Here is a 72,089-nt window from a genome sequence, read left to right as displayed (position 1 = left end):
AAATTGTCTTTTATATTTTTTTTAAAATTCAAGATTGAAGGATTATTGTTTTGAAAAAAGCGAAAATTCAGTGGTCTATTCTAACACTTATCGGCAGATTTTTACTTGCCATTATCAACATCACGTGTTGGAATAGAAACGGTTTACTCTTCGGAGCACTGGTTTCCTCTCACGATTTACGTTGGGGTTCTCGTAGCTCAATTTAGAGATAGCAGGTAGCGTTTTGATAACAGTTGCCGTGTTTGATTGTTCGCTTTGTCTTTCTGTAGGCCATTGTGTTGTTTGTCTATCTCCCATTTGTGGTTTTTAATTCCCCCCTTTGGTATTTCCTAAAGATTTATATTCCATTGTCATATAATATTTCCAATAAGAATATTACAAGTATTTCGAGTTAAACTCATTATTCGCGGTTTTCTTTATCTTTTCTTAAATGTAATCTGAATATAAACATGAAAACATGTGGTATGATTGCTAATGAGACAACTATCCACCAGAAACAAACGACGAAGATGTAAACAACGAGAGACTATAATGCACTTTACTTTAGTTGTTTTATGGTTATTCTTGTCGTTTTATTTCTGTCTCGTTGACGTTTACCCACAATTCTATGTATACATAAATGCTTACTTGTTTGTTTCATATATTAGTGTTTATACATTCATATAACGTTATATGGTCAGATTTGCGAGTTATGTAATAACATTAACGGTACCAATTTTAATTGATGTACCAGCAACGAGTAGCAGTGAATTGAGAGAATTCAGACATTTTGTTTTATAATGACCGACCAGTTGAGGCTCGAAAGCACACGTCTTCGTATGCAACACCAATTAAAACACAAATCAAGCGATGATCATATCCCGATAAAATTTTAATTCATTTATATTCACACATTATCATTTTTGTTCTTTTAATGCACAACAAACATTTGTTAGCTGTAAATAACCAACTGAACATGAGTAAAGTTCCATGTAATATAATTATATTTATTTTAGGTTGTTACCAGAGTCGGTTAGGTGGTTGTTATCCAAACACAAAGAAGAGGAAGTTAAAAATATAGTCAGAAAAGTAGCCGACACTAACAAGGTTGATATCAACGAGGAAATGCTTGAAGACCTAACAAAGTCAGACGACAAATCTGAAACAGAAACTACAGGGAGAAGATATACACTTATTGACTTGTGTCGACCAGGGATGATATTTTTATCTCTAAATGTTTGGTTTAATTGGTGAGTAGCTATATTGCAGCATACGTAGCATAATTTTTACCATACTTTAGAAAATATATTCCATCATTTAGGATAATTAGAAGAAAACAATCCAATAAGCAGGTTCTACGAAATGGGTATACCGGGAGGACGTATTATATGTTTATACTAGAAAGAACGGGCACGTTTGATTGCACATACGGACATCACATAGAGATGTTGCTTGTTTTTTTTTATTGTGTAAAAGGCATGGTGCTCTCAACTATTTACGGTGTGTTATTTATTATGTATATGTATTATTGTTGCTGTTGTAAACTAACGTGGCTGTGTATTATACATTCTGCATATATTAAACATTTGTATTGTTTTGTTGAAGTAGCGTTGGTAATCATAATATTATACACCTATCAAACATGTGGGTCTGTTATATAGTTATCAAAGGTACCAGGATTATAAATTAGTACACCAGACGTTATATTCTTCGAATCAGGCAATACTATATAGTAGCATACATAACGAACGGTTAAGACATGTTTTGTATAAAACAATTTAGTTAGGTGTATGGGAAAGATACTAAAAAGTACTGAAATCCGCAGAAAATTCAAAACGGAAAGTCTCTAATCAAATAGCAAGATCAAAAGCTCAAACACATCAACCGAATGGATACAATCTGTTCGATTCCTGACTTGGTACAGGCATTTTCTTATGTAGAAAATGGGGGATTAAACATGGTTTTATAGCTAGCTAAACTTTTCACTTGTATGACAGTCTCATCAAATTTCATTATACTGACAACGATGTGTGAACAAAACAAACAGTCGTAATGATAATGATCAAACGATCTTGATTCTTAAATCCACCATTTTCTACATTTGAAAATGCCTGTACCAAGTCAGGAATATGACAGTTTTTGTCCATTCGTTTTTGATGCGTTTTGTTATTTGATTTTGCCATGTGATTATGGACTTTCCAAATTGATCTTCCTCTAAGTTCAGTATTTTTGTGATTTTACTTTTTTCGTAATAGGTACAAATGTCAAAAATAGGGGTACAACAGTCAATATTGTGTTCAATTATAATCTTAATCACTATAAAAACAAAGAAAAATAACATATGAATTATAAAGGGAGTCTTGCATTTGATTTCAGGCTTGTGAATGCCATGTTGTACTATGGACTGTCACTAGGGACAGATAACTTAGGAGGTGATCCCTACATTAACTTTTGTATTGCTGGTGCTGTAGAGATACCTGCCTATATTATGTGTATATTAATGTTAAATCCTTTAGGAAGGAGGAGACCATTATTTGCCACCATGGTCGTAGGAGGTGGTGCATGTATAGCATCGGGGTTCATAGGTAAATCCTAGTTAATAAAGAGTTACACTAGTTAGGAATTTGCGCCAAGCAAGACAAATGCCATCAGATCAAACTGCATGATTCTTAGATCCAAAATCAGATATGTGTACTGCATGCTAAGTTTGATGAACCAAAAAAAAAATTGCATTTGTAGTCTATATCGCTGTAATTTTACATGGGATTGTGAATACATGCAGAGATCTTTCTGCAAGTTTTCTTTTCGTTCGTTTGATCATTATCATTCGGCAATATACACACTAGAAAGACATAAGATCAAGAATAGAATTATTACAGAAAGCTTGGTACATATAAGGAACAATCAAAACTTTTAAGTATTTCGATGTGATTGGACTATCATAGAGTTGTCTTGCTTTATTAAAATACCTACTCGATATATTATAAATTGCATTGCTTACCGAAATTAGATCCCCAATAATATCAATTACCTGACTTTCCTTTATTTTTTGACATCTAACTGTTTACGTTCGTTGTAATACTATATATGTGTTTGTGCGTGTCGGTTAGCTTGAGTATTACTAGTAAGTAGCTCATTTGACATGTTTGATGTGTATAATTTTTTGTGTAACTGGACACCGTATCAGATACACTGCAGACCGACCGTGCGAGGGCTATATAGTTAAAAACACAAACAAGTAATGTAAACCAATCAATTGGATAAACATATGTCAAGTATATAACCCAAAAAATCGTCAAATGAATGGATCGATTTATAAACCATCATTAAAGTATTGATAGCCTTGTAAAAATAATCTACATATGATTGATTGACGGATCAGGTATCATGTATCGGAAGAATATATTACTGAATGAAATCTAGACAATCTAATTTTGTTTTTGTATTGAATAAATCTCTTATAACCATCTCACACATATCTTGATTCATCATACACAAATCATTAGATAATTTTATCCGTGTACATATCGTATAAACAATGAATTTAATAGTGGTTGCTTCTCTTTAATCAAATTGTCAATACTCGCACATAGGCGACTGGTTGCAAATGCTTGAACAACTGTCAATGCTTTTTATCTTCAGAAATGATTCCACTGAAAATAACCCTAGCAATGATAGGAAAGTTTTGTATAACAGCATCATATGCCATAATATATCTGATGGCAGCTGAAGTATTCCCTACAGTTGTCAGGTAAATAATCATGCATGTATAAATATGATTGCTCATCCGTTTGTTAATACTGAAAACATATTTCTACACTATATTGTGACTTTAAACGAAAATGGCATAACTCGGTTGAACTGGGAGATTCTCTTTTTTGTATTAGCTGGTAAATGTGAATACCACACGACTTAGCTATACAGGCAAGTAATTAGATTGATACAGGCATGCTATATGTTCTCAAACATACATATTTTATCAGTATGTGTGAAAATTTCCCGACCATATGTTTTAAGATAAACCTACGTAATATATTCAATTTAATCTATATGATTCTATTACAAATCTTTGTCGGAAGCATTGACGTCATGACGCAGGCAAATTCACGCCCGTCGATTTCACTATATTTTGTTGTTGCTGAAAGGCTGTCACTGGGCATGTATATGATGTTAATAACAACCTGTATACTCAAAATTTTACTGCTATTAAGTTTTTAAAAAGTTCACCAAACCCTTTTCTGGTGATAAAACATAATACTCTATCACACAATAAACTCAACACTTGAATTTGCAAATTATTAACTTCTAACTGTTGTACATGTTAACAATCCACAATTTTATTTACAGATACTGACATGATTTATAACGTAAAGTAAAATAACAAAAATACCAAACTTCGAAGAAAAGTTAAAACGGAAAGTCCATAAACGGAAAGTCCATAATCAAATGACAAAATCAAAAGCTTTTTTTTTTATAAATTCTTTAGAAAATAAGGTTCAACTCCATCATACGAAATTGACTTTAGTTGGAGTAAGCTATCATTTTTAGATAATTTGGAACGTCAAGCTCTTCAACTGTCTAGATTCTTATACATTCATGGCCTCTCTTCAATTGTCTATGTTCTTATACATTCATGGCCTCGAATGCATTCAATATATAAAGTGTTGTTTTCATTCTTAATACACAATTTGAATAAAGCATAGAGGAAATTTATATGGTATGACAAAAGGTTGGGTAAAATATGAAATCATTTGTTTCAATTTAACCTTGATCGGGGTCAGAGCAATATTCTCTTTATCAAGTAATTAAGAGATTGTTTTCTGTAGAGAAATAAAACTGTTTATGATATAAATACACATAGGCCATGCTTATGTTTATCTTAATACCAACTTTAGTCATACGTTTTTTTTGTTGTGTAAAATAAGCCATATGCATACAATATGTGTCATTAAATGTTTCACAAATAATCTATATTTTTAACAACACTCTAAAAAGGCTATTAGAGATATAGATACACATTTAAATACATCAAATACACAAATATCAAATGTGAGAAATCTTATTATAATATACATACTTTACTCACATTAAAATATTATAATTTATATTACAAATTTAGAAATATTGGTATGGGAGTGTCTTCAATGTGTGCCAGGATAGGTGGAATGTTAGCTCCACAAATACTAGAACTTAATAGATTTTGGGGACCACTACCTTTAATTCTATTTGGTGGATTAGCTATATTCTCTGGTGCTTTAGCCTTGTTGTTGCCAGAAACTTCAGGGAAGCCTCTACCTCAGACAATGGAAGATGTAACAGATCCTGAAAAGAGGTAATATATATCATTAATATAATATTGGTGCAGCAAATTAGTGAAAATGTATGACGAATCAATTTAAAAATTATTCTCACATTATAACTCTTAAATATTGCAACTGTGCAAAATTACATGTAGTTAATGTAGAATTTAAATTTATAATGATGAATCATTCAAATGTCTATGATTTTCAACAGGTTTTAAAACATTGTGAGTGTGTTGTCTTGTTGGGATAAGTGTTATGAAATGATTATTATGGGAAAGGTGAAGCTGATTGTTGACATGAATATCAATTATATGGTCATTTTTATAAATTTTCTGTTTACAAAACTTTGAATTTTTCGAAAAACTAAGGATTTTCTTACCCCAGGAGTAGATTACCTTAGCCGTATTTGGCACAACTTTTTGGAATTTTGGGTCCTCAGTGCTCTTCAACTTTGTATTTGTTTGGCTTTTTAACTATTTTGATCTGAGCGTCACTGATGAGTCTTATGTAGACGAAACGCGCGTCTGGCGTATAAAATTATAATCCTGGTACTTTTGATAACTATTTAATGTCCGTTTCAAAATCATAGGGTCATCTATATTATGCACGAATATTTACTTTTAAGATGAAATAGCAAATGTTTGTTTTTTACAAGTTTATAATGTAGAATTCTGTTTAACATATTTTTCAATGTTTATACAAAATAATTTTATAATAAATAATAAATGAAATACTAAATATATATTAGTAAACGAGTTTTAGTTTTAGTTTTAAAATAAGCAGCAATTTACTGTCCTGGGGACCAAATGAGTTGAAAATAGTTAATGGTTTAAAAAGCAATTTGGGTGAGCACTATCCAGGTTTTGTATGTAATAAAATATGAATCAAACTGTAGAACAACACCTATTAAATGTCCTGTGTCCAAAGCGTTTTTCATAATTTACTTTCGTCAGATATGCTCAATGTGTTAACTCTCTATTGCAATGAACACAAAGTTTTTACCATGTAGCTCTAATACGCGGTTTTGACTTGCCATACCTTAAAGCAACCTTGATCTTGGAAATATATACCCAAAAAATGTCTTTACTTGCGATCAGACTGGGCACTAATTGTATTCAGATTATTTTCAATGTTTTTATGTTACATCGATTATCAGGTTATTCTAATGAATTGTCATCCATGACTATGTCTTGATCTTGATATATATTTTGATTTATTTTTGTAGAAAAGTTGCTGAGAAAGGAATAGACATGACAGTTTGTTCTCCGGGTACAGATAAGGATGAGGATATATTGAATGGGAAGTAACTATGTGAACAGGTAAAATCAATTAAAAAGATTTTCTTATGAATTTGTCAGTTAAAGAGGGACGAAAGATACCAGAGGGACAGTCAAACTCATAGATCCAAAATAAACTGACAACGCAATGGCTAAAAATAAAAAGACAAACAGACAAATAATAGTACAGAAGACACAACATAGAAAACAAAGACTAAGCAATTCGAACCTTAGTAAAATTGGACCTTAGACATATTTTTGTTATCAAGAATATCAATTTTATGTTGTTTGGAAAGCTGTGTTTGGAAAAATGTGATTTATATTTTTTCATACATTTATTATTCAGTTATTTGAGTAATTTTCTCCACCATGAATACAATGCAATGTGAATCAACATATGGACACATAACAACAAAATACCAGAGGTTAAATACTGTTTAGATTTTTTCATGAAAAGTTATGAATAAGTATAAAAGCCACTGTTTACGCTAAATTCCTAAATGAAAAATAAAATGTGTCCCCTGTTTTGTACTGTTTTATGTTTTGAAAGAAACATACATTTTTTATTCTAACTTCAGGATACATTTGGAACTCGAATCATCCGTCTTATGGAATATTAAGCGTCTTGTCAACGTTTAGATTTGTCGCACAAAACATTGACAAGCTTTATAAAATTAGAAGAAACATTGATGAATTACATGAAATACGCTTTTCTATTGTTTACTCAATAAATATAAAGTTTTGTACCCGAAATATTTTAATGGCGTTCTCAGTGTATTTAAAATCAATAGTTTGACAAATATTGAAGGCAAGACATCAAGTTGCTTTGAAACACAACTCATTTAATATACCAGTCTCACTGTTATTTTTTGTATGGCATCAGACGCGCTTTTCGACTACTCAAGGCTTATCGGTGGTGCTCGAATTATAACAAAGAAATCCCCTTTCTTTAATTTTTCTGTTTTGGATGAGCGTTTTTCTATACGAAGATTGATCCCTGACATGCAGACTTGTCTGTTATTTTTATTTCTATCTCATTGAAGGTGTTCTAACTAAGTTGATGTGATATAAAACAATAAATTGTGTTATTCAAGTATACATTCATAGTGGTAAAATTTACCCCAATTGCCATGAACTCCTTGTAGCAAGCAAATGTTTTCAAATTTTTACAATATCTAGGATTCAATTCATATTGATTTCAACTTTTATATTAAATATTATTAGCTCATGAAGAATTAATTTATTGCTGTATTCCAATTTTTTATAATCGACACGGCGCTCTTAATGTTAAGGTTACTAGTATGTCATCTTCTTCCTTTCGTTTTTCTCTTTTGTCCATAGCTAATGTTTTATTTTATATTACTTACTATTTCATATTGTTATCCACATCATATAGCTCATGCATTTTAATTTTACAGGAAAACTGTAAAGGTGCATAAATGAACTACAGAGCGGAAAGTGAAAGAACTGAATGTTTTTACTGAGCAGCAATAGTTTCATTTTAAAGCGGATAGTAGAGAAACACCCAACACAACAATAAGATCCATAGTACATCATTAGTAAAACCACCAAAAATGTATTTCAGAAAGAATTATTGAAAAATTGCTATGCATTTCCAATAATGAAAGATAAAATAAATAAGACTTAAAAAAAATTATTTGAAGAATAAACTGTCATTTTATAAATGACATTTAAAATATGATTATAAAGTACATAGACCATTAATTATCAGTATTACACTTTACAACTTGTATAAGAACGTGTGACTACAAAGAATGAATTTGTATTATAGAAATATAATTATATTTGATTAAAAAATGATATATATTATAAAATGTAGCAGGTTTTGGTATATTTTAAACTCCTGACTTATCTCTGACATTTAGTTTTGGTTTATTTTAAACTCCTGACTTATCTCTGACATTTAGTTTTGGTTTATTTTAAACTCCTGACTTATCTCTGACATTTAGTTTTGGTTTATTTTAAACTCCTGACTTATCTCTGACATTTAGTTTTGGTTTATTTTAAACTCCTGACTTATCTCTGATATTTAGTTTTGGTTTATTTTAAACTCCTGACTTATCTCTGACATTTAGTTTTGGTTTATTTTAAACTCCTGACTTATCTCTGACATTTAGTTTTGGTTTATTTTAAACTCCTGACTTATCTCTGACATTTAGTTTTGGTTTATTTTAAACTCCTGACTTATCTCTGACATTTAGTTTTGGTTTATTTTAAACTCCTGACTTATCTGTGACATTTAGTTTTGGTAAACTTGAATGTTGATTGGTTATTTATGCCATATCATAAAGAAAATTGCAGTTTACGTCGTTTCTGTGCTTTAACGTATAATTTGTTCAACCGATGCTTTTTAAATTTCAATATGTATTTATTAAATACAAAATGGCGTCGAAGATCAATATAAACATGTTTCACTATTGTCGTTCAGGAGTTATGGTACTTGATGTAGTCTGAAATTGCACCTTCAGTCGTTACAAGAAATAATTTATGAAAGGTCAAACCAATTTTAAAAACTGATTAGTATGATGTTACTGATGACAACATAGAGATCAATTACAATGTGACGATCACCAGGTTTGTCGTTCAGTTGTTATGGTCTTTGACAGTTTAGAGAATAGGTACATAATTTGGCAGGTAGGTCAAACAATGATTTTTTTTCTATTTAACAACTCATTTCTTGCTGTTTTAACTTGATTTTTATCACCTTTGTGGATTTCTGACATTTGATAATCAGTAAACCACTGATGCCTTTTATTTATATACTGATAATGAAATTTAGGGGTGAAATTATCACTGCAACGTATTCAAAGAATCATTAAAAGTGAAGTTTATTAAAAAATTTCAAATTTTCTAACTGTCAAATGTCTTCTCAATTGGATCCGTTGTCTAAAATAAAACAACCTTTAATAAAAAAAAAAACCTCATCATAGATACCAGAGTTAAAATTTGTATATGCGCTAGACGCTCGTTTCTACTACAAAAGACTCATCAGTGACGCCAAATAAAGTACGAAGTTGAAAAGCATTGAGGACTTCCTAAAAATGTTTCCAAATTCTGCTACGGTATTCTATTCCTGAGGTAGAAAAGCCTAAGTATTTAAAAAATTCAACGTTTGTAAACAGTTAGTTAACTATAACTATGACCATTTCATGTCAACACGGGTGCCACTTGTGGAGCAGGATCTGATTACCCTTCCGGAGCACTTGAGATCACCCCTAGTTTTTGGTTATTCTTTAGTTTTCCATGTTGTGTCATATGTTCTATTGTTTGTCTGTTTGTCTTCTTTCATTTTTAGCCAGACGTTGTCAGTTTGTTTTCGATTTATGAGTTTGACTGTCCCTCTGGTATCTTTCGTCCCTCTTTCATGTCAACACTGAAGTGCTGACTACTGTGCTGGTGAAACCCTCGGGGAATAAAAACTCCACCAGCAGTGGCATCGACCCAGTGTTTGTAAATAAACTCATCAAAGATACCAGGATTGAAATTTTGTATGTGTGCCGGACCGCTTTCCTTGAGTTTACTCCTTGGTTTTGATTGTTATTGTCTTTAAGGATGAAATAAACTGTAAAGAGTATTATGCTCTTACTGTTCAGACAGATATATATTGATAATAGCCAAAATGAAAGGGTCAATTACAAAAAAAACAACTTCATCATTGATATCAGAGTCATACTTTAAGTACGCCTCACGCTCTTTCCGTCTAAACCTGTCATTATTTTCAATAAGGATTTTGTTTATTATAACTAATGTTTGAATTATGAATCTATTCGATGTAAGATATAAGATGTTTGTTTTGGGGTAGGTGTGTATTTGCCCTTTGACGTTTTTAACTAAACATAACTAAACGTTAACATGGTTTGCACCTGTCCTTATCCAGGAACCTGATGTTCAGTGATTGTCGTTTGTTGATGTGGGTCATACATGTTTCTCGTTATTCGTTTTTTTCCCGACGTAGTCGATTTAGTTTCGGTTTGTGCCATTTGAACTTAGGGACGCTTAACTATAGCAACAGAATACGCATGATCGAAAATCCTTTCTGTGATTGAACAAAATGCTGTCATGGTGGGTGATTTGGTTGTGTTTGAAAAAACGTCTCGTTAATTATATCGTGATGAAAAGCAAGTGAAAAACTATAAATATTGGAACTAGATCTTACAAAGATTTATATTTTTATTAATATAATTGTTTCTCAAATAGCTCTTTGCATCCGTGACAGCTGTTTATTCGGGCAATTATATAATTTTTAATGTAAACTGTTTTTGTACGAACGTACATGTCTTTTAGAACGCACCTACGCATGTGATATTTCCGCGGGGTTTTGGTGAATGTAAACAGAAAGATACGAGGACCGAGAATACTGAACACAAAAAGAGAAAACTTTATTTAAATGGTATCTTTGTGCTTCTGAAGGTTATCGAAATGATAGTTTTTAACATATACTCAAATTTAAATACGTCGGATATCTTTTTTAAAGAAAGTTCTTGTTTTATATAGATAAGACCGTTGGATTTCCCTTTTGAAGTGTTTTACACTAGCCATTTGAAAGGACCCCTTATAGCTTGTTGTTTGGTGTAAAAATAGGTTGAAGACCGTATTTTGATATGTAATGGTTTACTGTTGATTCCTTCGTTTCGCCAAAGTCTTATATATGATTAATAGTTGGTTGAACTACATTAGAATAAGTAGTTTCCGCGGGTAATAACGAAATCGAAAAACGAATATTGATGAATCCATAGTACTTTTACATATTGGCTTTGATTGAGAGTTGTTTCATTGGCACTCATACCACATCATCTTAAATCTCTATAAAATTGAGAATGGAAATGGGGAATGTGTCAAGAGACAACAACCCGACCATAGAGCAGACAATAGCCGACGGTCACCAATGACTCTTCAATGCAGCTAGAAACTCCCGCACCCGGAGCAGTCCTTCAGCTGGCCACTAGACAAATATGTTACTAATTCAGTGATAATGGACGTCATACTAAACTCCGAATTATACACAAGAAACTAAAATAAAAAACATACAAGACTAACAAAGGCCAGAGGCTCCTAACTTGGGACCGCCTTCAGGCTCAAAAATGCGGCGGGGTTAAATATGCTTTTGAGATATCAAACCCTCCCCCTATACCCCTAGCCAATGTAGAAAAAACGCACAAATATACGCATAGTAAAACTCAGTGCAAGAGAAGCCCGAGTCCGATGTCAGAATAGGTAATAAAAGAAACTACACAAAATGACAATAATACATAAATTAACAAAGAACTACTAGCAGTTACTGACATGCCAGCTCCTGACGACCTCAATTGAACTGATTGAAGATTATGTCGTCATCATATGAATATCAAGCACAATCCCTCCCGTTAGATGTTTAGTATTATACCATCATAAAATATATGAAAAGAACATAACCCGTGTCATGCCAACAACTGCTTTTAGAATAAATATGTTTAATTCCGATGCAAATACCCTATAAGTGAATCAATATTAAAGCCAAAATATGCAATCTTTAAGACCTGACAACAGTATCGTTACTATATCCCCTCTTAATAAGTCTGTTTAAAGGTTTTGTTAACTTTTGAGGTGAATACTGACATTTTTGTGCTTTGTAAAGAATATCCCCATAAAAAATTGGATGTGAAATACCTGAACGTATAAGATGTCTACATATTGAGTTATATTTACGAATGATGTCCTTGTACCGATGATAAAATTTAGTAAATGTTTTGACTAGTTTTACGAAAAACCTGGTGTAATAATTTTTCAGTAATTCATAAATTTCTCTCGCTAAAATCTAAAACGGTGTTACAAACACGAGCGAATTGTACAAGTTGAGATATATAAAAACCATAAGATGGAACGTCACCATCTAAAAATGAATAATTAACGATAGGAATTGAAAAAAAAATCATTCCTTTTTATCATAAACTTGTGTATGCTTCCCGTTAAAGGTAAGCTTCCCGTTAAAGGACGACATCAAAAGTTCAATATAGGATAAAAAAAACTTAATTCATATAATTTTTTCACTGACCCCCTACACCCCTCTTTACTTAATTTGGGAAAAATTGATGGACTATAAGGATATATATAAAATCGATGTCAATTAAACAAAACTTGCAGAAATGTTGACCCCCACCCACCCAAAAACTATTTGAATTAAGTTTGTTTTATCCTTCATTGAATTTTTGATGTCATCCCTAATGATATAGATATTAAGATCAAGGAAAGGGCAGTGTTCATTGTTAGTATTAGCTTTATATAAAGTTAGTTCAACTGGATAAATTTCTTTAGCATATATACTGAAGTCGTAATTTTTGAGAGCCAATATATCATCCAAATATCTAAAATTATTGTTAAATTGTTGTATCAAATGTTGTTTTGATGGGTCTTTGCTGGGTTTAGTCATCATCCCCATTCAAATTCCGATAACTTGCCGATAAACGGAATCTCCAAAGTGAACACAACTGTTATCTAGTAAAAATTCAAGGGCTGATATGGTATCAAAGCATGTCCAATTGACATAGTTCTTTGGTTTTTGCTACTATACAATGACCTAAAAGAGTTTGAACATATGTATTCGCATTCTGACTTTTTAAATGCCCATTTAATTAAATGTGTGAATTTTTTCTTAATAAGAATATGAGGCAAAGTGATATATAGGGTAGAAAAATCAAAACTTTGAACAGATTCAAAATCACCAATATATGCATGCAATTTATCAAGTACTTCCAACGAATTTTTTACAAGCCAAAAGTGTTTTTTTTTCAAAGGCTTAATTTGAACAATTTATTCTAAGGTTTTTGATTGTACCAAGTGTACTAGTAAGTAGAATAGATAATTTAGGAATGGAACAATGGCTTGGATACTAAATAAATCTATATTTTTAAGGTTTTTTGTGTAGCTTCGGAAGCCAGTACATGGTTGAGACTTTAATTGTATTTGGATCTGCTTGTAAAAAAGAAGCTAATAAGTATAAAAAAAACTGTCCACAAGAGACCAAAATGACACAGACATTAACAACTATAGGTCACCATACGGCCTTTAATAATGAGCAAAGCCCATACCGAATAGTCAGCTATAAAAGGCCCCGATATTACAATGTAAAACAATTCAAACGAGAAAACTAGCGGCCTTATTTAAATTTAAAAAAATGAATGAAAAACAAATTTGTAACACTTAAACAAATGACAACCACTGAATTACAGGCTCCTGACTTGGGACAGGCACATATATAAATAATGTGGCGGGGTTAAACATGTTAGCCGGATCTCAATCCTCCCCATAACCTGGGACAGTGGTATAACAGTACAACATAAGAACGAACTATAAAAATCAGTTGAAAAAGGCTTAACTCACCAGAAGGACAAAAGTACAATTAAGTAGTATATTTTACTGATATTGTGAACGGGATTATTTCATTTTGATTCATGTAATAAACACTCTTTAAATAATTGTTGGTTGTATGCAAAACTTCTACTTTAAAGAAACGATATAATATTAAAAGCTGGTAATAATGTTCACTAAAACCAGAGTTTTTGACGGAAATGCACCGAACTTTATATTATCCTAAAATGAGGTTGTACTTTTTATTTTACCTATTGAAGATGACAAGTAAGGGTTAACTAAACGGTCTTTTGATTTTATAAAAAGAAAGTACAAAAAATACAAGGTACGCTAGACGGGATTTTCGTCCACAGAAGAACTATATAGCACTCAAATCAATTACAAGACTGCAAAACAAGGAAGATAGAGATATATTGCAAATGCAGTCGCATAAACATTAAAAAAAAACATTCAAATGAAACAACGAAAGCAGACGTGTGTATTTAATTTCGTCACGTTCTATACATCTTAGGAAATTAAATACACACGGCTGCTTTCGTTGTTTTATTTGAATGTTTTTTTAAATGTTTATGCGCCCATTTGCAACATGCAGTTGCTTACATGCCTACTAACATGTATGGAAATTATGATGTATGTAGTATACTATGTCTGTCCATGGAATGTAATTTTAATCTGCATGATTAAGTATACAGGAAAAATGACAACTTTATTAAATTATAAAGATACTAGCTACATAAGTGAAGTTTTCATTTTCAAATGGTGACTATGGAGAATTGCTGCTAAAGGTGGTCATACTATAGATAAAGCTGTTCGGATATCACATTCCATTGTTACATTGTAAATTGATACTGGAATCAAAACAATTGAAACGCAAAATGAGATAAATACTTAAAGAAAATTATAAATCTTAATACGTCTAATGCTACCTATGTTTTGAAAAAAAAAACCATTTATAAATCATAACATTAAAGTTTTTCTTTTTTTAAGAAAGCAATTGGTATATTTTTTTATGTTTTAGTTAAAATATTGAAAAATAGTTAATAGCTTATGTCCGTACAAATTTACAAATTGAAAGTAGACAAACGTAAAAGGAAATTCAGAACCCAAAAGATTAATGCTTCTGTGAAGATGGTCTACATATTCAGATAGGATGTTAGTAAGAACAACCTTCAGAAAAATGACACATATAAATGTACCTTGATTAGTGAAACAATTTGTACTGCCACGTCTCTGTTCTGAATAAATAAAAAAAACTTACAACTCAGACCATGGTACATCATAACTTACAAATCTTTTTTATAAGTATGATATTTAGTCTTGTCATTCACGGGTGGAAGTGGATTGTATGTGAATGTACACGATGGAAAGTTAACACAAATGACTTTCAATGTTAGTTTACCGGATTAATTCTTAGGTAAATTTGACTGGAAGAGAAGTAAGTATTCTGATCAACAATTTTACAAATGTTACCATATCGACTTCTACCAAAAAAAAACAAAGTTACATGATTCCAAATTATATTTTATCGATCATGTGCATATTTCGAAAATTTATGTCTCGTCAGTAGTGCTTGAAACATGATAAGGAAATCCTAGACTTTCTACAATTTAAACCGACAAAAGACACAAGATAGCAGGAGGACAAATTGTTTTCCATTTTTTAAAGTCAACTTAAATGTTGTAAATATGAAATAAAATATATTATAATACAATATCATATATCTATTGTAGATGTAGATTTCATTGTTAAATAAAAACGCAATAAGTCATAAGGCGTTTGTTTTGCTGGTCATGCTTTATATATATGTAACATTAAATATTGCATCTTGGCCGATACAACATTTAATACTGTCTCCTCAAAATTTGGTTCCAACTAAATTATTTCCGACTAAAATTTATACCAATACAAAACTTATATTTAAAGATTTTAGATAAACATTCAATTTTAATGACTCATTTGAAACATTATGAATTTACTGTTTTTTTATTGTGAGATAGGCTTGTATAAAGCATTTAAAAAAAGTCTGGGTTGCAGGGATGGGTGTTCTCATCCTGTTAATGCACTAGATCACAATCAAGTTGATGTAATTACGATTGACCATAGTGTGTGTACATGAAAGTTGAATGTGGATTTGACATAACTCTACTTTAAAGTCTATTTCCCCCCGTTATTTACCAATGATCTATATACCAAATAGAAATGCACTAATAACACTCTGTCTGTCTTGTCATTCCGGAATTTCCGTTATGTGAAGCTCTTTATTTGATATTTGGTCAACCAACTGAATCGATTTGAGTGCCACTGATGACATTAATGTAGATGAAACCCACGTCTTGCGAACAAGACTGTTATATTTTAAAACGAAGAATAACGACATTGAATTTCGTCGTATCAAAATTAATATGTTCGTTGTAACCAATTGTTAGTATTTATATAGCTCTGAAATATGAAACTAACATTGTGTTTCATTTTCATTATTTCATTTGCTTTGCATGAGCATGTGTGGTATGAAAAAGTTGAATGCAAAGAAAATAGTTTTATGGTTGTACCAATAGCCAGTAAATGTTTCATTTATTTTGCCGTATTATGATTAGAAATTTGGCAATGAAGTCGAAATATATTTTTTAATCATGGCCAAGTTTTAGCTTGTGTGTAGCAGATTGGACTACTGTGTATAATCTCCGTCATGCATTTTGATGATTTGCTAAAAGTCCTTGGAGAACTTGGACGATACCAACAGATTCGTTTGTTTTATATATATTTGGTAGCTATAGTATGTGCCTTCCATGCCATGAATATGGTGTTTGTCAGCGCTAAACCAGACTATAAATGCCACGTTTCAAAAGCGAACGTTTCTGATCGGATTTTCGGTAATACAACAGAGAAAGACTTTCAAGACTTTCTACAGAGCGCTGGAAAATGTGAAATCCATGATGAAAAAATGGTATCAAAACTTATTTCATCTGGAAAGTATACGTTAAATGATATCATAACGAATAATGTCACTGTACCAAAGAGTAAATGTACAGAGTGGGATTATTCAAGAGAAGTGTATGGACCAACTATTGTTACACAGGTATGTACAGGATAATAAATGATTTTTTTTTGTGTTGACCATATCGGCAAACAAGAGTCAGTAGGGTGACGTATGTTTTGAGAAAAATACCGAAGTGAATCATCTACTTAAGTTAAAATTTTAATAGTATATCTAATTCGATTACCATCATACTGAACAAAATATATATATATATACTACTAGCATATATAGTTATTACAATATCTGTTAACTCTTGTGTTTCTTTTGTCTTTTTTTTACCATACGTGAAAACATATTTCCCCCGGACTTTCATCATTTATTGCAAAAAAAAAAACAACAGTTGAATAGCGCTGAATGTTTTCACGATGCTATTATTTGAAATCAAAACAGAATTTTACGCTCTCACCAAAAGTCAGTGTCCCCTTTAGTCGTACGCATGCCATTATTATGAACTCTATAGGCTTCTTTCAATATTAAGCAGTGATATTTTCCATATAAGAATATTGTGTCTGTGCGTATATAATGACATAAAGATAAATCCGTTTTGTGCCAAAATAAATTACGACAATAATATTAACTTTACTATTTTCGGTTAAAAGATAACGCTATAATAAGTTGAGATCGTCTAAATTTCCATTGATATGTTTACGGTCATCTCGATTTATACGGGTAAAATTTAGTGGTTTTGCGACAATGGAACTGCAACAAAACGATAGAAAAAGCCAAAAGACATCTCAAGTTATCAATACAAGATTTTGGATTTGCTTTATTGTCTATATAGTAGGTCCAGATCCGAATCATTCTGAATGTATAAAAGTATCAACTAAATTTAACATAATGCAATAAAACAGCAACCAAAAAGCAGGATCAAACATCATCCAGAGGTTAACTAGCTAAAATAAGTACTAAGATTTCCGATGAATGATACAACAGCACTATTCTGGCTGTTAGCTAAAAAATAATTTCTCATTAAGAAATATTTAAATAATTATCTGAAAAACACTTTATGTCTTTAATTTGTGCTCACACGTTCGTTCAAATAGAACATTTTAATCTACCATATACATATATGATATATATGGGTATATGCTTTGATTTGATTTACAGTTTGACTTGGTATGTGACAAAGACTGGTTGCGTAGTACATCTAAGACTTTGTATTTCTTCGGCCGATTGATTGGAGCTGTATGTTTTGGTCAGTTGTCAGACATGTAAGAACTCACACTTAATTTTTTGCAAGATTATTGTTCGCTATTCTGTTTTGAAGGTATATAAAACATGTATGAAAAGAAAGAACAATAGAAACATATGAACACTTTTGTTTTCTCTCTGATCATTCAGATGTATGTTGTAAAAGTCATACTTTTGTATTTACTTAAAACAATTACTATACTAGTATATGACACTTTTTATGCATTCGTGATTGTAACATTTTCCAGAAAAATACAAAGATAAAAAAAATTAAAACATCGAGAAGTTTTTAAGAAATTATGGGAAACCTCTGTTCTTTCATTTGCCTCTTTGTTCATATATATTTTTGCGGTAACAGATATATCGATGGTAAAACTAAGTGTGGTCTTACAAATTTCTAACAATTAATGAATATATTCGCTTGAATATTATTTCAGAGTGGGAAGAAAACCAACCTTTTTTGTCTGCCTTCTGATGTTATTAATTGTTGGTTGTGCCGCCTCGGCAGCACCGAATTTCTACGTCTTTATCCCGTTCTACATTTTACAAGGTGCAGCACAAACCGGATTATTTCTTGTGATATTCATAATGGGTAAGTAAATTGTTGAAGAGAAATCAAAGTATACCAAGAGCAATATAATTTATTAGATTGGCTTTAATAATTTGAATTAGCTATGCCGACACTGTTTGATTTATTGATGTTCGTTTAATGCACATTTCATGATCGTAATAACACTATCACGTATTTCTGGATAGACTTGGAACTAGAGGTTTATATAAATGTTAAGTAATAGATATATTCTAATTGTACCAAAACAATATCGATGTAAGTAATCAACAATATTTCTGTGCGAATCTGAAATACCAATCTAGAAAAAGGCAACGCTTGGTTTAATATTCACTTTATTCAAGGTAAATTCCATCCTTTCGAATTCTTGCTTATTTATAGTACCAATGTCGTTAAGACTGTGATATTCTTTATTAAAGTGATCAATCAAATGGAATCTAGATGGCTATTTACTTACTTTGTATTCTTGTTGGTGGTATGTCAGTTCTATGATGACGAATCTCATTTCCGAGCTGATTTTTATCATTCTGAAATACTCATTGATATTAAGCATATAACATTAAATTATTCCTATTTATTTACAGGTACTGAGTTGGTTGGTCCATCTTATCGTATGTTTGCAGGGTTTGTGATCCACGCTTTTTACGCTATTGGTTATATGACATTAGCAGGTCTATCATATGGCATCGGCAACTGGAGATATATTGAATTAGTTATCACAGTCCCGGTGGTGTTATTCGTGCCTTATATTTGGTAAAATATTATCGGGAACGAAAACAAATTTGATTGAGTGAAATTTCATTTCATTCGAAATGTTTAAAATGTATTCTGTGTGATAGTGTAACAAAGTGTAAAAGTCCTTTTCTAGTTTTACATGTTCACAATTATTATTGGTAAATTTAGTTGATCGAGTTATAAAATTACCACGTAATCTTCTGCGAGTAACTGATATATTTTATCACACTTAATACGTGTGCTCAGTGATTTCATATTGACCAGAAAAAAAAGAAACCTATACAATTGTAGTTAATAAACTTATCATAGATATCAGGATAAAATTTGTGTTTACAACAGACGCGCGTTTCGTCTACAAAAGACTCATCAGTGACGCTCGAATCCAAAAAAGTTAAAAAGGCAAAATAAAGTACGAAGTTGAAGAGAATTGAGGACCAAAATATTTTAAAGGCTTTGCCAAAATTATTAGTAGCGAGCTGTAGATTTCAGCTATCCATGCTTATTGGGAGGGAAAACAAGTGTTCATTACAATATATTTAAATTCTTATAAACTAAACAAGTGATAAACTGTATACACTATTGGTGTTCGGTTATGCTTTATACATTATTGGTGTTCGGTTATGCTGTATATATTATTGGTGTTCTGTTATGATGTATACAGTTTTGATGATTAGGAACTGTTGTGAACATTAATGATGATCAGGAACTGATGTATACAATATTGAGGATCGAGAACTGTTGGTTACAGTATGGATAATCGGGAACTGACCACCAAATGTTAAAGTATATTTACAGCAAATTATGATACTTTTTAAAGGCTGTTACCTGAGTCAATTAGATGGTTGTTATCAAACCACAAAGAGGAAGAGGCAAAACGTATAATTCGAAAAGTAGCTACGACAAATCACGTAGAGATAAGCGAGGAGTTACTTGAAGACTTAACAAAGCCAGATGAAAAGTCAGAAACAGAAACGAAAGGTCGTAAATATACTATTATCGACTTATGTAGACCTGGGATTATATGTTTATCTCTAAATGTATGGTTTAATTGGTAAGTAGCTATTTGCAGCATGCATATAATCATTTTGTAAAGTCACACATATATTTTGGGAAATATATTTTCTATCGACTAAAATTGCAATCAGCATAGATTGGTGTTTATGCCTTTCTAATTTTTGGTCTAAAGTGTACCAACATATCTGTTTGTTAATTCTAAATGTCAAGGTGACAGACAAGTATATCCAACGTCTTAAATTAATAACTACTACCACTGAATCAACACTGCTGTTGGTGGATATTTAGTACATGAGAGTAAATTGTGTGGTTAAGATTATAAAAAAGAGAAATTTTCTTTGATTTCAGGCTTGTAAATGCCATGCTGTACTATGGACTGTCTCTAGGTACAGGTAATCTAGGAGGTGATCCCTACATTAACTTTTGTATAGCTGGTGCAGTAGAGATACCTGCCTGCATTATGTGTATCTTAATATTAAATCCATTAGGGAGAAGGAGACCATTATGTGTCATCATGGTCATAGGAGGGGCTGCGTGTATAGCGACCGGTTTCATTGGTAAGTCATTTTGTCATAAATAAGTGTAGTTTAAAATTCCATAATAAGTCTATATCAGATCTTAAATTAAGTGTGCGTTAGATATTATTCAATCAGAAAGGCAAAGAAATACAGTGAATGGACGTAGATGAAACAACAAATGCATGAATTCGTAATAACTAATTTTCAACAAAAACCAGACAAAAACAACCACTTTTTTAAGTACACACTGTTTAATCAATATTGTTGTATCGTGATATTCAAGATATCGCGTCAATATCGTTGACATTGTATGAACTCGTTATTTATTGTTTACAACGTTGAGATCGTTAACATAAAAAATTCAACCAATACTACTTTAGGAATTTTAAATTTAGATTAAAAATTAAAAATGACGTCATAAAGATAGTTACAAAAGAGGGACGAAAGATACCATAGGGACAGTCAGACTCATAAATCTAAAACAAACTGACAACGCCATTGCAAAAAATGAAAAAGACAAACAAACAATTTATACATGCTACAAAAGAAGAAAAGATGAAGATCTGTGAACTATGTATTGATAACGTTCTGTCACTCAATAGCTGACATATCAAAGAGTGAGGACATAATAATCCCGGTGATTTTGACATTAACATATAGTACCGAACATAAATAGGGTCTGTTTTAATCTAGTAATTATACTGATGGGATATTTCAAATTTAGGTTTTTGACACAAATTGGGAAGTTAGTGGTTTTTATTGTCGTTTTGTCATTTTTCAATACACTCTTCCAAATCGTATCTCAAAGTTGTCTGACTTGCGTGCATATTCCCTTTAAACGAACTAAATTAACATTGAAGATCTCATCATTTAAAAAAACTCCTTCAAAAGGCTTTTGAGGAAAAATCGCTCTTTTATCAATGCAACACAAGTTAAACGGCCAAAACAAGACTTGGTTTAACAACACGATCTTTCTGTCTGTTTCCTGAATCACAAGAATCATGTGCTCACGGTTTGAAAAATGAGTTAGTCACTTCCTTAGTCTAATCTTGTTGGGCATCTGATATTCTCAGGTTTGGGTTGCACAGTCTTTAGTTTTCTTTACAGCGTTTTGTTATCTTGTTTGTCTTTTCTACGTCTATCGTCTTTCGTAATGGCGATGTCAGTTTCATTATGATTTATGAGTTTTGGATATTCCCTGAGAATATTACACTTCTCTGATTGTTGTAATATAAACTTTTATGTTTGATAAATATAAACTTGCACATCCAACTCTCAAAGAGAACAAAGGTTAAATTTTTGGCATAGCAGATATTTTTGTCATACAACCGTAATCAAATATACATATATGTCCCTGTATTGGAAACACAATGAATTCAAAAGTAGTCATTCACTCAAACGAGTGCAGCAATCATAGTAATGAACAAAGTTTAACAATTGGAAATAATTATACTTCAGAATTGATTCCTCTGAAAATAACCTTAGCGATGATAGGAAAGTTTTGTATAACATCATCATACACTATCATATATTTGATGGCAGCAGAAGTGTTTCCCACAGTTGTCAGGTAAATAATTTTCCAAATTTCTTACAAAATGTTTATGCTACATCAATTGAAACTTGATAATTAAGTAACCTTTGAAATATACTGGTTAGTAATTAAAAAAAAACTATTCATACAAAAGGCGTGAATATACATGAAAGTTGTTCAATTTTATTATAGCAGAGAGCTTGATCAATAACTTCGTCACCTTTAGGTGGCTTATCATAGTTCAGGTATGAGGTTTTAAAAAGGAGTGGCCCTACAATTACAGGACATTATGTCATGCGAAAATGGTGTGACTAAATAGTTATCAAAAGTACCAGGATTATAATTTTATACGCCAGACGCGCGTTTCGTCTACATAAGACTCATCAGTGACGCTCAGATCAAAATAGTTAAAAAGCCAAACAAATACAAAGTTGAAGAGCATTGAGGACCCAAAATTCCCAAAAGTTGTGCCAAATACGGCTAAGGTAATCTACTCCTGGGGTAAGAAAATCCTTAGTTTTTCGAAAAATTCAAAAGTTTTGTAAACAGAAAATTCATAAAAATGACCATATAATTGATATTCATGTCAACACCGAAGTGCTGACTACTGGGCTGGTGATACCCTTTGGGACGAAACGTCCACCAGCAGTGGCATCGACCCAGTGGTGTAAATAGTTATCAAAAGTACCAGGATTATAATTTTATACGCCAGACGCGCGTTTCGTCTACATAAGACTCATCAGTGACGCTCAGATCAAAATAGTTAAAAAGCCAAACAAATACAAAGTTGAAGAGCATTGAGGACCCAAAATTCCCAAAAGTTGTGCCAAATACGGCTAAGGTAATCTACTCCTTGGGTAAGAAAATCCTTAGTTTTTCGAAAAATTCAAAAGTTATGTAAACAGAAAATTTATAAAAATGACCATATAATTGATATTCATGTCAACACCGAAGTGCTGATTAAACATGATCGAAAAAAAAGCAGAATACTTAACTGTTCATCCCCTCATATTGTCCTTGCATGAGATTTAATGTTTTATGCCAATGTCCTCTTATTGGCTTTGACTTAAGTATATGTACTTAAAGGGGCACCAGCTACGAGGTATGAAAAAATAGAACGTGATTTTGTTTGGTTCAATCATTTAAAAGTGAAATAATGAAACAATAATTGTCTTTTAGCAGCAAATTTGGTTCAATTTTGTCTAAAAACATGCCTGGTGATTTATTCGACCTCATTGAATTCGAATTCATATGACCTGCAGTTTGATTGTATAGATTGTTTATGCATGAACTAGTCGTGTTCAGTCATTAAAAATAAGATTATGTTAACATTGAAAGTGAAACAAAGTTGAACCATTTCATTGACCGACTCGATTCACCAAAAACAGTTCGATAGAGGTCAAAACAATAATTATCTTTTGTTTTTAGACTATAAATCAAACAGACAAAGAAAATCTAATTGCACGAGGTCGCCGATCTATCTATATTTATGGTTATGTTTATGTCAGGTAGCATCGGCAGATTAGATGGTGTCTACAATGATATACGCATGAAATTAGGACATATATTATCGAGCACATTCATTGTTAACTGTTAATTTCGGGCTGAATGTTATTTGGATATAGTTTTACGTTTTAGTATGTTATTAATCAAATATGAGAATTTGAGTCACATCGGTGATCATGAATTTGATAGCAAGTGCCCCTTTTTAAGATTGACATACAAGTTTTAAATATATTGTATATGTTGCATAAATCGAGTTAATTTCATTTATTATTAAATCATTTTGAATTTAGAAACATTGGTATTGGAGTGTCTTCAATGTGTGCCAGGATAGGTGGAATGTTAGCTCCACAAATTCTAGAACTCAACAGAATTTGGGGACCACTACCTTTAATAGTTTTTGGGGGCTTGGCTATTTTTTCTGGTGCTTTAGCCTTGTTGCTGCCTGAAACATCAGGAAAGCCTTTACCTCAGACTTTAGAAGATGTTATTGGTACTGAAAAGAGGTAATTCAATATACTAGGTTTAAGTGTTGTTACTTAATTAATAACTCTTCGACTGGTTATCCTCGTCGGATACCCTGGCGTTTAACATAATTAAGTACAGTCATATATCCTGTCAGATATACACAGCAATGCTATATCTTTAAATTTGTGTTAGTGTTTTCGGCATGTTATATCTATAAGATGCCATTATATGCCAAGTTGACCAACTCGCATGTATATTGTAATACAACTTTGGCCAGCACTCTTTAAGGAAATAAATAAAACATTTGTTCCATGTGGCTTTGGTGTTTCTAGTGCAAATATTTGATAAACAACGACATTGGATACATGTTTGTTCCAGATATCGGATTGATCAAATTTCTGTATCCTGAAAATACATTTCGGGGCCATTTATAGATTGCTATGTGGTATGAGTTTTGCTCATTATACTAGAAGACTGGATGAATATCTCTTTGCTAACCATCTACGTTATTTTGTTCTCACTTTCGCTTATACTACATTTTTTATAAAACTTGACTTGAAAAATCGGCGTATGAAACTATTTTTCAAAACAAATATATCTGTTTCATACAATACTTTAAAGTTTTATTAGATTTTGTACAATATTGACTATTGAATGTACATGTCACATTGTTTTAATGTTGGTTCATAATGATTAATGTTGATATAATATATACTATATATTATGTTTTTACAGAAAAGCTAAGTATAGAGGAATAAAAATGAAAGATTGTTCTTAGAAGAATGAAAAGATTGAAGAAAATACAGCGGAAAAATGTCATGCAAACTGTTAAAACAGACGATTGTTTTAAATTGTTTCCCTTTTATCATAAATATGTGATGTTATTATATATGTAATGGTAATGACTACTTTGGTTACATTTTTGAACCGAGTAAACGGATTAAAACAGTTATCTATTTGGATTTAATTACGAGAAACATGTTTAGCTATCCAATATACTGGCATCAAAGAGTCATCAATTACAGAAAGTGGGTAGCAGGCTTTTGCTCACTGCCACTGATTTTTCAATGAGGTTTCATTTGTGCTAGTATTTAGCTGTTTCAGATGTCAGAACAGGAATCATTACAGACCATTCCTAGTTATGAAATATAACTTAACACAGGCAATCGATTGTATTGTTTGTAATAGCTATATTGAGTCCATTATAACAGTAGAAAAATTATTAACTGGTCTTTTATCTTGTATAACACAGTCAATTATATACGCCATCATTGTAATTGCACTAGATTATAATGTAATATAAAATGTCTCAAAATTTGGATAAAAAGTCTTCTTGTTCATCTTTTTCGTCATCATTGCTCTTAGGCACTAAAAGTTATATACAGCTGTACATGTACGTTTGACAAGTTATGTTATTATACCTCAGTATGTTTTTTCTATACAAAAATTAACGGAATAGTTGTGCTATTTTATTCCACAGACTATATGCCAGTCAATAGTTTCGAAGACTATTACCCCGGTTAATAGTTCCATCAACATATTTCCCGTACTTTTTCATACTTATTTTTCATTGGACAATAATGACGTCATAAACCTTTCTATTTTTTTTGCGCTCGACAACGTCTTTATTGTTAATACAAGTGATGAAATTTTCATACGCAATCATTGATTATTATTCGATTTGTAGGCTTAAGACAACGAATTGGCAGCTGGTTACTATTTCCTTCATATATTTTGTATAAGTTATAGTAAATGAAAAGGAATTTTCATGAGTTATGTCATATACCCTGAATTTGACTCTTAGGATATAAATGTTCAGTGTTGTTAATCTTCTCAAATGGTAGCACTGTTTCGCTGCATCCAAATATAGATATACATGATTGTATAAGTATTCCTAGATTTGTATTCGAGGTAGACCATTATTTTATAGGTATGCACAGAAAGGTGCAGAATTAATGAAACCTTGATTACTCTTAATAATAAAATTAGCTGTGTAATATACATGTAGTTCAAACTCCATAACTGAGATAATTGTCCTTGTTTATGCTTAAACGGGAAATTAAAAGTCGCTTGTAACCAAAAAAGCTGTCGCAATAAATTCATAACACATGATGATTTGCATGTGCCTTTGTTTATTACAGAACGTGCTGTCATATTATCCGTAAATACCATGACATATTTGTCCCGTAGCTGTTCGTGCCAATGAAAAAGGGCCAAGATAAGCGTAACTGTCTCTTTGATGTTGATATGAAAATCTGCAACTGCTGGCATGTCAGTTTACCAATTAATATAAAAGTAATCACTGTTAAAGAAAGCACCTCCACCAAAATTGCTCACATCTGTTTGAATGTTGGTTATTGGTTTCTTGTTTATAAAATTCACTGTTCCATTAAATCCATGTATAAATTGAATCCACCAATTTAAGTCTTTTTGAAAATCATCTGACAAAATAACTTTATGTTGGCTTCCTTTAGGTCTAGCAGACGCCTAAGAAAAGTGCGACCCCCTTTATTACCTGGAAACTCCAAATTAAGCTTCCCAATAAGAGACTCTATTTGTTTTTTACTAACCCATGTTTACCTTAAAGCTTTAAAATCACATAAACAAATTACAAAATTCTGTAAATATATCACCTGGTAAACTCAGTGTTAGATTACATGTATCTATCAAAATACCTAAATATATTAAACGCTGTGAAGGTCCTTCAACTTTATTCCAATTTATGTAAAAACCTAATTTACGCAATAGCTTAATCAAACAATTTAGAGCAGCAGAGCATCTATCATAAGTAGACTCTTTAATAAAAAAAATCATCTAAATATGCAAAAACACAAAAAATATAGTTTGATTTCATAATTCTACACACAGCACTACTAAGTCTCTGAAAAATACTTGGGCTTTGAGCTAAAGGTAACTTAGTGTCATAGAAAAATGTATCCTGATTATCACCTTGAAATCTCCAGTGTAACCCAGAATAAGGGTAATTAGAAGAATGCACTTTCACACTTCTATATGCATTTGACAAACCTACTTTTGCAAGGAAATCACATTGATTAATAATTTTACATGCATCTTTGAAGTCCATATATTTACATGATGTATCATTTGCATAATAGTTTAGACCGCCAACCTCTTGTAAACTTGCATCATGAATCAATCTTACTGAACCGTTAGGTTTTTGTATTGCACCAACAGCACTTACAAGTTTCGGAGTTTTTATCTCATTCCACAAAATATAATAACCAAGTTTAAATTCGGACCTTTATTTCAGGTCAACCTCATCAGAAATTTCTAATGCTGACTTGTAATTTAAAAAAAAAAAGGTTCATTCAAATCACATACAAAATTAGAGTGAAACAAATTATTCATCAGATTGAAACCATTAGTAACACCATCAATAATAAAACTGTAATCAAAACATGATGTTGGCAGTAATTCGGTGCATGTGTGTGGGTCTAATGACCCGTAGTTCCTTTCTTTTTTGAACCATGCATATTGAACTCTGGTTGAGATGGCTGTTGTGTGGAAACACTGTTGGCTTGACGATATTGAAATGAAGTTGAGTGCTGAGAAGCATTGTGATTTTTAGCATACCATATTGCATAGTGATGTGCCAATTTACAGTCCTTTCGATAACAATCACGTGTGTTAAATCTCCTGCAAATAGTGCGACCATCAGGAAGAAAGGGTCCTTTCCACTTTTTGTTGTTACTATTAAAGCCTAGATTTTGATCCTTTTGATTAGCATTGTTTGCACTACGTGGCACATTCTGGATCTTTTGAATAGCCTTTGCTGAAGCACTATCTGGTTTCTGAACAAGATTAAACTGCCTTAGATTAGATATATAAGTACCCCATTTGAATATTTCAAGTGCCTGGCGGTCCCTGTACTCCATATCATAAAATAAAACACTAGCACAAACATTGTTAGCTGGTAACCGAAAAAAAGATTGTATGTAACACAGATAGTCTGGCAGTTCCCCATGTAATAAATCCCCACTACGAAGCATGTCATTCGTGATCTCAATACTAGCATAACCATATTGTTCAATGGAGACCTGACCAAGTGTCAATTTCTTTGTTAACCCAGCCGTACGAATTTGGTTACCATTGCCAATGTCAATTACGTGCCTGCTCTCTAAGAAGTCTAGGGGATTTTGCCAAACAAAGTCTATTATCTTACTGGCTTTCTTAACTCTTACACCCGATTTTGCAGCTGTGAGTGATTTTTATGTTCTTGGACTTGGTCTACCTCATTAGAAGATGGCGAGGTAACTGTACGTTTACTCATTGATTTTTTTCAGTCGAAGACGTTCATCCTCGTATTCAGGGGAATCATATTTTGACTGTAGATCGTTTAACATTTTGGCCATAGCTTTTTCTGGACTATGCTCTTTTACCGTTGGCGACTGAACCTGCCTCTGGCAATGGGCTAGAAATTACCCTTTCTGCAAAAGAGGGGGCCTTCATTCAATGATGCTATGACAGTATCTAGACGATCGCCGGCTATTTCCATAATGCTCTTCTTGACATGTTTTATGTTAAATTGTCATATTGCAAAAATTGCGCCATGCGTTTGTTTTAGATCATTTATTTATCACTGCTAATGCCGCTTACATCATTAATCTAAAGGTTTAACTTAATACCAGCTTATAAAAGTGGCAAACAAGAATGGAGTGAGAAGTACCATTTTACATTAAAGTCGGTATTCATTGAATCCCTTATATCAATAATGACAAAATAAAATGTAATTATAACAAGTTAGCATCTTTATAACAAAGAATTGTTCACTAGTGTGGCCAGTTCGAATTCTGCCGTTAAATATAGTCAACACATAGTCTGTATAAGTAGCAATCAATCCGCGCAGGTTTCAACAATCACAGTTGCTACACTAAATTCGCACGTACACATTAACCTTATAATTGGGACAAAAATTTATAAAAAATGTTATAGCACATACAAACAATTCGATATTATGTTTACATTATTTTCTAAAGGATTGATTTCAAATAACAGTAAACATAGAGATGTCGCCATTTAATACTATAATTGAAACTAATCTTTAAATTAACATAGCAAATAGTTAACCCATATTTATATAGTGAAGAAATATGTTTTCTCTTTATGTTTTTTAAATCAACATTTACACCATTACTTTAATCTTAGAGACGAAGTGTTATATAACCAATGGTTCTGTCTCTTATAATGTATGCTAAGTTTTAAGACCAGAAATATCCAATCTTAACAGTCTTAAGTTTGAGTTTGGTTTGAGATTATAATCTGAGAGAAGTATATACTCAAATGACGCAACAACCGAACGATATCAATTAACAAAAGACATGTATGTACATACTTTTACTTTGTACGGGGGAAGTTGGTGGGGGAACAATAAATGTAAGATCGTAATCTCCCAAAATTGGTGTTATCGATATGTTCAATGCGTTCCAAAAAATAAAATAAAAATTAGGTCTTTACTGAAACTTGTCTTTGTAGATTCTGTTTATTTGAAGAGTATGTACATCTATGAAACTATTACTATTTGACTGATTGAGATGTACACGGAGAATCGTTTTGTATTCTACCATAACTTTAAGTGTCTGTTTCAAGTCAGGAAACTTAACGATGGTTGTCTAATTCACCGTTTTGAAATTTAAGTTGATGGAAGATTTTGATATATATATATAGTCATAATATTTCAAAACTTTAGACTCGTGGATAGTTATAGCGTGACAGGAAATGTTTGCCCTTTTGAAGCACTTTTGATTGCATCCTATTTTGTTCGATTTTTGGCTCCATTTTTTCTGTTAAGCGACCTTGAGACTGTACTCACTAGTTTCTCTTTACAACTTTTTCTTTTATATCAGACATTGTCTCTTTTTTTCGATTAATGTTGTTTATTTGAAATCTTCTTACTCTTCCTGTTATCATTTTATAATCGCCGTCATTGATGTACACGCATCTCTTCTTCTCCTCAATGGAGATACGTAAGTTCACTATATACTAGGTTCTAGTCATCCCATCTGCAACTTTCTAAGTAAGTTTCCTGACTAAATTGTGTTTATAGAACATGCGGTTTTTTTTTCTGCAGGATAAATTGGATGTGCACGATTTAACAGAGAAAGGATTTAAAGACGTTACTTACTTTTCACCATATTCACGATTCCAGAGGACTGAAAAAGAAAAAAGACCATTAAACTGTTAACAGCAGTAAATAGTGATAAAAAGTAAAATAACAATAATACCGAACTCCGAGAAAAATTCAAAACGGAAAGTCCGTAATCAAATGGCAAAATCATAAGCACAAACACACCAAACAAATGGATAACAACTATCCTATTTCTGACTTAGTACAGACATTTTCTTATGAAGAAAATGGTGAATAAATCCTGGTTTTAAAGCTAGCTAAATCTGTCACTTGTATGACAGTCGCATCAAATGCCTTTGTATTGACGATGATGTGTGAATAACACATACAGACACAATAGATAAAAATGTCAAAAATAGGGCCACAGCAGTCAACATTGTGCTTTAATTGTTAATCACAATTAAGAACACAAAAGGGATATACTTTCTATGTTGTGATGTTACACTATTGTTCCAGGTAAGGGTGAAGGTTGGAACATATTAAACCGCTCCTAAGTCAGGAACCTGATGTTCAGTGGTTGATGTGGTTCATAAATGTTTCTCGTTTTTTGTATAGTTTGGACTGACATTATCAAGATGCTTGATTTCTTGATTGACAACATATTTGCTACGTTCGGAGGACGTGTTTTTCAACAGACTATCGGCATTCCAATGGGAAAGAATTGTGCCCCTCTTCTTGCCGCCTTGTTTCTTTATTATTATGAGGCTGACTTCATACAGGAAATTCTTAGGAAGAAAGATAAGAAGTTAGCAATATCCTTTAACTCTACGTTCCGCTATATAGATGATGTCCTTTCACTAAATAATTCAAAATTTGGTGACTTTGTCGAACGCATCTATCCCAATCAACTGGAGATAAAGGATACAACAGATAGTTAAGTCGGCCTCATATCTTGACTTACATCTAGAAATTGACAATAAGGGTCGATTGAAAACAAAACTTTACGACAAAAGAGATGATTTCAGCTTTCCAATTGTGAACTTTCCATTTCTAAGTAGCAGCATTCCAGCAGCACCTGCATACGGTGTATATATCTCCCAATTGATACGATATTCCCATGCTTGCATTTCCTATCATGATTTTCTTGATAGAGGGTTGCAGGGGTCGAATCTAAGTGTTTTTGTATACTGGCCAGTCGGACCAGTGGTCTGAAAATCTGCTGGTCCGGCTCCAAATGTACTAGTCCAGCAATAATGACATTCATATGTCAAACAATCATATAAATGATAGATGTTTACTTTTATTTTCATGCATTCTTTTTCATATGTTAAACAAGAAAAGAGAGTCTTGATCCTGATTTTAATCTTTAACAAAATAAGGATCAAGGACAGACAAAATGTCAACGTTGCCTTCCACTTCATCCCAATCTTCACGACGATCATAGGATACCTAACTGGGTCGTGTAAAGAGCTGTCCAGAAATGTTCCCCATTTCAATAGCCGGGATCGGATCAAAAGATGCTATAGTTTGTTCCCAAAATTTTGAAAGTGACGTTTCCTTTTGTCAATTTCATCAACTTTATTCCGATCTTCCTATTGAATGTCACTTATATTTTTTATCGAACTCCTTCCAAAAGTTTACACATTTTGTGTTGTTGTGAAGGACGCTCACCCTGAGATATTTTAATAAACTTAATTATTTGGAATACTTAGTACCCACCAGTACCGGGTAATTGATTTCGCAGGTAAAGGAGTAGGTCCGGTAAGGGCCGATTTTGGCCTCAAATTTCAGGTTCATCTGCATGACGAAAGATTTTGGACACTTTATAAACACGTATGTGTTTATTTTAGCGGATTAAATAAGTTACTGTGAAAGAGTTTAACTGATTTAGTCATTAAAAACGCTCCGATTCAAGATAAAATATGAAAAATCTATTAAATATGCCAAAAAAATGTCACTTTTTAGATGGTTTTTGTCAAAAATGAAAGTGGCCGCATCCGTGTTCATCCTCAACCTTTATATATGTTATGTATTATCATCAAATACAACTTACATTTCATTATTAAGAATGAACACAAATGCGGCCACTTTCATTTAAGACGGAAACTGTCTAAAATTTAACTAAAATGCTAAAATTGTGAAGATTTCAGTAATATAGCATGACTTAATGATGCTAATACCCGATATATGTGCAGTGTATTGCCAAAAACAGCCCATATTTATGTAGCAGAAGCGTTCTACTTTCCAATAAATAACTGAAAGCTTACATTTTAACAATTTTGTAAAACTGCTATATTTTGGGGCCAAAATGGGGTCTTACTGGACCTACTCCTTTGTTTGTAACCATAATTACGATGCAATTAGTGATTTTATCGACAAATTTCTACTGGTCCGGCGCAAATTTTACTGGTCTCGGACCACCGGACTAGCGCTAATTTCGATCCCTGGAGGGTTGTTGCTCACAAGGAAGCTATTAAATCAAGAATTCCAAATGGTGAAGTTGAAATCATCTCTTCGTAAATTTTACGGACGCCATCACAAGTTGGTTGACCGTTATGGAATAACTGTTTCACAAATGATATCGGATATGTTCCTTACGTCGTAACTACAATCCCCTTCCCTTTCATAAATGTGACCTACCGAACTAGACTATTTACCGGATTTGTTATCTCATAAGCAACACGACGGGTGCCACATGTGGAGCAGGAACTGATTACCCTTTCGGAGCACCTGAGATCACCCCTAGTTTTTGGTGGGGTTCATGTTGTTTATTTTTTAGTTTTCTATGTTGTGTCATTTGTACTATTGTTTGTCTGTTTGTCCTTTTCATTTTTGGCCATGGCGTTGTCAGTTTGTTTTCGATTTATGAGTTTGACTGTCCCTCTGGTATCTTTCGTCCCTCTTTAATACCGTTGGTTTTCCCGTTTAAAGGTTTTACACTAGTCATTTTGGGGCCCTTTGATAGCTTGCTGTTAGATGTGAGCCAAAGATCCGTGTTGAAGACTGTACTTCGACCTTTAATGGTTTACTTTTACAAATTATTACTTGGATGGAGAGTTGTCTCATTAGCACTCATACCACATCTTATATCTATATTGAAAAAGCACAATAGCTAAATTACACTTTGTCTAAAACCTATTGCGATCTGTTCCTTACAGTGAAATGCCTTTCTAAAATGTTGCCATGTACATGTACACGCATATAGACAATATAAAACAAACGATACCGTTTGCATAATACAACGAATAGACCTTGTGTTAAACATTTGCTGACTTCAATATTTGCTTAAGTCAACCGTGTGTGTCACAGAAAGCTCCAATCACTAAACATTACATGAACAGAGCAATTATAGGAATATTTGGTTTCACTACAGTTTGTATACCAATGACATTCAATTTTATATTAAAAGGCCGGGTCAATGTTTCCTTTGTCAATGTATAAGTTGTTAACATAGATTTTTTTATTTTAGTCGGGTGTTCTGAGAGATTTTCCTATAAGATATATACAAATCTTATCCTGAGGTTAGAGCAAACCGAGAATTTGTATCCATAGGACACCATGCACTGCTAGCATTATCACAGCTTCATGTTGAAAAAAGAGAAGTTTTAGTAAAAACACCTTATTTGGACTAATTACTCAAAATATCTGAAAGCTTTACATATAGATTATGCAGGTGGAAATTTTAAGCAGTCGCTGAACAATCAAATGAAAATAAAGGACAACGAACATGTGACATACTCAGATGGAAACTGCAGAAGATAATCCTAGAAATGAGGTTTCCAGGTCCTCAACTTTGATAAATATAAACCACTATCCTGCAATCGGCTAACTATTGTACAGACAACAGGAACGCAAATAAATTTTGGTTTTATTTGTAAATGTACATAAAATAAAGTATCCTGTTACCCGGTTCCACATTGGGCAAGCGTAATATGGATTTTTCTTTCTATGTAACAGTTCATATTATGGTCCTCTTCGCGTTCCGCGTTTCAACTTAGCTGAATTCTTTGAAAATCATAGGCGATTACTTGGATTATATCAACTACAGTAACGCTTGTGCCGGGTGTAAATTGCAGGATAAAAGATATAAAAGCAATATAATTTATGTACATTGTAGGAAACATAAAATAAATAGGAGAAAAACTTGGCGCAGAAGGAGCAGATTGTTAACCCTCGAAAGTTTTCTCGGGGTAACAATCTGATCTATCACCATCTCAGTTATGTGTTATTTATAAACTACAACTAAGGGCATATGGAAATCCTGATCTTAATAGCACCTTATACAGACCATAAAACCAAATTAACAGTGACTACCAAGCATGTGCAATTTAGATATTGTTCCTAAAAGGACATAAAAAGAACAGATATAAATAAAATTGCGCTATTTTTTAAAACAAGACTTCTTTGCTTTAGTAGGTAAAAGGTCACATGTTTATAACAATCGAGTAAATTAATCATATCACCTCATTTTTATATAAAGTTACAAGGAGAAAAGTACGATCAAAATACTTTAAAACTCTACACAATAGTCCTCCAGACAACTACAATCTTGATAGAAGTAATTAAACCCTAAAGTAATAACGTATAAAAAAAATATATATATTAATCTGTTCATTTATATAAATCATATTTTCCCACTAATATCTGTCGGGAACCATTGGTACGAAATAAGATTTTAAATTGTTATATTACATTCTAATGGTTTCATCCGAATATGACCTCATCATGTTCTCATTCTGAATATTAATTTTGAATTATATTACTTTAACTATTCCTATCCTGAATGTTGGGGAAAATCTCAAAAGAGAAATAGAAAGAGTCAAAATAAAACACATAGTTCTGGAAATAGAATTAGAAATAATGAAGCAAGTTGGTTATTTAAAAAGGGTTTAAACTAGGTTGTTTAAATATCAAAATAAAATTCCAATTCTAATATGACGTGCTTCTTTCGCTTTGTAAACAACACTGTGATAAAATTCTCGATATATCTATACTTAGCGCAGACTCCGAGATGTACATAATAATGGCTGTTACAATATACTTCCCACGTAAATCCACATGTATTGAAACCTATTTGCAAACCCTTTGCCGATTTTATTGTTTTAAAAATTGCTATTAAAAAAGACAAAATCACCTTTATTCTTATTCGGATGCATAATAAAAAGAAGTAATGCAAAACAGCTCGGAGAAACCAACAAAATAAAAATAAAATAAAATTCCGCGAAAGTTTATTCATGTATTTGGCGCTATCAAAGTCATTTCAAAACATGACGTCATACAAATGAAAACGCTAGAGTTGAAAGTTTTCTGTTACGTAAACCATTTAAATTTCGTTTACTATTGTATTAAAATTCATTCTCAAGGTAGGTTTTGTTTGATTTTCTATTCTAATGCATTATTCACATATTTACTGATTTCAGCAAGTCAACATGGCGGCTCCTTAGTTACGAAATGTCAACTTTGGATTTTACGGTAGCTTACGAGAAAAACATGTAAATCAAAATGGCAATTGTTGGTTTTGAGAATGAAACAGAATTTTTTTGGCGGTTGTTCACGAAATAATCCATGCAAGCTACGGATTTATTAGAATGTTCGAGCTTTATCTAACAGGGAGTAAAAAAGAACAGCCGCACACACAGCATACCCACCCTCGCTTCATTTTTTTAATGATCGTATTTGTCCTATTAGAATCGAAATAATTCATGGAAGCCATAGATTATTGGAAATTTACACATGGCCTGGGCCGTGATATTCGTTAATTTTATCCCTCGCTAACGCTCAGGATAAAATTCGAATATCACGGCCCAGGCCATGTGTAAATTTCCAATAATCTATGGCTTCCATGAATTATTTCTTAAATTAAAATATGAACAATTTTTGATATATTTGGTATGGTAGAAACATTTTTAAATAATGAAATTGGTACCGAAACATTACAAATTGAAGGTTACAAAATTGAAAGAAAAGATAGAAACGCTATTAATGATCGCGGAGGTGTGATTGAGTACATACGAAATAGTGTATGTCACCAGAGAAAAATCGATTTAGAAATAGGTAGTATTGAATCTTTATGGATTGAAATTAAATTTCCAAACACAAACTCTATTTTAATAGGCATTTTTTTTTTTATCGTCCACCGAGTTCATTGCAATCAAAGATTTATTCAGTTGAAAAACAAATAGAAAAAGCGACAGCAGAAAATAAAGAAATTATACTTTTAGGAGATTTCAGTAGTATCTATTCACAAATAGAGCATACAGTTGTCGGAAATAAAAAATGTAAGGACTGTATTAATTTGTACGCTTTACAACAGATTGTACACAAACCAACAAGAGTAACAGATAAATGCTGCAACTACCATAGACCGTATGTATACTACCGATGCAGACCATATTATAGAAGTAAATGTGGCCAGTTATGCTGTCAGTGATCACTATTCCGTTTGCGTAACAAGAAAACTTAACCCAAAAATATTAAAAGGGATCATCTGTCCATAGAATATAGATCATTCTTACATTTTGATAAAAATTAATTTATAGAAAATTTTACAAATTCATTGAATCGGTTGGAGATGTTGAAGCAACTAACTATTGGTATAATCTATTTCTAAGCACCCTAGACAAGCATGCTCCAAAGAAAATTAAAAGGGTGAAAAATACACTCTTTTTCTTTCGGTCGAAGATGTTGCTGTGTTGTAACTTAAAGTACTTACATGTGCGAATCCTTGATTCAGCATAACATGATTGTTTACATACATGTAGCTTGCATTATGATTTTGTACACGTATCAACAATATATCATAATACGTCTTATCAATCATATAATTGTATAAATGCTAATGATTATAAATGTTTAAACAAATGAATATACAACCCTATACAACTGTATTTTTGATACAGTTTATTTAAATTCTGTTGAATTCCAATCTTTGTTGTATTCATGTTTTTACATTCTAGACTAAAATACACCCGAAATGCTGATACACAATTTCGAGTTAATACATTGTTAATTGCTTATTTTATTTGTTATTTTTGGTATGTACATTTTAGTATGCTATAAGTCAAATTTGAGAATTTGAGTCATATCAGTGAACATCAATTAGACAGCTAGTGCCCCTATTTAACGTATCATATTGTTTAGGCCTTTCAATTAAAACTCCACACCGTCTAGTTAACTATCCGATGTAAATATTATAGTAAAACAAGCATATGTATAGTAAAAAAGCATTATATATTCTGATTTTCGATCAGGTTTAAGGGGAGGTATATGTTCATGACCAATGGTTTATGAGTTTATATAAGTGAGAGAGGTGAGTAAACATCGGAAAAAAGTCTACAAAACTCTTGTACTTCAAAGTCGAGTATATTCTCGAGAACATAACATGTACATATTATATAATCAACTACACTTTTATTTTTACAAGTCATTCTACCAATACTATCTTTCCCAAATCTACCATTTAGGATAAACATATTATTATTTTTACAAACTTCAATAAGTTTTCTACCATACTAATTTACAATAGTGTCTGGATTTTTTCTACACCTTGATATGTTCATATCATCAAGAATACATATATACGGAAGCGTATTAGCACCACAAACTTTTTTTTTATTTTTCTTCCTATGTTTGCGTTATAACGCAAACCTTTGGGTTTAAACGCAAACCTTTGCGAAATTACGCAATCCTTTGCGTTTGACGCAAACCTTTGCGATATAACGCAAACCTTTGCGTTTAAGGTAACAGGTACGTAAATGGCTTGTCCTGCGATTTTTAAAATAATTTGTTTTATCCTATTTCTTATTTAAGATTCAAAGGAAACAGTAGTTATTAATGGAGGAGGCTGTATATATTAAAATTTATCACCTTTGTAATCATTGCAAAGTAAAATGCTTGAATAATTATATCATATCATTGACTAATAATGAGCAGAATAATATAAGAAGATGTGGTATGAGTGCCAATAAGAAAAATCTCCATCTAAGTCACTATTCGTAAAAGTAAACCATCATAGGCCAAAGTACGGTCTTCAACACGGAGCATTGGCTCACACTGAACAACAAACTATAAAGGCCCCCCCAAAACGATATCCATGTTACTACTAGTATATATATTACAAAGAAAATTGAGTAAATTGATGTTATACCTAAGAAAAAAATCAACCCTGCTGATATAGCTATAACCGAATATAAATATACTTCCAAAGTAAGCTCTGGTTCGAGAACTGTATAAAGTAGGTTAGATTCAAACAAGCTACCCTTTGACAATAAATGTATAGAATGAAGATGTTTTATTAACAAAATATGTTCTCTCTATTCAAATTGCTACCCAAGCATCTTAAAAATACTTCATTATATTGAAATGAAAATTCAATGACTTTCTATCAAAGAATCTTGATCATATTCTGAGATTTAAAAAAAATGTTTCCTTATTAATAATTCATTTTAAAGCAGAAAGATCATTTTGTCTATTTGACCTGGAGGTTTCACAATTGTATGACATTATTTTTGATCTTTCAATTTATTTAAATATGACTATATACTAAACTATGTCTATTTTCTTGTTAAATTATATACTTTTCTGATGCACAAATCAGTCTTAATTTATGTATAATTGAACTTCAAGTATTCCATTATTCCTATGCATATTTATTATAATGATTTGGCCTTGTATGTATGTTTCTTTTTTCTATCTACTAGTTAATCACATCCGAAATGAATGACAGACGGACATATATACATAACTGAATGAATAAATGAAATCATTTAAATATGACTATATACTAAATGATATTTTTCTTTTTGTCAAACACTGTGATTTATACAACTATGCTGATGATAACACCCTCTCAAAAACAGGTACTACTTTAGAATCAGTTATTAAACCCTTAGAGGAAGACAGTAATTCCCTAATCTCATGGTTCTCTTTCAACAAAATGCAGGCAAACCCAGAAAAATTCCAGGCAATTTCCATAGGTAAAAAAACACACACTCAAAATATTACTTTCAACCTAAATGGATTCAACATAAAATGTGACGACGAAGTGAAACTTCTCGGTGTAACAATAGACTTTAAACTGGATTTCAACACTCACATCTCAAATATTTGCAAAAAAGCTGCTCGACAACTAAACGTTCTAAAAAGAATTGGCACTCATCTCACCAGACTTTCAAAACTCACAATATACCACTCATTTATCATGTCAAACCTCAGCTACTGTCCTCTTACATGGCACTTCTGCAGTGAACAAAACACAAAGAAAATAGAAAAAATACAAGAAAGAGCACTCAGATTTATTTATGACGACTACACAAATATACCACGGGCAAAATCAACAAGGTATGGTAAGAAAAGCTTTAGTTATGAGGCAGCAAAACTCTGGAACTCCTTGCCAAATGAGGCAAGGAGCTTATCAACTTTTGGCCAGTTCAAAAAGTTTATCTCCACCTGGTGTTTTTCAGAAAAATGTACATGCAGTTCTTGTAAATAATGTACTTACTTGCTGCCCCATAACTTGATCTCGAAGCCTGCTGTTTGTTTTTTTTTTTTTATGTTTTATTTTTTTGCAGTTATTTTTATTTTTTACTTAGCCATTTATTTCTTTTGCTTATGCATTACCTTTGCTATAGCTGCATGCAGTCTTGTTTGTGCTTAAAGTGTTTAAGTTTGCATGTGCTACTGTTATATAAATACTATGTGCTACTGTATATGTGCTGATATTAGACATTTGTTTTAATCTATCTTGCTTAGCTTTTATTCTGCATGTGCTATCTATGTATTAATATATATATGTGATGTCTGTATGTTTGTGTTGTATGTGTATCTGATGTTATTACATGTATGTTTTGTTTATTAATATCAGTCAATTAAAGAGCTCTTAAGAGCTCATGTTCATTGTTATTATGTATATATATGCAACCCGACTTTAAATAAAGATTACTTTACTTTACTTTACTTTACTAAATCAAGATATTTGCGATATAACGCAAAGGTTTGCGTTATATCGCAAAGGTTTGCGTTCAACGCAAACATAGGAAGAAAATAAAAAAATAAAAAAATGTGTGGCGCTAATACGCTTCCGTACATATATCAGAAAATACATTTATATCTGATATATCATTAAATTGAGTATCACCAGTATTTTCGATTTCATGGAATCTTTTAGTGTTACAGTTCGACTATTGGAATCGCTAAGTAAACACATGCAATCATTATTCTTACTAAAATTTTGAAACTCAAATTCAATTTCCGAAAAAGGATTCATCTGACGCACAATTTGTATTTTCTGGGAGTATATAAGTTATACCAAATACAACATTTTCTTGGAAATCAAAAATTTCTTTTTTAACAGAAAACCGGAAAACTAAAGGGCATTCTGATTCTATTACAGTAATGTAATGTTCTAAATATTTTTTGTAACCTATAGCAATACCACCAGATTTGTAGTTTGACATTTTCTTTCTATTTTTATACTTGAAAATAAAGTTTTCACAATCAATAATGTCTATATCATCAAGCTTTGTTTCTTGAAAACAAACAATATCATATTTAATTGGAATTCCGGATAAATTAATCGATGCTTGACACCGCATACATTTAGAGATAATATTTTAATATCTGAGTTCTTGTTCACAGTATGGCCAGTTGATCCGTGAAAGTCATCCGAATCGTTAGAATTGTCACTGTTCACTGAGTTTGTTTGCCCTCCATGGTTCACCTATCTTCCGTTACTTGCGGTTTCATCCGAAGTGATATCATCTCGTCCGAATTAATAAAAGATATCTCATTAAAATTAAAAACCAATTGTTCAGAGAACAATTGAAGGTCTTTCCACCAGTTAATATCTATTTTGATATTAAAATATTAAAAATCAGTCTAAAATGTCAGTTCATATGGCTTTATGATATATACATGTAGATATGAATTTAAAGCAAAGGTCAAAATCTAGAACGTCAAATTAACCTATGACCTTGACCTCAATTTCAAGGTCACAAACTGAGGATCTCAAGTCAAAAGACCCTAGGTCTCTAATATGTATGGTTAGTAAGTTATATCACTTTACATATAATTTTAGATATGATAGGGGCGAAAACTCCCATTCATTGTCTACGCACCCTTTCAACTAAAATTATTAAGTTACGACATGTCGCAACTAACAATTTAGTCAAAATTATTTGTCGATATCTTATAAGGTTAATGAAAATGAGTGAAAATAAGCCAAATTCAATAAATTCAAAAATTACAATATGACCTTGACCTTTGACCTTGACCTAATTTTCATTTTTTTGGACCAAGGACCTCAAATCAAAAGATCCTAGGTCTCTATCACTTATGGTTTACAAGATAGAAATGCATATCACTTATATCAAATGCATAAGGGGAAATAACTCTTATATGGAGCATCATATTGCTTCTGTCAAAATAGGACAAATCATGAGAAGGATATAACGAGCAATTTTGTAAAATAAATTTGTCGTAATCTTTTACGGTTGCGAAGGAGTCTTGGACACAAGGAAAACAGTGTTTGGGGAGATAACTCCTACAAAGAAAAGTATTCGGTTACGCAGGGTAAATTTCAAAAGCGCAAAAACTGTTCGATATCATATACCAAATATCTAAGCGACATATTGAGAAACAAATGTTTATCGCAAGAACAGAATTTGGCGGAAGAAAAAAAAAATAATCAGAAGAAAAACAATAGGTCTTTCCACAGAAAAGTGGAAAGACCTAATTAACTGTTATTTTTAGAACTTTTAAATAAATAAGTTAATGATTGGACCTTTAATATTTAAGTTATATTCGATTACTGTAAAATTCTCCCACTCATTTAAATCAACAGTCAAAAGAAGATTTAACGGACACGTGTGATTAACTGGAAGTCGTATTTGCAGAACGAAAACGACGCATCAGCATTCGACATGCATTTCGATGAACTACTTAATATTGTTGGTGAATTTGGACGCTTTCAGAAAATTCGACTTTTCTTAATATGTCTTTTTGGTGCTGTTTGTGCATTTCATGCAATGAATATGGTATTTGTTGGTGCTAAACCGGAATACAAGTGTTCAGTGTCAAACTTTAATTTATCAGATTCTGTGTACGGAAATATAACTGAGAAAGAAATTCGCACTTTTCTCCTAGAGCAAGGGAGCTGTGAAATTTACAGTTCAGATGATACTATCAAACTGTTGAGTTCTGGTAATTATACTCTGGACCAAATAAGATCAAACAATATATCTATATCTACAGAAAAATGTGATAACTGGATTTACTCTCGAGAGGTGTATGGACCAACTATAGTAACACAGGTTTGTAAATATTGTGGTATTTGTCATTGTAATTTTATATGCACAACATGTATAGGAAGACCCAAATTCAAATGGAATTAGCTGCATTCTTGTTTTTCTTATTTTTTTTTTACTTAAAACAAAATACATCAATTAAGCAGAAATAGTAAAATAGCTACAAGAAAAAATTATACTTTCTAAATAAGTAGAAAGTGACCTAATACTGTGTCTTTTTTATACAATTACTCGTGTTTCTAATGTCAATACATGTAAACAAATATCGTATCTAAGGTCATTAATGAGAGCAATCATTTCAAAAGACAAGCCTTTTCTAACAATACGTTGCATTGATTTGTGTTAAAGGTTGTTAACGAGAGCAACTACTTCCAAAAGGCAAGCTTGCATTGTACCTGATTGAGGGTCATTGGAAAGTTGAGAATTAAATTCGAACAGTTATACAATAGCCACCCTTTAAAAACATAGTTCTAGCGTAAAATAGCAAGAATGATTTAAATATCTCCCAATTATTTCAAACATAAACTTTATATGCTTTCATTTGAGGTTAAAGATTGAATGTATAATTCCTTTTTTAAACAACATAGAGACCATGACGGTCAAAGAACACGAAAAGGTGTTAAGTTAACGTTCAGTAATTCAAAAAGCGAATTATTATTAATTTTCACAATTTCATTTCAATGACCAATAATGATGGAAAAAAATATTTTATAACGAAAGACTCAACAGTGACGCTCGAATAAAACATGTTGAAAACTTTAAGACTTAAAAAAGTTAGAAGTAAAAGAGCAATGAGGTCCCAAATTTCCGAAAGATTTTTCCAAATACCTCTATGTTACTTATTCCGAGGGTAGAAAATCCATTAAGTTAGTATTTCAACATAAATCAATTTTTTGTAAACAGTTGATTTATTGTTGTGACCATATCAATTAGGAGAGGGAATGGGGGGGATAATTGTCAACACAGAAGGCTTGTGTTACCCTCGGGCATGAAACCTCCACTGTGAGCGCTTTCTTTTGAATTCAAGTGAAATTTTGATGTCTGGATAACACAATATTTTTTTTCCGTTTTGCAACCAATTTTGCTGATTTTCAGTTATGGTGAGCTAATTGGCAAAAAGAGTCACAGAAATTGACCAAACTATTTTATATATTAGATAAAATTTACAAAACTTATGATCGAATAACATCAGATCGCATACCTTATTCCTCAGTTTAAATTAATTGCATCTGCACATGGGTAATGTTTAGTTTTAGATAGTCTGCAATCAAACTAAATTGATTGGTTGGGTGCTGGAGGTTAATGAAACACCGACCAATCAATCAATTGAATCGTTTTAGAGTCGATCTAATTCCAAACATTTACCCACTTACAGTTTATACGGTTATCGCAAGTACAGAAAGGTTAAAAACTAAATCCAAATGCAATCAATACATTATTTGATTTCAGTTAACTTGGTGACTGAGCACATACATTTAATGGACGGACATGTTTTTAACATTAGTAAATATTTGCTTAAAAATGCATTCAATTAATAAAATTGACAATGGAAAAGGGGAATGTGCAGAGAGACAACAACCCTACCAAAGAGCAGAAAACAGCCAAAGTCAAACAATTAGTCTTCAACACAGCGAGAAAATCATAAACCGGGAGGCGGCTTCAGCTGGCCCCTCAACAAAAATGTATACTAGTTCATTGAAAATGGACGTCACACTCTGAAACATACAAATAAACTACAATTAAGAAAAAACATACAAGACTAACAAAGGCCACAGACTCCTGACTTGGGACAGCCGCAAATATGTGGCAAACATAAGCATGTTTTGTGAGATCTCCACCTTCCCCATATACCTCAAGGCAATTTAGAATAAAACAAAAATACTGAACTCCGAGGAAAATTCAATCGTAAAGTCCCTAATCAAATGGCAAAACACATCAAACGAATGGACAACAGGTACAGGCATTTTCAAATGTAGACAACGGTGGATTGAACCTGGTTTTATAGCGCTAAACCTCTCCTTCTATGACAGTCGCATCAAATTCTGTTATATTTACAACGATGCGTGAACAAAACAGACATAATAAATAAAGTATTAACCCTCTTGCTGCGTAGCGAAATTTCAAAACATTGCCCAGAAACGGGTCAATTTCAGTAAAAAATACCAAAAACAGTAAATTGTTATTCAGTCTTGTATAACAGCATGGTAACTCAAATAATTGAAGAATTACGAAACATAAAGTATAGATGTTTATTTTTTTTTAAATAACGTTATTTACATGACATAACGTAACGTCATAATGATGATCACGTCACGTCCTAAGGAAGTTTTGCGCTATTCAATTAGTCAAGCACTTTGCAGTGTTTTGAAGAAAACTTTCAGTTTTTGCAAAACAGCACTATACTTTACAAAATTTTAAGTCAGATTTACTTGTTTTTGGTTGGTCATCTTAGATCAAATCAAACATTTCATTGGATAAAGCTAAGATGGTATTTCGTATTCCAAGTGCACTTCAACAAACATGACATATACAACATGACAAGTAATGTAAATAAAACATAATGCAAAATAAGAGAAAATTTATTATATGCTGTATTTATAACTACAAGTCTATTTTTTGTATAGTTCTTTATTTATTTTTGGTAGACTAACTGACACTAAGCATTGTTTTGAACTTTGAATTGTGGTTTTCTCATTGTTTAATTTAATGACCGTACGGTTGCCTGTTATTACAATGTACTACTTATATCCACTTCATTTGAACTTTGGTGGATAGTTGTCTTATTGCCAATCATACCACATCTGACATCTCCTTTTTATATATTCAAAATGCTTGTCTTATATATTTACAAATTTAGTTGGCATCAGCCATTTTATTTTGATTAATTAAATATGATACTGATTTGATAACATTTACTTTAACCAATTTTTGAAAACTTAAACATGAATTCTCCCGAAGGTTTTTATATTGGGGACATTATAAAAGGAAATGCGCACAATATTCTGCGTTATCTCCGCAAAATTTACAGAAACTTTCAGTTGGTAGTGCTTTATGTAAAAAACTGTGTATCACCCCGTTTCAATAGCAAGTGATTGTGCACTTTTTTTTTGATTCGTAAGAAGTAAGCTCTCATATTTTGGTAAACAAAGCATAGGCAAGCTTTTTAAAAGTCAAACGATTAGCAAGTTATACAAACCAATCTGAGTTAAATAGTTCTGTCTTATTAGGTTAACTATGCTCAAGTTGATATAATGTTATAAAGAATGTATGTGCCCCAACATAAATATCGCCACACCTAAAAACAAAACCATTCTATTGGCTTAACTATGACGCAATTTATATTCAGCCTTAATTTCTTAAGAAAGACACATTTAAGATTAATGGTGTTTACACATGCACACTTTATATCCTTTTTTTAATAGAAATGTTTAAAGATGCCAAAAATATGTCAATGCTGTAAAATGTTTTGCTATGTATACTATAAAATGGACCTGTTTCCGTAAATATTCTCCATCAGTGATACACTGTAATCGTCTTGTTCCCTTTTCTGTGTAGATGACGGTTGCACCGACGCTAGTGTCATCACTTGAAATATTTCTTGTGTTTACTACTTTTATTCTTTTCTAAGTTATACTGATGTCCAGTAGTTGTCGTTTGTTGGTGTGGTTCATAAGTGTTTCTAGTTTCTCGTTTTTATATAGATTAGACCGTTGGTTTTTCCGGTTTTTTTTTACACTAGAATTGTTTGGGATCTTTATAGCTTGCTGTTCGGTGTCAGCCAAGGCTCCGTGTTGAAGCATGTATTTTGACCTATCATGGTTTACTTTTATAAATTGTGACTCGGATGGAGAGTTGTCTCATTGGCACTCATACCACATCTTCTTATATCTATTCATATCATATTTCATTTGTCATATTCATTATCATATCACATTGATGCTTGACGATTGACAAATCCAAATCAAACACACATTTTTACCTGCATGCTTACTAATTACCACCATAAAATCCCTTCTTAACTGTAATATCTTTGCATACCTGTATTTTTTATTCAGGTGTTGGAATCTGTGGATGGTGTGCGCTATTAGCTATATTTTACATGTTTGTTTCGGCTAGCGACGTTCTATCAATGTATTCTATAATCTTCATATTTGGAAAAATGGAACAAAACATCTGTTTTTCAATTTTTAATAACTGGATTTAAGTATGGCCGTTGCAATTTGGGTACTCCTCATTACGGAATCCTGGATCGTTTGGAGGTTTGTATAGACCATTTTTTCTTTGATTCAATATGGATCAATATGGATTCAAAATCAAAGTTTTATGTATTGTCGATACAAAGTAAACAAAAGTAACACAAGCTCTAGTGAGCTTTTAAAATCGACATTTTTTTTCAAAATTCAAAATTAAATTGGTGTTAACAATGATACCTTTACAAAATAAACACAGAAAGGAAACTTTTGTCGAAATAATAAAAAAACGTAGGTGAAAATTTTTTCAAAATAGGTGCAATTTATAATATTGTTACTATGAATATTGTTTTAGTGAATTATTTGTAAAAAAAAATAATGATAATACATTGTATTAATCAATTAATTATGAGCTCTTTTATTTGGGAATAAAACATCCTCTTTTAACCCTCTTGATGCCAGATTTAAAAAAATCAACATTTCGACGTTGTCAATAGGCAATAACAATTTGACGTCGCCAGTGCCGAATTCTTTTGACGTCGTCTTTTTGGCGTTATTTTTTTCATATTGATTTATAAAGTAGTTTTTTCTATACACGAACGGCATTCACAAGGGCGGTGACCAGGAGAACATTTTGATAATTCTATATTGACTGATTAAAATCTTTCTATACAAATTTGCATCTTGATGGACCAAGGAGATTCACAAATGTAAAGTAAACTGATATTTTTCAAAATGCTGTTGAATTCGTGCAATTATAAAAAGATCTTTTTTAATTGAGAGAGAATTTTTTAAAGTATATATTATGCGCCGCCTACAATTTTTTGCTACATATTTTCATATCATAACAGTTTTTAAAAAGATATTTTAGGGTATTTATGGGAGGATTTTTACCAAACCTTATGTTGAAAGACACGGAATTGCCGGAAATACATTTGTTTATATGGTCATTATTTTATCTTTGATTGTTTTTATTTTCTACTGATGTGGACATCTATACTGATATTTTTCAAACCAATTTTGGTAAAATATATGGCAAATTTCAGGATAAAAAAATCTCCAGTAAAAGATAGTTGTTCAATGATAAATATAACCTGATAAACAAATAGATATGTGATAACAAATAAATCTATTGGTTGATTGACATCCCATAAGAAATAACTTTATAAAATTTATTCAAAAAATGCAATATATAGCCCAAAGTTGTTCGTGAAAATATTCTTCTCGCCACTGTATGAAAGGGGTTCGTACATCATTTCTTCTAAAAGGGTAATAAAGCGTCAGTTATAATCGTTTTTTTATCCATGTTCAAGAACTTTTATTTTTCTATAAGTAACATTTTGATATAACAATTACCGATACAAAAGGAGGCGAATAATGTCGGGATATTTTAGCCTCATATCATTGTCCTGTGCTGTCTGAATACATGAACCATGCGAGCAGAAGCCTTTTTTTTTTTTATATCTCACATTTTTTTCTTGCATATAATGTGTAGGGATAAATTCAGAAGACTGGCTTGAATTTATCCCCGTCTCGACACGGGACTATTTACTTCATGAAGTATTATACATTTTGTAGGTGTGATTACGTATTGAATGTTTGTTTTAATTTATTGTGTCTTTTGATGTTGGCCTATATAAAAAAAATAACATGAAGGTCACGAAATTCCTTTTGTGTAAATTTCTGAAGAACCACATCCATTTCAAAAACCTAGCAAATACAAAACAGTATGAAAGGAAGTATTTCCCGTAACTATTATCTAAAATAATTTTAGTATTCATACTCCTTGTACTCCTCACGTGCAAAACAACTTATATTATTTCTTAATTGTATATGTTACATCATTATCCGAATCAAAAGATAAAAATAGGTCCAGATTTTAAAGGCCTAAAAACCGCTGCTGGTTTTGTGTAACAAAATTGTGCCATTAGAGGGTGTCTCCTCTTATATATCTTTTCGTGTTCTCTTCTAAGTCTTCTAACGAATGCCAAAAAAATGGGTGTTCATTTTTGATTTTTTAATGTGAATCATCGCACAGATAAATAGAGAATTATTTTATCGACAAGATCCTTTTAAGTTAAATTACAAAAATGAATGCCAAACACTCGGAGAACATATTGTTCCATCAGTTTATTCTCTATAATTTGGTTATGAATATTTCATGACCAGGTCTGGTTTCCCGTTTAGTGAAATTCAAATCCCTAGCTTCTATTAAATCCGGAAAAGTCCGACTTCAAATAAAAAAGACTGGTGCCTTTAAAATTTCAAGCTAGTTACAGATGGTGCATGTATGCATGCATGGCTAAAAAATACCAAAATAATGTCATGAACCTGTTATTTAAATAAGGATCTGTAAAGGGTCTATATGGAATTCAATTAAGCTGATGCTAATATAGATGAATAGTCCCTGAGCAATACAGTCTCCTAGAAATCATATTGGATATAGAAATACAGAACCCGTTACAAATATTTAAAGGTTAAAATTCGTTAATTTTCATTTTTTCTCTCTCAATTAAATGATTAATACTTATTTGTTATACACGAGTATGAATAAGCCAAATATAGTATTATGAATTAGGCCATTCATTTTCTCGATTAAATTGTTTCCCATTTTACATTTCAGGGCCTTCTGTAGGCGATTAGTTGTACTGTTTTTTCTCATTGTTGAAGGCCGTACGGTTGCCTGCAAAATTGCTAACATCCACTTCATTTCAACGTTGTTTGATTGTTGTCTCATCATGTTCATTGGCAGTTAAACCAAATCCCCTTATTTTTATATTATAATTATAAGTATGAAATATTTGTCGCTGAACTAAATGACACGCAATTAATTAATCGTAAATTCAGTTTTAAAATAGCTTTAGTTAAAATTTAAAATTAAATATTTCGTCTATCAATTATGTGAAGCCGACTGAAAGTGTCCGTCAATAATGCACCATATATATATAATGTTTAATAGTGACACGATTTCAGTCCTAAAATAAATGTTTATAAATATTTCTCCTACGGGATTCAGACAAATAAAAGTCTTAAGTTTACGAAACGTATGTTTGTAAAAAAATGAATAAACCCTTCCACCTTCATAGCAGGAACTAAGCTAGCAATAATAAAGAACACTTTAAACATCAAAAGGAGTAATTCCAATGGGCGAAAACTAATAAATATGAAATTTAGTTTATCAAATTAAAGTCAACTTGCAAGTATTTGTCGCTTATCAATCAAACACCATTTGGATAAAAGGAACTCAATTTAGATAGGAAAATGTGAACATTGACAGTGTGTTTTATCGATCATTTAAGGTGAATTTTGTTTATAGTTCCATGCTGAAAATTAGTGTTTTTCTAAATTTTCATAACTCCAAATCTTAACATTCTTTTCAGTGTTAATAATCGAGTTTTCTTGTGCCATTATTCTGTCATGAGTGGACGGGGCGATTTCCTGTTTCGAACTGTCTTAGAGGAAAAACACATAAACATTAATATTCGAACATACGTCATGTGCGAAACTTTATAAGTCATTTTTCAACACACAGTTTAGCGAATATGTCGGAAATGCGTCAATAAAGTGTTTTTAATTATGTACGTCTAATAAGTAACGATGCAAAAAAAAGGGTGACCCGGTTTTATTCAATTATCTTGTGTTTCCAGCTCTTATGTCAATCACTAAATTTCAGCACCAGTGTCATGTGCTTGCAAAGATCTGCAAATATAAAAACCAACGTTGCCGTTTGCCGCTGGTTAACGTGGTTTTTTTTTCTGAGAAAGAAAATTCAATTTACTTTTGCCATAACTATAACGTCATAATGACGTCATGGATATTACGTCATTGCTTCAAAATACACTAAGATGACCGATGGTCAACAATGTTATAAAGGTTTAATTATTTACTGAAGTGAAGATTGCAAAATTTTGATTTATAGTATATACTATTGTTGAAACGACATATATGTCGCCTTGGCATCAAACCCCCAAACGACGTATATGTCGCTTTGGCATCAACACTAGAACGACATATGTGTCGCTTTGGCATTAAGAGGGTTAAACGCTTTGTCGATTACCACTGTGCCTGAAGTGAAATATTTATAAATAGATATCCGAACGCGGACGAGATAGAAAGCCTTATTTAGAACATTGTCTAGTCTAGAAGAAAGCCGGGAAGGAAATATAAGTTGAGTTAAAAGTGAATTTAATACTTAAGATTTGCATCATATGCGGCTTGCACATTCAATGCAGTGGGTCTCATTGGGGTCTAAGCGTGACGCGGGATTGCCGATGTTTTGTAAGCGTGACACGTGAAAGTCAAATTATTGTGGCGTGAAAACGGGAAATGAGGTCTTGCGGGACCCGGGAAATGACAAAAACATGAGAATTGCTTACGTACATAGTGTAAGCGGGATACGGGAATCTGACAAAACAGTAAGCGGGATCCGGGATCGGAACCCCCCAATGAGACCCCCAATGCACGGAACTGCTCACGACAAACAAATGCTGGCCCCTCGTCATCCTTTGGAGATATGTTGATAGTGGGTCTTCCCATGGATAGAAACATGCAAGCGCCTGTGTATGAAACACTTTCTTAATCTTCCTTATTTTTTTTGTAATTCTTGAACAGGCAAATTCATCCAATGCCACTCCTCTTGACTTTGGAAGTGCTAAGGGATTTATTGCATTTACTGGCACTTGTCGCCCTATTAACGCCATGTAAGTCCGCCAGGAAGTTCTTATCAAATAGGAACCACATCCCCTTTTCGTAACTTGGTCTAACCATAGTCCCCCAGCCAAGTACACAATAATATAGCAGAAGTAAGTTATGCCAGGATTTACCAATTATTCATGATCATTAATTACGACGGCTTTGTGAAACGGCTGTAAAACCTAAGATTTATTAACGATGGTTGTCACTATGGATCTAATGACACGTAGACTTCCGAAGGCTTTGTAAAACGGTGGCCAGGTGTTATGAACAAAAGATGACTATGTTTCCTTTACGAATTAAAACGTTTAGAATGATGCGAAAATCGGAATATTGTCGATTAAATTTATAAGCTGGATTTTTTCAATCGACTCATAAATTTAGTCGATTTGGCGTTCACACGGTCCGATTCCAGTCAAAACGTCGAATGGAAATAGCGTACGTTTCGATTTCCAAACGACGTTTCGACTTGACATTCGACTTCAGATTTTAGTGTTCACACGATACGATTTTAGTCGAAAGCAGGTGCACAGGTAAAAATCGAATGAAAATCGAATTGAAAATCGTATCGTGTGAATGCACCTTAAAATTTGATAGCGCTATCATGCCGTCAACGTCGAATGACGTCAAATAATATATGACGTAATGATGACGTTTTATGAAAAAGATAGGTAAAAAGAAAACAACAACAAAAATAATAACCACATGATGAATCAAATATATTTAATAATTGAAGGAAAGGTGTTTTTTTCAGAAATATTACGAAAAGGAAAAAATAATCATTTTTTTACACAAAGGACATATACTTGTGATCACTTGTCCTTCCCGCAGTACACCAGGGGAGGACACATATGTCCTTCCCCCAGTAAGAGGGTTAATATGGGTACAGCAGTCATCACTGTGTTACAATCTCAAAACAAACAAACATTTACAAAAAAGCACAATAGCATCTATCAAATTAAAAATACCACATTCATTGCTTCGCGTGTCTGACACCAGAAAATGTAAAAAACATCACAAAGAAATAAATTTTGTCGTTCAATGTTTTTTAAACAAAAACTGGGAATGGTGGTATACAGGGTTAAAAAAATCAAAACTTCTGTTAGAAACAATTTCAGAATTAGCCCGAGATTGAAAATTGTGCAGAAGTTCTTTAGAATTTTTAAGAATCCACATAAGGTTAATACCATTACACGAGTAAAATAACTTTGTCGTTTGTCGTTCAAAGTATTTTTAAATTTAAGATAGAACACTTATAATATAATGACATATAATTGAACAATAACTTAATGACGGGATTTTTTAAAGTACAGAGTCACGTTATAAGAACCAAAGAAACACAAAACGTCGCATATACCAAAACACACCAGCAAAAATGAAAGATAATACAAACACATTGACGGGATGTATAAGTACCGAGCCACGTCAAATGGATATCACAGAAAACAATCCAAACAGTAAAAGTAATATTAATAATAGTACAAAGACAAATGAAAGAACAAAATGATGATAAACAACGTCAGTACATAAAACTCATGTTAAAAAGAAATACGAGTCAGATATACGTGTAATAGATAACAGAAGAAACTAAGCAAATTCAAGCCAACACAAGTCAAAATATTTCATCTATTCAACATGTTAAAATACAGAAAAAGCTTAAGAAGTCATTTGAAAATAAAGTTGATTATGTTTAGGATCATAACATAATCTAACTAGCAAAGTAATATTTATAGAATAACTAATCGAAGAATTCAAATAGAGAAAAAATATTCAACGCGTGACCGAACAACACATTCGGTGCCATAGCGAAATCTTAGAAATATACGTTCAGTGCCAAGGCTTGTTTTTCCATCCAGACTGGTTGTGCATTATGACGTTACTGTACCCTAACGTCATAGTGTAGGCTTACTGCAAGAAAGTGTTAGGTAAAAACCGCGGGTAAAATGAAAATTTACTGGAAAATTGATTTTTTTTTATATAAATAAGCATAATTTGTATTGTATTTTATACATGTTATATTCATAAATACATTATTTCTTCTTATTTAAAACTTGTGTATATGGATTTGTTTAGCCTAAGTAGCTGTTGTTTTTTTCTAATAAAAGACGCATACCTGATCATACATAGACTTGGTTTTTTTGAGTTTGACCTAAGACAATTATATTTAAACCTTTATAATGAATTGTATTGTCTTCCCGTATCAAAAAAAAAAACAACATATGAATTGACCGACAGCTTTTCCATACATTGCTGAAATGCAATTACTGATTTTTTTAATCACAATTGAAAAGGCATTATAAACAACTGACAGAGAATGTAAATTATTGTAATCCGATCATATACACCTACATGATAGTTGATGTAGAAATTGGACAAATAATTAACAGCGAGAACTAGAGTTCCGTTATTTTAGGATAACTTTTTAATGCCAATTATAGCGCTTCAGCATGAATGTCCGTAAAATCTTGTAATAAAAGAAAATTGCATCCCTTTACTTGTATGATACATACTAAAAGCAATTACTGTAAGTGCAATATTGTTTTTTTTTATCAAAACTAACAAGTTTAGTCTTAATTTTGCGGGAATTATGGTGTTGGAACGTCAACGTCATTGAAATCAATGACGTCATCATAAAAAAATCTTCAGCGAAAACATGGACGATTCAGATGAATCTTTTTCCGAATCTGACCAAAGTGACCTAGAAACTGAATATGATAGTGACGAAGGTGAAGAAGGTGAAGAAGGAGAAGAAGAAAATGATAGAAATGACGAGCAGGTGCTTCAACCCTGGTTTCGGATATTTCCACCCGAAGAAGAGCGTCGCCAGCCAGACTTTCAGGAAACTGTTGGACCACAGAATATGCCAAACCGAAATTCGAAACCTATAGCCTATTTCTACCTACTGATGACATTAAACTTCTTACAGCAAATTGTCCAGGAAACTAATAGGTATTTATTTAAAAGCTATAGTCGTAACGATATTTATAAATATATCAAATGAATTTTAGACAAAATTACATATGGAGTAAACAAAATAACAATACCAATTTACGGTATCTCTATTCTTGTTAGTTAGCACATTTTACATAAATAGTACTTAAATTTGGATCGGGAATTGGGAATATATCAAAGAGACAGCAACCCTTCCAAAGAGCAGAAACAGCTTGGAAAGTGTTGATTTGGCATTTATAACAATGTATCAATCTTATATACACGACTGTCAGAAACTGAAATTTGATACAACTCTTATATAACGATGTTAAATTGTAACTCTACATAAAAAAAAATATTAAATAAGAATTAAAAGATGTGGTTTAATTGCCCAAAAACTTTCTACTAGAGAACAAATGTGACTGATACAAGGAACAATACTGATAATCGTAAGGTTTTCAACGCGGAGCAAGAGCTCATGATGCAAAGCAAGATATATCAAAAGCCCCCAAAAAATATAATTATCGAATCTCAGACTTATTTCTTTTCTATACCTTTGAAAATTCGTTTTTTAAAGGGAATAACATTTTCGATATTCTTGTAGGTACGCTAGAGATTTCATAGCCAGTCGAGAAAGGATTAGACGCTTCTCAAGGCTACATGATTGGCCTAAAGTTGGAGAAACTACATTAACTGAAATAAAAGGATTCTTTGCCGTCATTCTTAATATGGGTTTGGTTAGAAAAGCGACTATTGCTGAATATTGGAATTGTAAATTGCCTAGTCAAGACACATCATGGTTTAGGAAAATGTTTAGTCGAAACAGATTTCAACTTGTTTTCAAATTTTTTCATCTAACTAACAACAATAACATACCCGGCAGAAACGACCCAAATTACAGTCCAACAGCAAAATTTCAGTGCCTTATTGATTTATTTAATAGACAGTCGCAATTTCATTACAAACCGGAACAAAATTTAAGTATTGATGAAAGTTTGATAGGGACACGGGGCAGAACATGCATGCTTCAATACATACCATCAAAAAGCTCAAAGTTCGGGGTAAAAGTTTGGATGCTGGTTGAGGCAGTAACAGGATACATCATCCACGCCATAATTTATAGAGGAAAGACATATGACCCAACACCACCAGGACTAACCCAGGGTTCCTACGTTGTAAATAACTTGTTAGAAAGAGCTGGGTTACTTCGTAAAAAATATCATGTCGTGTGCGACAGCTTTTTCACTTCCATCGCGCTAGCTAAACAGCTTTTTCAACTAGATACTTATTTTACCGGAACAATTCGACAGAACAGAAACATGCCAAACATGATCAAACATGCCATATTAACGGAACGCGAATTTAAATACGCAAGACAGGGACCTATTCTCATGTGTGTCTATCGTGAAAGGGCTAGAAGGAAATCCGTCCGTATTTTATCGTCGTACGAAAAGGCTACCCAAAATAATGACAATAAACCAAAAATACTTGAATTCTATAATAAAAACATGGGCGGGGTCGATCTGGCAGACATGATGGTAACGCATTATAATGACAATAGGAAAACTTTTAAGGTATGGAAGAAGGTTGCATTTAATTTCTTGCAGCGCATTGTAATTAATGCATATATCTTGTATTGCAAAAACACGTCTGATCGACCAGTCAAGAGTAGACTACAGTTTATACAATCAATTATAGAAGATCTTTCATGCGATTATCTGCTATCTCGTGAAATGAATGCACAAGCTAATCCAGGCAGACCAAAGACAACACGCTTGCGGAAAATTGGCAAGTATAAGGATTGCTCCGTGTGTTCGGATAGAGACGGATTTGGCGGTCGTCATCGAACAAAAACGGTGTGTAGAAACTGTTACAAAGGCTTACACAAAGATTGTATGAATAATCATGTGTGTATTGAAGAATAAATCAATCATGTCATATTTTCTCTTAAATATTATTATATTGCCAACGTTTTTGTTTTGTTTTGTCTATTTAATGTCAATAACTAAATAAACAATTTACAGGATGACAGAAAATACCACAGATTGACTGGTAACGTCATTACAAAAAATTGTTTAAAACAGGCTATAAAAAGTCAAACTATGAGTCTACAAGATGTGTATAGAACTAAAGATTGAGTAACAATATCTTTACTTGAACTGAGAACACACAGAAAGGGAAGCAGGTACTGATATAAGATAAGTTTTTAAGTTTTAAAAAGTAAAATTGAGAATGGAAATGGGGAATGTGTCAAAGAGACAACAACCCGACCAAATAAAAAACAACAGCAGAAGGTCACCAACGGGTCTTCAATGTAGCGAGAAATTCCCGCACCCGGAGGCGTCTTTCAGCTGGCCCCTAAACAAATATATACTAGTCCAGTGATAATGAACGCCATACTAATTTCCAAATTGTACACAAGAAACTAAAATTAAAATAATACAAGACTAACAAAGGCCAGAGGCTCCTGACTTGGGACAGGCGCAAAAATGCGGCGGGGTTAAACATGTTTGTGAGATCTCAACCCTCCCCCTATACCTCTAACCAATGTAGAAAAGTAAACGTATAACAATACGCACATTAAAATTCAGTTCAAGAGAAGTCCGAGTCTGATGTCAGAAATATGTTTAAAGGCACAATACAAATAAAAGTGATCTGGCCTGGTTAAACCAGAACTTGAAAATTGGTATTTGCTTTTCCGCTAGTACAAAATCAGGTATATATTCACATATCATCGTCAATATGCATGGGAGTGTAACCTACCAATTCAGAGATAGATGTGACCCGAAAAATTCAAAGGTAGCTGTCAAAAAATCATGTCTATACTGTAACAACTTGTAAAGAAATCCCTTAATCTTCACTTTGTAACAAAAAAAAATATGTGTAAGAGATTAATGGATTTATTATAAAAATATACTATTTTAGGGAAACACTAGTCATCAAATGCGTATTTAGTAATAAATTATGATTTACACGCACCTTTCATAATTTTTAAAAAATTAAACAATTTGGCGCGCTTTGTGTATTTTAAAGGAGCCAGAACAATGACGTTACGTCACAGTACATTTTACAGCATCAGAGTAAAAAAAAACAATGGCCCAAAAGTGGCCCCTTGGCACTGAACGTAGTACGAAAAAAATGGCCCAAAAGTGGCCCATGGCACAGAGATGGTTAATTCACGAAGGTGCGTATCGCATGAGTTAATTATCAGTGTTGTTCGGTCACGAGTTGAATATTTTTCGATATTTGAATTCTTTAATTAGTTATTCTTTTTATTACATTGGCAAATGGCTTTTTTTAAAAGACATTAATGTAAAACATGTAAGAAACTATATCTTTTTTCTACGCATTCGCAATTTGTTTTGATCCGCCATTATCGACGTCTTGGCAACGCCTATTGTTGTGTGACGTCAGAGAATGAAATAACCACGTTTATTTCACATGTGAAATTATCGGTTTTTATTTAACTGGGAAATCAATGGAATTCATTGCAACCAATGTAATAAACTCGTTTCCCCCGTACTATGAGCTACTTAAAATAATTCTAAAACATGATAAATGTTATATCGAAATTTCAAAAATGTCTTGTCACTGTTTTAACAAAAAATAAATAGTAATCAAAAGTACACTAGTTTCTAAACTAAAAAAAATGCATTTTGATGTCACCTTTTCTCTGCCTTCAGATTTGCATTCAGTACACCATTGACTAATTGAAATGATGAAAAAAGTTGCTGCGGAATATTTTGTTATTTCCAGAAAAAGCGGTTTTGTTATCTGCTGATGGTTTTGTTTTGAATAAATTAGGGTTTTTCCTATACGTCTGTTAAAGAGATACTAAATATGTAACATTTATAAATTTTGTGTATTTAAGAACTTATTTGATACTGTTGAACATGTTGACCCTATAGATAAGGACACTGTTTTAAAAATACTTTGAATTTAAGTTCGTACTGACCGTCAAAGCAACCACCAAAACGATAGTGGTATTACGTAAATCTTAACGGAGGATTTTAAAAACATGTAATACATTTTTACCACATCTCAACTCAAGGGCTCGCGTAAACATTTGAAGGCCCTAGTCTGTCTTTGCTGCATTACAACACTCTTCACAAGACAAGTACGATATTGAATACCTGTTACACGAAGTTCGCCGAAATCTGGGTTCAACCGTCAGGTACTTCGGAATGGTATGCCTTGTCTGCTCCACTGGAAACACCGCCATGTTTTCCTTTTAAAATAAATATTTTGAGATAACTTATTTCCAGTCATTTGGCTTCATACAGTTGTCAATCAATAAATGTCTTTTGTCAACACAAAGACAAAACCAAATTCTAGAAACGTCTGTATGTGTAAAATTTTCTAACCACAAAGTTTGACAAGTAAACGGATTTTTAGGGTACATACGAAAAAAAAAGATATCGAATGACATTGATAAATTATAGCTTGAATTGAAAGATATCTTCCTCTTTTTTACAATACAAGGATATGTTGGTGAGGAGAGCGGTACAGGTTACTTTGGCCATTGAAGCCTAAGATATTATCTTCTCTTTAACAATTCAATGGTAAAAATTTATCTGGATAGCGGTGCAGGTTCCTTTGGCTTTATGAGCCAGTGTTTCAAACTGAAAGACATGAGTCAAGACGTTCCCTTCTGGTTAAACTTTGTGATGTTTTAAAGCTTTGTAAAGGTAAACGAATTGTTATCCCCATTTATTGACTGTGACACTGTTCTATATTTCTAAATCGAAAGCTTTAAATACAACCATATAGGAGGTAGAACAACGTCATAGATTACACGGTGGCGTTGTCTGTGACGACTGACGAGTATTAAAGTTTATGTGCAACCATATTAACAAAAGTATAAATTTAAAAAAAATATAATATATATTATATTAATTTCGTTGCAGTTTGATCTTATTTGTGATAATGATTGGTTACGAAGTACATCAAAGACACTCTACTTTTTTGGGCGTCTACTTGGAGCTGTCATATTTGGTCAGCTTTCTGACATGTGAGTAAGACGTAATTCAAATAGGATATGAAGGATAAAACTGATAAGAATAACTTTACTTTCATACAAAATAAATTTAAAAAAAACTGCATTTTCGAGTTAAAGAAAAAAGAATAATAAATCTAAGGATTAAGTTAGATTACTATCTTACAGAAAGCCCATATTTTTATGTGTGATTATAGATAAAGCCTATAAAACTTCAACCAATTTCTTTTAAGTTTTTTAAAACATTAATTCTTGTGTCATTTTTGATCTGAAAAGTAATTTTAGATTAGGTCATACCATGGTCAAAAGTAATGCATTTTTCTAGGCCTTATTTTAAGGAAATTTGTATGATTGACATGCAGATCTGATATTAAAATCTAATGTTTGGGTATGTCTAATACTTACACTGCAAACAAACAGCAAAGTACATAAAATATATTAAAATCTACACAACAATGGTTAAAATCAAAAAGCACCTTGTACTGTTATCATTTTCAAATTTCATAAAATTTGCAGGAGATTTATATTCATTTAGTACAAATAAATTTTGTGAAGCACATTAAGTACAAACAGCTGTACTAGTATATCATCCAAAAACTTGGTACTTAGATATAAGAAGATGCAGTTTGAGTGCAATGAAACAAATCTCCATCCAAGTCACAATTTTTAAAAGTAAACGATTATAGGTCTAAGTACGGTTTTCAACACAGATCCTTGGTTCACACCAAACTGCAGGCTATACAAGCCCCCCAAAATGACTAGTGTAAAGCCATTCAAACGGGAAATTCAACGGTCTAATCTATATAAAAAAATAAGAAACGAGAAACACTTATGAACCACATCAACAAACGACAACCACTGAACAGCAGGTTCCTGACAAGGACAGGTGCAAACAAATGCAGCGGGTTTAAACGTTATAATAGTTACCAACCTTCACCCTTACATGAAACAATAGTGCAACATCACAACATAGGAAGCCTAGAAAATTTCCATTATTTCATCATTCTTATATGAATATGAATATAAAGAAATAGCAATCTACCACAAACATAGAAATTTATAATGGAAAGAAGGAATGAAGGTGAAACAACAGATCTATGTTTCTAGACAGCAAAAAAAATTAATAAGAGGTTGCGAAATGGAATTATAAACTTTCTGAAAAATTGCTTCAACTTTACTGTTTAATTTTTTCCCTCAGATTCGGCAGAAAGCCTATGTTGTTCGTTAATTTGTTCCTGTTGTTAGTTGCTGGATGTGTTGCATCCGCATCGCCAAGCTTTTTCGTATTCATACCATTCTATATACTACAAGGTGCTTCTCAGACTGGACTATTCTTAGTAGCCTATACCATGGGTAAATATAACTAAATATAATAAATTTTGATTAACTATTTGACCCCAATTTAAGGACACAAAGAACAAAAACGCACAAATGTGTCTTTTTCCCTTGCACAGATTTGTTGAACAGTCTGAAAATCACCAACATATTCCTGACTTTGACCGGATATTGTCGATATTTCTCAAATGGTTAGTGTGACCTGTCGGAATGTTCAATATTTTTCTTAAATTGTATTATCTCTTTTATGCATATATTATTTAGCGCCGGACATTTGCTCTTTTGTGTACCTATAACACAAAAGGATCATTTTGCTTAACAATACACAGAGTTGCACGTTAAAGTTTGATACACCTGAACCAAATTGACCGGTCATTTGAGTTTTTTACCCATGAAAGTTTACCAGTAATCTTTACCAAATTCACCAAAGTCATGAGATTTTGCCCTTAAATTATTAAGCAGCTTAATACAACAAGTGGATTAGAAATTGAAACTATATTATTATGTTCATTTTAAAGTCTGGAAAGTCTTAGGAACACTTCAATCATATAGTTGTCTAACATTGTTGTAATGTATTGTGACCAAAATAAAATTTTAACCACTTTCTATTCATGTCGGAAAAGTCTTTATAAAAATAAGAAGATGTGGTATGATTTCTAAAGAAAGAAACTCACCACAGGATACCGGCTTAAATGACACAGAAATTATCAACTGATATAGGTCACTATACAGCCTTCAACAATGAGTAAACCCATACTGCGTAATCAGCTATAAAAGACGCCGAAATGACAAAAATTAAACAATTCAAACGAGAATAACTAACGACCTTTAGTTATTTATATGTTAATAATGAACGGGGGGAAATAAGAAAAACAAATGACAAACACTGAATCAGGCTCCTGATTGGCTCGGCACAAACAGAACGAGACGGCGTTAAACAAGTTTGTTGGCCTGAACCTGGAACAGTGGTGTAACAACACACCATAAGAACAAAGTATGCACAACAATAAACGAAAAAAAAATAGATATGAAAAACAGCTAAAAAAAACGACAACCACTCAATTACATTATCCTGACTTGGAACAGACACATATAGAATGTTGCAGAGTTAAACTGGTTTGTTGGCGCCAAACCCTCCCGTAACATAGGGCAGTGGTGTAACAGCAACATAAAAACAAACTATGAAGGCCGTACGGTGGCCTATAGTTGTTAATGTCTGTGTCATTTTGGTCTCTGTGGACAGTTGCCTCATTGGCAATCATACCACATCTTCTTTTTTTTATGCACAACAATAAACGAAAAACACAATATGTATTGAGAAACAGTAAAGAACACCACCACTCAATTATATGCTTCTGGACAGGAACATGTAGAATGTGGCAGAGTTAAACTGGTTCACTGGTGCTCAACACTCTAGCTCCTAAAATGAGACAGTTGTGTAACAACACAACATAAGAACAAACTATGCCGAAAAATACATGAAAACAGATATGAGAAACAGCAGAAAACGAAAATCACTCAATTACAGGCTCCTTACTCGGAACAGTCACTTATAGAATGCGTGTTTCAATATAAATCCAGTACGTACATGCGAATGTATAAATATGATATTTATTTAGGTACTGAATTAGTTGGACGTATGTAAAAATATGAAATATATTTTTAGGTACAGAACTAGTTGGACCATCCTATCGTTTACACGCAGGGTTTTTGGTGCAGTCTGCCTATAGTGTTGGTTTCATGACATTATCAATTGTTGCCTATCTCATAAGAGATTGGAGATATATCGAACTTGCCATAACATTGCCTGTTATTTTGTTTATTCCATATTATTGGTAGGTAGTTTGAATTGTTACGAAATATATTATGAAAGAAACAGCGTAGTCTTGAAATTCATATCATGTAAATAGAGCTCTCAAGTTTGAATAATTTCCGGGCTTATTTTGTGTTCGCTTTCTACTCTTTTAGTTTCCATACTAATATTACTTTTAGCATGTATGATTATAATTATAATGCAAAGCAAGCAGTTAGTTGGATACAAATAAAATGTATTTTCTCATAATAACACTCATAATAATTATTAAGTTTATTAGCCTATCCGGCAAAGGAGAGGTCAAAGCTGCATTAGGTTTTTTTTAAAGCATACACAATTAGCCTCGCTTGGATTTTTTTTTATGGATTTCTCTCAAGATTATTATATAAACAACGTATAAGTCACAAGTGAATATATATGTTGAAAGGAACATAGAAGAATGGACAAAAACGGCTGTTTCACACATTATACTAACTAAGCTATTCATCATTGAAAAACAACATATTTGATAACAATTATCTCTTGATAAATTTACAAAATTGTTTTTATTTAAAAACTAATGTTGTAAATTCAAAAAGTTGCCGATTAAGTTCTTAAATCTAGAAAAGCGATAAAGTACTTTTTTTTAAATGTTACACTAACTTTTTTATTGATTTACAAATATGGATTAAAAATGCTTATTTCACCGCCACAATGGAGGATTTATTATTTCTAAAATGTTGAAACTAGAGTCTTAATCATGAGGGTCTGGATGGGGAGGGGTCTGTTATTCTGTAAACATTTAATTTTCACCCCTTTTTTCTCTAATCTTCAAAAAATTAACCCCTGTTTTCTCTAATCTTCAAAAAATTAGACCACGCATTTCTCTAATCTTCATTTTTTTACCTGTTATTCTCTAATCTTTATTTTTTAAGGGCATTATTCTTTAATAATTTAACCCCATCCAAACCCTTAATCATACCATCAAGACCGTCCATATCTTGTTTAAAAAAAATCTGAAAATAAGCTAACACCTTTAAAACTACAATACAAGATCAAGTCATTATGTATAACGCTTAACTTTAAAGGAATCAACAAAAGTTTAGAATAGAGCAACTAAGGCCATTTAACCCACTCCAAATGTGTACATAAAATAAGTCAAATGTAACTCGAGATGTCCCAGTGGATGACACGAGAGAAGTGTCACCTATAGATAATAGTTAAAATTACTTTGTTCTCTCAAAGATTTGATTTTTACCTTTAAAGGCACACATTATGCCGGTACTTATGAAGGGGGACATGAAATAAGCTGTAGACTTCTTGGTCTAAAAATAATTAGCTTTGTTTTGGCATTTTAAAATGTCGGTGATCATTCAAAGATTTTCTGTAATCGACAATTCAAATTGGGTAATATATCTTTAATCAGTGGTGTAATACTACACTGTTAATATTTTAAACCAAAAGAAATTTTATTGTTAACTTCGATCTGATCCTTTGTTGGACTTTCAATTGCATTGTAAGCACTGCTTTGGCAGGCTATTAAATTTAATGCGATAGCGTTTAATTGTACCTGTGACCTTCCAATTGTTCAGAAGACATTAGTTTTGGTCTGTCAAATATTCCTTTTTAATTTTTTGATCTGTGTCTTCCATATCTGTATAAGGGCGTCAAACTATGAAATACCATCAATGCAAAACTTTCTAAATAGTCTCATTTTAAAATTTTGCCTTTGAAAGAAAGGCGAAAAAAAAAAAAAATTTACATTCAAACATAATAAATATTTGAATATGTTCAAATGCCGCGATATCTATAGCCTTTTGTGCTAATGTGGCGTAAAGCAACCAACAATCAATCAATAAATATGTCCAAATGTCCAAAAAGACATTTGTCTACAAGATATCATTTACCAGGACAGAGTGGTTAATTCGAGTAAATTATTTATCTGGCTTTGACTCATAACTTTGAGTACCATGAATTGGGTGTAAAACGGTAATTTCCGGTCAATGACGTCATGTGCAGCATGTTATATGTCACAATGTCACAGTAGAAACTAAAATTTTAAACTAAATGTCATTATTTAAAAAAGGTTGTAATCTGTAGACCCACTTACTACACGGTATAAGTTCTGTTCATTGTTGAAGGCTTAACGGTGCTAGTGCCTGTATGGATATCAAATTTATACCACATTTATCTGTAAAAACAAATTGAGAGAGTTGAAGATTACTATCATTCTGGCCATTTCAGGGATCAAATATATGACTCTTACAGTACATTTGAGTACATACATCGTAACGAGCTGAAAATGATGGTAATTTTTATTTTTGTTTTATAGGCTTTTACCAGAATCAATCAGATGGTTGTTATCAAAGAATCAAAAAGAAAAAGCTCAAGAAATTATACGAAAAGTTGCTAAAATTAACAAAGTTGAGATAAAAGAGGAGATGTTAGAGGAAATGACATCAGAACAAAATAACACAATACAGACTGATAAGAAACATACAATATTAGATCTGTGTCGACCGAAGATGCTGTTGCTGTCTTTAAACGTATGGTTTAATTGGTAAGTTGTTTTTCTTAAAGCGTATGGTTCAATTGGTAAGACGTCTTTCTTGAAACGTATGATTTAATTGTTAATATGTCTCTCTTTAAGCGTATGGTTCAATTGGTAAGATGTCTTTCTTTAAGCGTATGGTTTAATTGGTAAAATGTCTTTCTTTAAACGTACGGTTTAATTGGTAAGATGTCTGTCTTTAAACGTATGGTTAAATGGTAAGATATCTGTACTTAAATGTATGGTTTAATTTGTAAGATGACTTTAAACGTATGGTTTAATTGGTAAGATGTCTTTCTTTAAACGTATGGTTTAATCAGTAAGATGTCTTTAAACGTATGATTTTATTGGTTAGATGTCTCTCTTTAAACGTATGGTTTTATTGGTAAGATGTCTTTCTTTAAACGTATGGTTTTATTGGTAAGATGTCTTTACTGTACAGACTGATAAGAAACATACAATATTAGATTTTTGTCGACCCAAAATGGTGTTGCTGTCTTTAAACGTATGGTTTAATTGGTAAGATTTCTTTTACAACAAAACTTACTATTCAGGCTGACAAAAACATTTGTTGAGTTAAGATTTTATTTCCTTCCATAAATAACAAAGCATACAGTTAATTCCAAACAATTGAAAAGAGTGTTTTTATTCTATTTGCCTTATCTTGATATGGCGTATGTAAAGATAAACCAAACATGTCTGAGTGAGCCCCAGATAGACCACAGTAAACGACTCGTGTTGCTGTAAATATGCTGACATGATTTACTGCTAAGATGCTTGCCAAATTGTTTAAAACCCTATATGGAAATATTAAATTTGTATTTTGTATGTTCTTTGCAGGCTCATTAACGCAATGGTGTATTACGGATTGACACTGGGAACGGACAATCTAGGAGGTGATCCTTACATTAACTTTTGTATCGCTGGTGCTGTAGAGATCCCTTCATATATTCTTTGTATGTTACTTCTAAACCGACTAGGCAGAAAGAAACCTTTATTTGTGTCAATGGTCATAGGGGGAGGAGCTTGTATAGCATCGGGCTTTGTAGGTAAGTTAATCTACAACTTCTTTAAATTGATTAATTATTATTGTTGTTATGTGATATGTGTGCATTTTGTTAAGCGTTCTCATTATATACATTTATTGAAATGATCAAATGTTACGAATTAGGACAGCGTTTCTCAAACACATTTACAGGTAAAATCAGGATGAAGATTTCAATATAATCGTCGCTCATTTATTGTCGTAGGAATTTTGGTGAAAATAGTCCCTGGTACGTAAATATAGTGTGGAGTTAAATTCGTGTTTTTTTTTCTGAGCTTATATACCCGAATTATCAAGTTAGTTGAAATCCTCCCAAAAAAGTCAGAACCATGCGTCTAAATTCAACTGCATTTTAACAGATACACAACATGACAGCCTTTACAGAAACAGTTAGTCTGTTTAATTTGATTCTTAGATATTGTAAAATGTTTAATTCCTCATCAATGTTACAATTTATATTGTTTCAGATTCAGTAACTCCAAAAATAATACTGGCTATGATAGGAAAGTTTTGTATTACAGCATCATACGCAATAATATATCTGATGGCAGCTGAAGTATTCCCTACAGTTGTCAGGTATGAATAATTCAAAATATTATAAGAAAAATGTCGTACCATTATAACATAATATATATGGTATATTTCCTATTTTGCAAATTAGAAATTTTAAAATATATCGTGTTATAGATATATTTTGAAATTTCCATTTTGCAAAATAGGAAATATAACATATATATGACATACCATGTGAGAAAACGAAACAAATTAAAGAGAAACTTCTACTGACAGATTGTCATTAAGTATTCTTTACATGTATTACATATTGCATCTGATATATTTGTGTTTTAGGTTGCTGTCTTGATAATGTTTTACCTCAAATAACTATCGTTGCGTCCATTTTGACACTGTATATTTGGAGTAGAGGATGTACAAGGGGTAAAACCATTTATAATAATTTGATTTTTTTGGAACAAGACCTGCGCACAACACACAAGACACAACATGTGGATAGATTGATTGTACATGAACTGACAACAATTCCATGTAGAACATGTTGATTTATGAGGTGATAATGCATCACATAAACGATTCTCATATTGGTGTTCTTCATGCTGATTGGCTGGAATGTTTTCAATAATGAACATATACATACACCCATGGTACCATGTTTAAAAAGTTTGGTATATTCATTGATGTCCATTTGAAGGATTCAAGCTTCTCGATCATTGTGACGTTGAAAATTTTATGTTTTTTCTGATTTTGTAATCTTGATTTTGGAATTTCTTTTCTTCTTGTAGAAATATTGGTATGGGCGTGTCATCAATGTGTGCACGAATAGGTGGCATGTTATCTCCACAAATATTAGAACTCAGCATTATTTGGGGACCACTGCCTTTAGTTCTCTTTGGTGGATTATCGATTTTAGCTGGATGTTTGGCATTGTTTTTACCAGAAACAGCCGGTAAACCTCTCCCTCAAACCATCGAAGATGCAACAGATGGAACAAGAAAGTACGTGAAACTTGTTTTATATAGTTACAAAAAAAGTAAAATCACAAAAGTACTGAACTTAGAGGAAAATCAATTCGGAAAGTCCATAATCACATGGCAAAATCAAATAACAAAACGCATCAAAAACGAATGGACAAGAACTGTCAAATTCCTGACTTGGTAAAGGCATTATCAAATGTAGAAAATGGTGGATTAAACCTGGTATCTGCTATGAAACTCTATGATAGTCACCATTTTCTGATATTATAGGGTTATTGCATGAGTATTGGGAAATTTTATATTGCACGAGCTAAGGCTTGCGATGGCAATATATGTTCTATGAGGGACAATATTCCCCAATATGCATGCAATAACCCTTTTATTGTATAGTAATATAATACTTGAAAGTAAAAAATTGGTTTAAACTAAGATTTTGTCGTTGATGATGTCATGAATTTTGAAGATTTATTGCACGCTAACTTTTGGTTACTTTCTGTGGGAAATATTATACTGCTATGCAATAATATTTGTTATTTTGATTTATTTTCATATCGCATGTATTATCAGCCCTAGGTTCAATATCAGCCCAAGAGCCGCATGGCTCGAGGGCTGATGTTGACCGAGGGCTGATAATACATGCGATATGAAAAATGACATGTTATGATCTTTTTATCATATGCTTCAACAATGGAGAAAAATAACAGATTCATATATTGATCCTTTTACGTGGTTCCCAAAAAGAAGTTCAAAGACTGAAAGTTCAAGGACGTTGGATCCCAAATTTAGTACATTCGATATGAAATCTTTCTATCATATGACTCAACAGAGAAGAAAAACTTTTTAATATAGATCGGACGAATCGAACAACAACAACAAAAATAATCAACACTATACATAATGAACACTGTTTGGAGGTCAACTTTTTTTAAAGTAACTTTCTAAATTTTGTTTGAAACTCTTAAAAAAATGCGTTTACTTTATAATTTTTTATTTTTTGTTTTGTTTTTTTTTTTTATTTTTTTTTACACAATATACTTTCCAGTATCCAAATAATTGTTTTGTACACTTTCTGTAATGTTTCACTAAAAACGTAGCATTGAGGTGTATTTTCCGGAATTTGCCGAGTATCACCGGAATGCCATGTGATAACGTTACGGAAAGGCATGTGATAACGTTCGAAGCATGTGATAAACTTTTCATATCAGCCCGCTAAGCACCAATTCGAAAAATATGGAATTTACGTTAATTTAATGCTATTATCATACAGTAAAAATTATATGTTATTCATTCTAAGTATATGATAATATTTGTTATTTTGATTTACTATTATCATACCAAAAACCACACAAACGATAAACATAGAGTTTCAAAGGGTGAGTTGATGCGAGCTATCAAGGTTTAGATAAGAATAAACTACATTATTGGTATTCATAAATTAGACAAATAAAAATTATTACTGTCACTCTTGAAAAAAAATATTATAATTTTATGAATAATATCTTGTTACAATCAATATTAAAATCAGTTTATTAAATTTATATTTAATAGGAAGTTTCGCAAAAAGGGCACGGAGATGGACGTTTTTCTTAAAAATGAAGGGGACCAGAAATATACTAACGGGAAAACCTGATTTCGAGTGAAGTCAACCTTTCTTCAGAAGCTGTTTCTATGTGTTCAGTTGCCGACCGTGTTACACCCTCATGGGAAGCCAAATTAATGTCGTTAAACACCCTCTAGAAGTAGAAGCAATTAAAACCTCAAAATGGCACTTCATATATTAGTTCTATTGTATTATATGTATTGCATATATTATGCAATATGTGTTCTTATTTAATTTATTGGTAGCCAATAATACAATATATTTTATAAAGAAGTCGTGTTTATTACTAATCATATACACATATTAGTATATGTCATATATATATATATATATATATGTTAGCGGCATTAAGCTTGAATCCTAGGCAATAAGCTTACGCCTAGGCATTAAGTTATTGCCTGGAATCTTACTGTCGAACATAATTTTAGGCAATAAGTAAACTCTGGAATTTATGCGTATTTGGTTGTTTGTTCTTGATATAAAGTTGTTTCTTAATTGTATTTCTAATATTACATGTATAAATATACATTCATTTGACAGATCTTTAAATTTAGTAAGGTTTTATAGTAATTTTAGCAGTTAAAAAACAACTAACTCATACGTTTTTCATGTTTTTGTGGAAATACAAAATATTAAAAAGAGTTAAAAAAAAAAAAGTGATTGTATCAAATTGAAAAAGGGGGAGATTCTATAGAATAATTATAATATTCATTTGAAAATTTTCATACTTCACTAGCCGAGCTGGTTTGGACTGGTCAAAAGTATACAAAATTAAGAATATTTTTCCACCTGCTGTCGACGTGTCGAATGTTGGCGTTTTTAAAGGTAAACAACAAAAGAAAGATAACTCTGTTTTATTTTGACATACCTTAATTTTGCTGTCACTGGTTAAATCGAAAAACATCCTTATCATCCACCTTTCATTAATATGTGTAAAAAAAGAGCGACCATGGTGTCCTATTTACCTAACATTGCAAAACAACGGAAAAAGTCGCAACAATGCACATTCCTAATGACGGGATCTTCATGTTTAGGCTGAAAGTCATCAACTTTATTTTATGATTCTCTAATAGTATATACTGTATAGTATCTAAAAACTAAAAAAAAAAGATTTCTGAACCCATCGAGATTAAATTTGATCAGTACCAAGGTTTTCGTGAAGGAACTCCTGATACAAAATAATTTCTTGTTGAACTTACATTTTAAATACCTTGTTAAGTACAAGTATAGTCCAATGTGACTGTATCAGATCTCTTAACAGTGGACAAAGTGTAAAGCCGGTAAACAAATGCAATCAACACGAAAAGCATTCAAAATATGAATGATCTATCGTAAATGAATCATGGAATCAAAAAACAGTATAAATTCTGAAGAATAAAGGGCACACGTATTATGTTGGAAATCGAAGTATATGAATGCCAATGTAATTTCATATCAAATAGTCAATTGCATATTGTAAATATCTTCCGAAACATGTCTTAGCACTTGCAAACTGTTCTAAGTTAGATGCAGTTACTTTGTATAAATTAAAGATGTGATATGATTGCCGAAAGGACAAATCTCCAACAGAGACCAAATTACGTAGAGGTTATATAACTAACATGACAAGAAATTAAAAGAGAACGACACCTGATAATTTTGCCTCCAACTTTTAACGTATAACCATACATACTTTTGAACACTTAAGCCCAGAGGTTTTCATTTCTGAACAATGTAAAATTTTCAAATATGTAAAATGATAATATGACCGTGTAGCACAATATGATTCTAAACTTAGGATGCAACTGAGAAACATTGGGGTTTATGAAACACTAAACCATATATATTTGGAATGTATGGAACATAGAACATTCTTATTCATATATATGAATACAGGTTTGATGGAAGTTAGTTAAAACTAAGAGTTTTCCCCCTTTTACCGTATAATTGACCATTATAAAGAAATTCGTTTCAAACGGAATCTCATGATTCCATCCAACTGACAGTATCGTGGCGGACCAGTATTTTTATAAAGGGATAGGGGGTGGGGGACTGACTGTCTAAGAGGGTCCGCTCCAGTTATAGTTCGGCGAATACCCCCTAGATCCGCCTCTGTATTTGCTCCTTCATTTCATTTTGTTGGCCTTTATGCATACATATGATCCGAGGGACCTGCATATATTAACGATATTTGCCCATCTTGTACAAACGTATAACAGTATAAGCTCCCATGATTGCATTTGCTGTAAGGAAATAGCGGGATATCGATATTCCTTGTTAAAATATAAATATGTCGCTAAATTAAGGCTTTAAAATTGTGCTACATGGTATTACACGGCGTTTAACAGTAACATGTTCGTTGTACTTGAGTAAAATGAAAAAGTAATCGAATGATGTCTATTTTTCTACTTAGATAGAATTTGCCACCCGTCCTCGGTCGAAATTTCGAAGTTTTCTTCAAGGACTGCTCTCTGACGTCCCACGGCCACAAGTCTTAAACAGGTTACCGTACGTCAGCGCAATGTCGAACTTAATGGAAATCTACTTACGCGTACAAGAAATTCTGACATATACTTGACATATCCAATTGCTTATAAACCGACTGATTGAAT

General features: G+C 32.2%; 3 protein-coding genes across 3 annotated transcripts in view; all 3 read left to right on the top strand.

The window, feature by feature from the left end:
* The window catches only part of LOC143048151 (organic cation transporter protein-like), a 22,365-nt gene extending 14,001 nt beyond the window's left edge, over window positions 1–8,364 (top strand). The window contains exons 6-11 of the mRNA XM_076221653.1: window positions 996–1,229; window positions 2,356–2,564; window positions 3,622–3,730; window positions 5,099–5,311; window positions 6,508–6,601; window positions 7,978–8,364. Coding sequence (XP_076077768.1) covers window positions 996–1,229; window positions 2,356–2,564; window positions 3,622–3,730; window positions 5,099–5,311; window positions 6,508–6,589 — 847 coding nt within the window. The 3' untranslated portion in view covers window positions 6,590–6,601; window positions 7,978–8,364. The remainder of the gene's footprint in view (window positions 1–995; window positions 1,230–2,355; window positions 2,565–3,621; window positions 3,731–5,098; window positions 5,312–6,507; window positions 6,602–7,977) is intronic.
* A 6,896-nt stretch (window positions 8,365–15,260) lies between these two features.
* LOC143048152 (organic cation transporter protein-like) lies at window positions 15,261–25,432 on the top strand. The gene is made up of 10 exons (XM_076221654.1): window positions 15,261–15,359; window positions 16,564–17,000; window positions 18,069–18,172; window positions 18,590–18,744; window positions 19,305–19,473; window positions 20,273–20,506; window positions 20,818–21,026; window positions 22,446–22,554; window positions 24,315–24,527; window positions 25,225–25,432. Exons 2-10 carry the CDS (start codon window positions 16,611–16,613, stop codon window positions 25,265–25,267), a joined length of 1,626 nt encoding a protein of 541 aa, XP_076077769.1. The 5' UTR covers window positions 15,261–15,359; window positions 16,564–16,610; the 3' UTR covers window positions 25,268–25,432.
* Window positions 25,433–42,370: 16,938 nt separating this feature from the next.
* LOC143048150 (organic cation transporter protein-like) lies at window positions 42,371–69,771 on the top strand. Its single transcript, XM_076221652.1, has 9 exons — window positions 42,371–42,882; window positions 59,597–59,700; window positions 60,884–61,038; window positions 62,687–62,855; window positions 65,145–65,372; window positions 66,204–66,412; window positions 66,876–66,984; window positions 67,707–67,919; window positions 69,447–69,771. Exons 1-9 carry the CDS (start codon window positions 42,493–42,495, stop codon window positions 69,526–69,528), a joined length of 1,659 nt encoding a protein of 552 aa, XP_076077767.1. The 5' UTR covers window positions 42,371–42,492; the 3' UTR covers window positions 69,529–69,771.
* The last annotated feature ends 2,318 nt before the right edge of the window (window positions 69,772–72,089 follow it).

Source organism: Mytilus galloprovincialis, chromosome 10 (genome assembly GCF_965363235.1).
Source record: "Mytilus galloprovincialis chromosome 10, xbMytGall1.hap1.1, whole genome shotgun sequence".
In the NCBI taxonomy this organism is placed as follows: Eukaryota; Metazoa; Mollusca; class Bivalvia; order Mytilida; family Mytilidae; genus Mytilus; species Mytilus galloprovincialis.
Note: the sequence above shows the minus strand (reverse complement) of the source record. Positions and strands in the feature narration are given on the sequence as shown.

Bases quoted from the DNA above. Each gene is read 5' to 3' on its own strand.
- LOC143048152 (XM_076221654.1), top strand. From the start codon at position 16,611: ATGCATTTTGATGATTTGCTAAAAGTCCTTGGAGAACTTGGACGATAC. The intron at 17,001-18,068 runs GTATGTACAGGA...TTTGATTTACAG, and splicing joins GACCAACTATTGTTACACAG to TTTGACTTGGTATGTGACAA. The intron at 18,745-19,304 runs GTAAGTAAATTG...ATTTATTTACAG, and splicing joins TCTTGTGATATTCATAATGG to GTACTGAGTTGGTTGGTCCA.
- LOC143048150 (XM_076221652.1), top strand. From the start codon at position 42,493: ATGCATTTCGATGAACTACTTAATATTGTTGGTGAATTTGGACGCTTT. The intron at 65,373-66,203 runs GTAAGTTGTTTT...TGTTCTTTGCAG, and splicing joins TTAAACGTATGGTTTAATTG to GCTCATTAACGCAATGGTGT. The intron at 66,985-67,706 runs GTATGAATAATT...TTCTTCTTGTAG, and splicing joins GTATTCCCTACAGTTGTCAG to AAATATTGGTATGGGCGTGT.